At 39.3% G+C, this 72089-nt stretch overlaps 1 protein-coding gene across 1 annotated transcript; it reads right to left on the bottom strand.

Moving 5' to 3' along the window:
- Positions 1-24233: 24233 nt before the first annotated feature.
- Positions 24234-53653, bottom strand: RAD21 (RAD21 cohesin complex component). Its single transcript, XM_027561280.1, has 14 exons — positions 53451-53653; positions 45918-46092; positions 39546-39675; positions 38268-38367; positions 36739-36845; positions 36239-36445; positions 35656-35781; positions 35196-35318; positions 33357-33580; positions 32050-32209; positions 31491-31636; positions 28393-28542; positions 26543-26626; positions 24234-25907 (listed from the first exon to the last, which is right to left on the bottom strand). The coding sequence occupies exons 2-14, from the start codon at positions 46059-46061 to the stop codon at positions 25716-25718; spliced, it is 1893 nt and encodes a 630-aa protein (XP_027417081.1). The 5' UTR covers positions 46062-46092; positions 53451-53653; the 3' UTR covers positions 24234-25715.
- Between the last annotated feature and the right edge of the window lie 18436 nt (positions 53654-72089).

The raw sequence follows: 72089 nt of genomic DNA, 5'->3' as shown, positions 1-72089 counted from the left end.
ACTTCAGTCATGTCTGACTCTGCGACCATCTGGATTAACCCGCCAGGCTTCTCTGTCCATGGGATTTTCCAGGCAAGAATACTGGGGTGGGTTGTTATGCTCTCCTTCAGGGGATCTTCCTGACCCAGGGATTGAACCCACATCTCTTCACCACTAGCGCCAGTAATCCATACTGGTTAAGTAGTTTCCTCCCGCACTGACTCTGGGCTTGGTGGTTTGATTTGTTCTGGCCAGTTGGACAATAATACAAAACAGAAGCTTGAAACATGTGGGCATTGGGGCTTGCCTTCACCTACTGCTATTGAGAACCCTTTTAAGCCTGGTTAATGTGCTAGATTATGAATGGCATGGCCTGGTTATACCCATTTCTCTACAAACAGTGAACCATTGAGGTCATTGACCACCAGTTGAGCATGAAAACAGGAGTGAGCAAAGATGACACCACGTGGAGCAGCAGTGATCCATCCCTACTGAATCAAGCCTTAATTTCTGAGGACGGTGAGGCAGCAAACCATGTGGTCATCTGAGGGGAAGCCATTCCAGACAAAGAAAGTTACCAGCATAATATTCCTGGAGTATGATGGGCCTGACTTGGTCCAGGCATAACAAGGAAGCCTGACTGACTGGAGTGCAGTGAACAAGGGGAAAGGAAGTAGGAAATATGATCAGGGAGGTAATGGGCGAGAGTGAAGTTACCTGGGACCAGTGCCTACAGTGACTGGCGTTTACTCTGAGTGACATAGGAAGCCATTGGAAGGTATCGAACCGAGTTGTCATGCATCTGGCGGAGGTTTTAACAGGATCACTCTGGCTTCTGCCTTGAGGACAGTTTGATGTGGGGGAGTTGGCTAAGGTGCAAGGGAAACCAGTTGGGAGGGATGATCCAGGGAAAGAGATAATGGACACTTGGATGATAGCCATAAAGGTGGTAAAAGTGGTTGAATTCTGGCTATATTTTGAAAACAAAATAGCAGGATTTGTTGGAGGGTATGATGGAGGATGTATGAGAGACATTAAGGAGTCAAGGAGGGACCCCAAGGTTGCGGGTTTGAGGAAATGGTAGTTCCATTGACTTTGATGGTGAAGTTGCAGGAGGAACTTGTTTGTAGGTGAAGCTCAGAAGGCCAGCTCTGGACATGTTAAATATGATAGGTTCGATAGATATCTCAGGGGAGAGGTCAGGCGGGCAGCCAAGAGCTAAAGATTAAAGTCAGCTAGAGGTATAGGGTTCAGCGTCATCAGCATGTGGGTGCTATTTAAAGCCATGAGACTGGAAAAAATTACCAAGGGAATGTGCACAAATGAAAAAGACTTTCAAGGACTGAGCCTTGAGGTATTCCAATGCTAAGGATAGGAAGATGAGGAGGAAGTAACAAAGAAATCTGAGAATGAGCTTCTAGTGAAGAGGAAAAAATAAGCAGCAAGAGAGTGAATGTGAAATACCCCAGAAGCCAGGTCAGGAATATATTTCAAAGACGAACCAAGTGGTCAAAGGAGCAAATGTGCCAACAAAATCATTGTTGTGAGGCCAGCAAAATCATTATTGACCCTGTGATAATCCTATTACTGAGTATAAAATGACGAATGATTTCTGGTTCAAATCTTCTGTGAGCTGGATACTCCAAGTTGAACCTAGAGCAATGAAACTGCGTTGGGTCTGTTGACCAAATTGGGTAACATGAGGGTCAGACCTTGGACTGTAATGGATTCGTGGGGCCTTGTGAGGCTCTTGGCAATCCCTGTTTGTATCTGCTTTTAACCATAGTTTGGCTTTGTCACGTGCAGGGCCTGCCTGGGAATTCAGTCTTCACATGTGCCTCTAACCAGCCTGCCCTGTCAGAGCTAATCTATTAGCTGCTTTATGAGATATCCCATCTGGGCTGGGTCTTTCATGGATAGGTTTTTGGAGTCATTGCCACACACATGGTGAATGGAGCAGTAGAAACTATGACCTTTATCACAGTCAGATTGGAATTCGTTCAGCAGAGACTTGCCTGGGAACCAGAAGATTTTGTTTCTAGTGCTAACTCCATCACTTACTTAGATCTGGTATTTAGGGTAAGTTACTAAATTTCTTAGTATATTATCAGGAAAGGTTAGATTATACAGCTGTTAATAAATTAGCAGTAAAATCTCAGTGGCTTAACACAACAAAGGCTTATCCCTTGCTCCTGGTATATATTTATCCCAAGTTTATGAGCAGCCTCTACTCTCCCTAGTTACTCAGGGACCAGCTTGATGGAGGTCCCACCAGCTAGTAGCTTCTGACACACTCCCACCCTCTTTCATCCCTTGAGCTCAGGGGAAGAGAAGAACAGGACTGGGAGAAGAAAGTGCAAATGAGTTTTTCACTTCCTCAGTTCTGAAGAACTATGCTTCATTTCTGCTCAAAGCCCATGGGTGAAAGCTAGTTTTGTGACCTCACCTAACTATCGTCAAGTCATGAAGCGTAAAGAAACAAATGAAATCTTCACTGACCATTGTAGTCTAGGTCATGCTAAGTTTCTATATCTGTTACGATTAATAGCAATACTGTTGTTATTATCATGGACATATGATTATTTATCTCATAATAATACTATTATTTATCTCAGATGTTAGGATTAAGTGAGATAATTCAGGTGACATGCTTAATATAGAGCCTGACTCCTAACAAATGTTGGACAAGTTCTAGACATAATAAATGTATTATTATTATTATTATTAGGGCTTTCCTGGTGGTTCAATCGGTAAAGAAGCCACCTGCAAAGCAGAAGACTGCCTGCAGCATAGGAGACCTGGGTTTAATCTCTGGGTTGAGAAGATACCCTGGAGAAGGAAATGGCAACCCACTCCAGTGTTCTTGCCTGGGAAATCTCATGGACAGAGGAGGCTGGTGGGCTACAGTCTGTGGGATCGCAAGAGTCGGATATGACTTATTTTTATTATAAAGTGGGCGATAAATTGTTCTTTTGTTATTATCATCATCATCATTTTGTGATTCTCTTAAGAGCAAACTGATTTTGCCTAAGCCCTTAACCGTTTGTCACTTTTGGGTCATTGTAAAGTCATTCTGTCCTGAAGTTTGGCTTAGGATCAAGACAAGGGCTGTTGACAAAAACATTCCAGGAAAACTGGAATTGAAGACGGCTTCTCTTTACCTTCTTCCCTTGGCCTACCCTTTTTGCCAGTATTCCTGGCCACAAATGCCTCTGTCGGCAACCCAGGAAGAAGTCTGAAGATACTGGAAGCATTTAGCTCTTTTTCCTCCTAAGTGATTTCCCAGGGTCCAGAGCACTTCTTACATGTCCAGGCTCTCAGAGTCTGAGACACAGGAGGCTGCAGGGGCGGCTCAGTTTTCCTGGCAGTCAGGCTCCCTTGTAAACAATGGAATGAGGTGGACTTAAAAAAATGGTCCTACTTGACAAGCAGACTTACTCTTGTCTGGAAATGTTTTTCAACTTTCTCTTTTCTATCTGGTTTGTCGAGGTATGAAGATCCCACATGACCTGATTTAGAAGCAGAAAGGTCTGTTGAGAAGCCCTATTTGTTGTTAAATATAGGGATGTGGAGAAGACTGTACTGAAGGAAGGAGAAATGCCAAGTGGTCCTTTGAGCCTAGACTCTCTACAAAGTCCAGCAAGACTGAGTAGCCCAAGAGTTAATCCTGCCCACTGTCTGCTACCTAGGCTTTGCTTCCTTACATTTGACCTTGGAATCAGTCCTGCTCTTTTTTACCTCCACACCCTTCTTCTTTTTAAAAAATTGTATTTATTTTTGGCTGTGCTGGGTCTTTGTTGCTGCCCATAGGCTTTCTCTAGATGCAGCGAGCAGGGGCTACTCTCCAGTTGCAGTGCACAGGCTTCTCATTGCAGTGGCTTCTTTTTTGGGGGAAGCATGGGCTCTAGGGCGTGGGCTTCAGTAGTTGTGGTGCACGGGCTTAGTTGCCCCACGACACGTGGGATCTTCCTGGACTAGGAATTGAACCTGTTTTCCCAGTGTTGGCAGGCAGATTATTTGTCATTGGCTCATCTGGGATGTTCCCCTTCTTTTTTATGCAATTATGTATTATGTGTGTAATAGGTATCTATCTTTTAAAATCTATCTGTCTAGGCCAGGTCTCAGTTGTGCCACGTAGGACCTTTAGTCACAGCATGCAAAACTCTTAGTTGTGGCATGTGAGGTCTAGTTCCCTGACCAGGGATCAAACCTGGGCCTTCTGCATTGGGAATGTGGAGTCTTAGCCACTGGACCATCAGGGAATTCCCTGCCCTGCTCTTCTATCTATCATCTGTATTCTACCTGCCAAATGAAATCACACTCATTCTTCAAGGTCTGGTTCAAATGCTGCTCACTGCCTCCTTGAAATCTTTGAAGATGTCATTGCAAGGACTATGTTTTTGTGGTATTAACAGTGTCCGGTGTTTAATAAATGTGTGTCAAGTTGAAAACCTCCCTCTTCGTTAATTTTATCCTTTAGTTTATGTTTTTGGAAGCCATCGACTATGTCAGAGTTTGTGGAAAGTTGTTTTTGCCCGAGAATCTCATCAGGAAAAACATTAAATATTGAAATTCCCCCAAACTTTCAAGTTTATTAAACTTGAAATAGTTACTCCCAGACATCATCCCTAAATACATGGTATTCCCTTACCTTCTGTGAAATTGACTTGTAGATCAAGGTTTAACCTTCAGTTCAACTTAGTTCAGTTGCTCAGTCATGTCTGACTCTTTGTGACCCCATGGACTGCAGCATGCCAGGCCTCCCTGTCCATCACCAACTCCTGGAGCCTACCCAAACTCATGTCCATTGAGTCGGTGATGCCATCCAACCATCTCATCCTCTGTTTCCCCTTCTCCTCCCGCCCTCAATCTTTCCCAGCATCAGGGTCTTTTCAAATGAGTCAGCTCTTCACATCAGATGGCCAAAGTATTGGAGTTTCAGCTTCAACATCAGTCCTTCCAGTGAACACCCAGGACTGATCTCCTTTAGGATGGACTGGTTGGATCTCCTTGCAGTCCAAGGAACTCTCAAGAGTCTTCTCCAGCACCACAGTTTGAAAGTATCAATTCTTCTGTGCTCAGCTTTCTTTATAGTCCAACTCTCACATCGATACATGACTACTGGAAAAACCATAGCCTTGACTAGATGGACCTTTGTTGACAAAGTAATGTCTCTGCTTTTTAATATGCTGTCTAGGCTGGTCATAACTTTCCTTCCAAGGAGTAAGCATCTTTTAATTTCATGGCTGCGATCACCATCTGCGGTGATTTTGAAGCTCCCCAAAATAAAGTCAACCACTGTTTTCACTGTTTCCCCATCTATTTGCCATGAAGTGATGGGACTGGATGTCATAATCTTAGTTTTCTGAATGTTGAGCTGTAAGCCAGCTTTTTCACTCTCCTCTTTCACTTTCATCAAGAGGCTCTTTAGTTCTCCTTCATTTTCTGCCATAAGGGTGGTATCATCTGCATATCTGGGGTTATTGATATTTCTCCCAGTGATCTTGATTCCAGCTTGTGCTTCATCCAGCCCAGCGTTTTTCATGATGTACCCTGCATAATAGCTAATAGATAAAGAGCAATGACCACAGGCCAAGCACTGTAAGTGCTTTGCTTGCATTGTATTATTTAATCCTCATAGGATCCTTGACTAGTTTTTGCAGTAGAGAACCAAGATGTAGAGAAGTGAAGGCAGTCCCATGGTTGGTTTCTAGTTAGAGACAGAGCTGTTACTCAATTCACCTTTCTCTTATTCCAATCTCATACCCTCAGCTCAACCAAACTCTCTCAATAAAGAGAAACTATCAATTAAAAAAAATGTGTTAGAGTACAGTTGATTTACAATATTGTATTAGTTTCAGGTGTACAGCACCGTGATTCAGTTATACAGATACATATATTTATTCTTTTTTAGAGCCTTTCCCCCTAATAGTTTATTACAGAATACTGCCTTGAGATCCCTGTTCTTGTTGGTTATCTATTTTATATATAGTAGTGTATGTTTATTCCAAGCTCCTAATTTATTCCTCCTTCCTCAAAGTGTTTCCCCTTTGGTAATTATAGATTTGTTTTTGAAATGTGTGAGTCTATTTCTGTTTTGTAAATAAGTTCATTTATATCATTAAATTGGATGCTTTGTATGAATTATGTCATATGACGTTTGTGTTTCTCTGACTTAGTACACCTATCAGTGTTTAGATGATTGCTATTTACATGATTATTATCCATCCATGAGTTGGTCCTCTTGTTTATTTTCCTACTGTGTAGGAGACTGCCAGCAACTGGGATAATTAGAGTGGGACTTGAGAACCCCTTTGGCCAGATGCCCTGTGGAAATAATACTGTATCAGTCTGCTCAACTTGGACAACCTCATTCCATCTCTGAATTGTGTGGGAATTTCCCACTGCACAGCTGTTGGCCATTTGAGAACTAACTAGTCCTAGAGCATAAATAATAACTGACCACGGGGAGGGCTCTTCCTCCTTCCAGTTGGGGCTCCAGATGCTGGCCGAGTGTTTGACATGACAACTCTAAGGCTGGGGCTAACTTGTGGTATCTGAAAATATCATCTGGGAATTGCCTGCCTCAGAACCACAGGAATGCTTGTTAAAAATGCAGATTCCTGGGCCAGATTTCAAGCCTATAGATTCATAATCTCCCACATGCCTCTTGCATTCATAACATCTGAGAAACACTGCGTTGTTGGGCTTTTGGAAATTTGAGAGGGTGAGACTTTTGTCTCTGTGTGTAATTTTTTTCTAGCCCTGCTTCTAAGAAGAGGTTTCTGTTAGGTTTATGCTTATAAAATGGTTATACAGTGGTTATCATACAAGGTCGTAGAGGCCATGAGCTGAAGCATAAAGTCAAGTAAGAATTCTCCTGTTGGGCTTGGAGAATCAAATAAAGGCCCTGGGAGAAATGAAGACAGTGTTATTTAAAGAGGAAGCAGCCAGCCTGTGGTCTTTGAAGTGGTGGCAGAGAAAACAGTCCTGGAAGCCTTGCTTTCCTTCCAGCTTTTATACTCCACGCAACAGAAGCCACACAGCTGGGGCTGGATCTGCATGATGTTGGAAGCAATTTTGGATCATATATCACATTTAAAAATCAGTGTTCAAGAAAATCTGGATTCATGGCCTCTCTTGATAAACCTCTAAATGTGGCATCACTGGGTCCTATTTTCTGAACCAGCAGTTGATGAGATTTTAACAGACACCACCCACCCCTCCCACTTCTGTTTGTCCAGTTCACCACTATCCTCCCCCTGCTGTCTTGCTGCACACCCGACCTTGTCACTCGTTTCCATTACCTGCCGGACGTGCCTAAGCACATACCCTCCTGACAATGCATGGCTGGGAGAGAAGTGGGAGGAATACTGAACAGGAAGCAGAGGCTCCTGGAAGCATGTTCTTGGAATAAGAGCCCCCCCACCATTTTAAATTCCTATGTTGACTCACTAGTTGAAAAAAATGTAAATGTTTAGAGGAAACAGCATGAAAGCAAGATGACAAGGAAGGACCAGAAAGTAGTCAAAGTAAGTGGCTCCAGTCACCTCCTAATGCCCAGGGCCCTCAGCTCCGCCTGGGAGGTCACATCCAGGGGTCGCTTCCCATATTTATGGAGCAAGGCTGGTTGTCTATGTATGTCTTTGTCCTCCAGGTTTTATAAATGATAAATTCTTCTTCTTTTTTAAATTGGAATATAGTTGCTTTTTGGGCTTCCCTTGTGGCTCAGTTGGTAAAGAATCTGCCTGCAATGTGGGAGACCCGGTTTCAACCCCTAGGTCGAGAAGATCCCCTGGAGAAGGGAATGGCTCCCCACTCCAATATTCTTGCCTGGAGAATTCCATGGACAGAGGAGCCTGGCAAACATGGGGTTCATGGGGTTGCAGAGGGTTGGACACGACTGAGTGACCAACACACACACATAGTGGCTTTACACTGCTGTGACAGTTTGTGCTGTACAGCAAAGTACAGTATGAATCAGCCATACATACGTATTTATTTCCTCTTTTTTTGGATTTCCTTCCCATTTAGACCCCACCAAGCACTGAGTAGAGTTCCCTGTGCTATACAGTAGATTCTTATTGGTTATCTATTTTATATGTGGTAAGTGTATATATGTCAATTCCAGTCTCCCAGTTCATCCCCCACACTTTTGGTGTCCGTATTTGTTCTCTACATCTGTGTCTCTTCCTGCTTTGCAAATAAGATCATCTATGTCATTTTTCTAGATTCCACATATATGCATTAATACACAGTATTTGTTTTCCTGAAGTGATAAATTCTTAAATTATATCTATGAAAGCGAAAGTGTGAGTTGCTCAGTCGTGTCCAACTCTTTGCGACCCCACAGACTGTAGCCCACTAGGCTCCTTTGTCCAAGGAATTCTCCAGACAAGAATACTGGAGTGGTTGCCATTTCCTTCTCCAGGGGATCTTCCAGACCCAGGGATCAAACCAGAATCTCCCACAGATTCTTTACCACCAGGGAAGCCATAAATTACTTTTATAGAAGAGACTTAGAGACTTGTAGAAATGAATTTTTTTTGGTGTGTGTGTGTGATATTGTGTATATAGTGACAAAAGAAAAATGTTTTGACGCAGGTAGTTACATACTTCCCGATACTTTCTAGGTACGAGCTGTTGGTCTGGTTTGATGCTTGTTGTGTTCATAGAGTATGTTATTTGATTCTCACAAACCCCATGAGTTTGTGAGATCTTGCTACCCAACCTTAAAGATAAGGAAACTGAGGTTCAGAGAAAAGAAGAGGTTTGCTTAAGGCATATTAGTGGTAAGTGACAGTTGTTCAGTCGCCAAGCTGTGTCCAATTCTTCTCCACTCCATGGACAGCAGCACACCAGGTTTCCCTGTCCTTCACCATCTCCTGGAGTTTGCTCAAGTTCATGTCCATTGCATCAGTGATGCCATCCAACCTTCTCATCCTCTGTTGCCCTCTTCTTCTTCTTCCTTCAATCTTTCCCAGCATCAGGGTCTTTTCCAATGAGTTGGCTCTTTGCATCATGTGGCCAAAGTATCAGTGGAGCTTTCAGCATCAGTCCTTCCAAAGAGTATTCAGGGTTGGTTTCCCTTAAGAATGACTGGTTTGATCTCCTTGCTTTCCAAGGGACTCTCAGAAGTCTTCTACAGCACCATAGTTTGAAAGCTTCAATTCTTCGGCACTCTGCTTTCCTTATTGTCCAGCTCTCACATCTGTGCATGACTACTGGAAAGACCATAGCCTTGACTATATGGACCTTTGTCAGCAAAGTGATATCTTTGTTTTTAACACACTGTCTAGGTTTATCATAGCTTTCCTGGCAAGAAGTAATCGTCTTCTAATTTCATGGCTGCATCCACAATGATTTTAGTACCCAAGAAGAGGAAATCTGTCACTGCTTCCACCTTTTCCCCTTCTATTTGCCATGAAGTGATGGGACCGGATGCCATGATCTTATTTTTTTAATATTGAGTTTCAAGCTGCTTTTTCACTCTCCTCTTTCATCCTCATCAAGAGGCTCTTTAGCTCTTCATTTTCTGCAATCAGAGTGGTATCATCCGCGTATCTGAGGTTGTTGATATTTCTCCTGGCAGTCTTGATTCCAGCTTGTAACTCATCCATTCTGGCACTTCACATAATGTGCTCTGCATTTAAATTAAATAAACAGAGTGACAATGAACAGCCTTGTCATACCCCTTTCTCAATCCTGAATGAGTCAGTTGTTCCATACAGGGTTCTAACTGTTGCTTCTTGACCTGCATACAAGTTTCTCAGGAGACAGGTAACGTGGTCTGGTATTCCCATCTCTTTAAGAGTTTTCCACAGTTTGTTATGATCTACACAGTCAAAGGCTTTAGCATAGTCAATGAAACAGAGGTAAATATTTTTCTGGAATTCCCTTGCTTTCTCTATGATCCAGTGAGAAATTTGATCTCTGGCAATTTGATCTCGGGTTCCTCTGCCTGTTCTAAATCCAGCTTGAACATCTGGAAGTTCTCGGTTCATGTAGTGCTGAAGGCTAGCTTGGAGCATTTTGAGCATAACCTTACTCACATGGGAGATAAGTGCAATTGTACTAAAGAATAGAACATTCTTTAGTACTTCCCTTCTTGGGAACTGGGATGAGGATTGACCTTTTACAATCTTGTGTCCTCTGCTGGGTTTTTCAAATTTGCTGACAATTGAGTGTAGCACTTTATTTATTTATTTATTTTTATTTTATGTTATTTTTTAACTTAACAATAATGTATTGGTTTTGCCATATATCAAAATGAATCCACCACAGGTATACATGTGTTCCCCATCTGGAACCCTCCTCCCTCTCCCCTCCCCATACCATCCCTCTGGGTCATCCCAGTGCACCAGCCCCAAGCATCCAGTATCGTGCATCGAACCTGGACTGGTGACTCGTTTCATATATGATATTATACATGTTTCAATGCCATTCTCCCAAATCATCCCACCCTCTCCCTCTCCCAGAGTCCAAAAGACTGTTCTATAGAGACACTGATGTATAGAGTGTAGCACTGTAATAGCATCATCTTTTAGGAATTTTTAAATAGCTCTGCTGGAATTCCATCACCTACACTAGCTTTATGGGCAGTAGTGCTTCCTAAGGTCCACTTGACTTCACACTTCAGAGTGTCTGGCTCTGAGTGAGAGATTGCATCATCATGATTATCCCGGTCATTGAGATCTTTTTCGCACAGTTCTTCTGTGTAGAAAGGTGAAGTGACAGAGCTGGGGTCTTAAATTCAACTGTGTCTGATTGTGAAGTCAGTAGTTTTTCTACCAGGGAGTCTAATGTTATATTTTCTCATTTTTTTTTTCATGGTTTCAAGAGACATGTTATGGTTGAAGACGTATATAATGGTATTTATTGGATTGTGTTATACTAACCAGTAGGTCATGCCACCTTAGAAATTTAACAGCATTTTTCTAAATAATAGGAATGTTTACTTGCTTTTAGGTTAGGACGATCACAGATGACTCATTCTAACTTCTAAGAATTTATAATTATTTTTCACTTATTTAGCATTGAATGGTTTAATATTTTTGGAAAAAGATCCTTAAACGAAAGTGTATTAAAATCTGCAATTTCTTTCAAAGAAAGTGGGAAAGTTTTGCCAATTAACTATAATGATCATTCTTTCATTTCATTCATTTTTTTCTGTAAATTTATTGAGATAATATTGATATATAACATTGTACAAAGAGCACAGCATGTTGATCAATACACCTATCTATTACAAAATTATTACCAATATGGTGTTCACTAGTTCCTGTATCTCTCCACATAATTACCACTTCTTTTTTTGTAGGGAAGATATTTAATATCTATACTCTCAGCAACTTTCAAGGATATAAGAAGATATTATTAATGATAATCACCATCATATACATTAGATTCCCAGACTCATGTCATAACTGAAGTTTATTCTCTGATCAACAACTCCCCTTTTCCCCCACCTCTCAGCCTGCGGTCCTACCATTCTACTCTGCTTCTGTGAGTTCAGCTTTCCTAGATTCCACATGTCAGTGATATCATACAGTATGTGTCTTTCTCTGACTTACTTCACTTAGTATAATGTCCTCAAGGTCTACCTATGTTGGAGTAAATAGCAGGATTCCCTCGTTATGATTGAATAATATTCCATTGTGTGTGATGTATATTTACATACATTTGTATTTACAGTGTATATTCATATTTTTTCCCCATTTTTTTTTTGTTGTTGTTGAAAAACACTGAAGTGGTTTCCATCAGTTCAGTTCAGTTCAGTTGCTCAGTCATGTCCGACTCTGTGACCCCATGAACTGCAGCATGCCAGGCCTCCCTGTCCTTCACCAACTCCTGGAGCCTACCCAAACTCATGTCCATTGAGTCAGTGATGCCATCCAACCATCTCATCCTCTGTCGTCCCCTTCTCCTCCCGCCCTCAATCTTTCCCAGCATCAGGGTCTTTTCAAATGAGTCAGCTCTTCGCATCAGGTGGCCAAAGTATTGGAGTTTCAGCTTCAACATCAGTCCTTCCAATGAACACCCAGGACTGATCTGCTTTAGGATGTACTGGTTGGATCTCCTTGCAGTCCAAGGGACTCTCAAGAGTCTTCTCCAACACTACAGTTCAAAGCATCAATTCTCTGCTCAACTTTCTTTATAGTCCAACTCTCACATCCATACATGACTACTGGAAAAACCATAGCCTTGACTAGATGGACCTTTGTTGACAAAGTAATGTCTCTGCTTTTTAATATGCTGTCTCAGTTCAGGTCAGTTCAGTCGTTCAGTTGTGTCCGACTCTTTGCGACCCAATGAATTGCAGCACGCCAGGCCTCCCTGTCCATCACAAACCAACTCCCAGAGTTCACTCAAACTCACGTCCATCGAGTCGCTGTCTAGGTTGGTCATAATTTTCCTTCCAAGGAGTAAGGATCTTTTAACTTCATGGCTGCAATCCATATCTGGGCTTATTCTTTGGTGATAGCCATTCTAGCTAGTGCGAGGTGATATTTCATTGTGGTTTCTGTTTTTTCTTTTTTGATTTAAAGTTGTGTGACTTCTTTGTATAATTTGAATATTAACTTCTTATCAAACAGATGATTTACAAATATTTTCTCCCATTCTGTAGGTTACCGTTTCATTTTTTGATGGTTTCCTTTGTGCAGAAGCTTTTTACTTTGTAATCCCACTTATTTTTGCTTTTGTTGCCTTTGCTTTTGGAGTCAAATCCAAAAAATCGTGAAGACCAATGTCAAGGACTTTACACCCTGTGTTTTCGTCTAGGAGTTTTACAGTTTGAGGTCTTAAGTTCAAGTCTTTAATCCATTTTGAGTTGATTTGTCTGTGTGGTATAGGATAGGGGCCCATTTTCATTCTTTTGCAGATTTCCTGGGAAATCTTATGGACAGAGGACCCTGGTAGATTGCAGTCTATGGGATTGCAAAGAGTTGGACATGACTTAGAAACTAAAACAACAACCCAGATATCCCAATGTTATTTATTTGGTGCCTTTGTTGTAAATCAAATGATTTATATATGAGTGAATTTATCTCTGAGCTCTGTATTCTAGTTCTTTGATCTGTTTGTTTTTATTGCCAATACTGTATTATTTTAATTACTATAGCTCTGAAATATAAATTGAAATTAGGAAGTATGATTCCTCCAGCTTTGCTCTTCTCAAAATTTCTTGAGCTATTTGGGGTTTTCAAAGTCAATTTCCCTGGGGGTTCTCAGTCCCTTTGCCAGATCCTCAAGTTGGGAAATCTGTTGTGGGTCCTAGAACTTTCTTAACAGTATGAGAATTTATTTGCTATAACTATTCTGCAGTTTGTGGGTCATTTGCTTGGTGGCTCTATGGTAGGGTTAATGGCGACCTCCTCCAAGAGGGCTTTTGCCACACCCAGGACTGCTGCAATCCAGAGCCCCTGCCCTTGCAGCAGGCCACCACTGACACATACCTCTACAGGAGACATTCAACTACTCAAAGGGAGGTCTGGCTCAGTTTTTGTGGGGTCTCCTGGTGTCTACAAGGTTTTGTTTGAGCCCTCCAAGCGTCTTTGGTGTGTATGGGGTTTGATTCTAACTGTAATTTCTCCTCTCCTACCATCTTTCTGGGGCTTTTCCTTTGCCCTTGGACGTGGGGTATCTTTTTTTGGTGGGATCCAACACTCTTCTGTCGATGGTTGTTCAGCAGCGAGTTGTAATTTTGGAGTTCACAGGAGACAAGCACATGTCCTTCTACTCTGCCCTTTGTCATTCCATACAAAATTTTCAGTTCATTTCAGTTCAGTCATTCAGTCATGTCTGACTCTTTGCGCCCCATGGAGTGCAGCGCGCCAGGCTCCCCTGTCCTTCACCATCTCCTGGAGCTTGCTCAAACTCATGTCCATTGAGTCGGTGATGCCATCCAGCCATCTCATCCTCTGTTGCCCCCTTCTCCTCCTGCCTTCAGTCTTTCCCAGCATCAGGGTCTTTTCCAATGAGTCAGCTCTTTGCCAGAGTATTGGAGCTTCAGCTTCAGTCCTTCCAATGAATATTCAGGGTTATTTCCTTTAGGATCGACTGGTTGGATCTCCTTGATGTCGAAGGGACTCTCAAGAGTCTTCTCCAGAACCACAGTTCAGAAGCCTCAATTCTTTGGTGCTCAGCCTTCTTTATGGTCCCACTCTCATATCCATACATGACTATTGGAAAAACCATAGCTTTGACTATATGGACCTTTGTCAGCAAAGTGGTGTCTCTTTTTTTTAATACACTGTCTAGGATTGTCATAGCTTTCCTTCCAAGGAGCTAGCGTCTTTTAATTTCATGGCTGCTGTCACCATCCACAGTGATTTTGGAGCTCAAGAAAATAAAATCTGTCACCATTTTTATTTTTTTACCATCTGTTTGCCATGAAGTGATGGGACCAGATGCCATGATCTTAGTCTTCTGAATGTTAAGTTTTAAGCCAACTTTTGCACTCTCCTCTTTCACTTTCATCAAGAGGCTCTTAAGTTCTTCTTCGCTTTCTGCCATAAGGGTGGTGTCATCTGCATATCTGAGGTTATTGATATTTCTCCTGGCAATCTTGATTCCAGCTTGTGCTTCCTCCAGTCCAGCATTTCTCCAGCATCTCTCATTATAAGTTAAATAAGCAGGGTGACAATATACAGCCTTGACATATTCCTTTTCTTATTTGGAACCAGTCTGTTGTTCCATGTCCAGTTCTAACTTTTGCTTCTTGACCTGCATACAGATTTCTCAAGAGGCGGGTCAGGTGGTCTAGTATTACCATCTCTTGAAGAATTTTCCACAGTTTGTTGTGATCCACACAGTCAAGGGCTTTGGTGTAGTCAATAAAGCAGAAATAGATGCTTTTCTGAAACTCTCTTGCTTTTTTGATGATCCAACAGATGTTGGCAATTTGATTTCTGGTTCCTCTCCCTTTTCTAAAACAAGCTTGAACATCTGGAAGTTCATGGTTCATGTACTATTGAAGCCTTTCTTGGAAAATTTTGAATATTTCTTTGCTAGTGTGTGAGATGAGTGCAATTGTGCAGTAGTTTGAGCATTCTTTGGCATTGCCTTTCTTTGGGATTGGAATGGAAACTGACCTTTTCCAGTCCTGTGGCCACTGCTGAGTTTTCCAAATTTGCTGGCATATTAAGTGTAGCACTTTCACATCATCATCTTTTAGGATTTGAAATAGCTCAACTGGAATTCCATCACCTCCACTAGCTTTGTTCATAGTGATGCTTCCTTAGGCCCACTTGACTTCACATTCCAGGATGTCTGGCTCTAGGTGAGTGATCACACCATCATGATGATCTGGTTCGTGAAGATCTTTTTTGTAGAGTTCTTCTGTGTATCCTTGCCGCCTCTTCTTAATATCTTCTGCTTCTGTTAGGTCCATACCATTTCTGTCCTTTATTATCCCCATCTTTGCATGAAAAGTTCCCTTGGTATATCTAATTTTCTTGAAGAGATCTCTAGGCTTTGCCTGTCTGTCGTTTTCCTCAGATTATTTTATTTCTGTTGGAATTTTGTTAGGGATTACATTGAATCTGTTTATTGCATTAGGTAGTATGGATATTTAATAATATTAATTCTTCTAATTCATAAGCACAGAGTATCTTTCCATCTATTCATGTCTTCAGTTTTTCTCATCAATATTGTATAGTTTTCAATGTATACTCTTTCACTTCCTTAATGAAATTTATCCCTAGGTATTGTATCCTTTTTGATATAATTGTAAATCAGACAATTTTCTTAATTTCTCATTCTAATAATTTATTGTTAATGTGTTGAAATGAAACTGATTTTTGTGTACTTATTTTGTATCTTACAACTTTACTAAATCTGTTTATTGTAACATTTTTCTTAAGGGGGAGAGTCTTTAAGGTTATCTATATATACCTTGCTTATTTAACTTATATGCGGAGTACATCATGAGAAACGCTGGGCTGGAAGAAGCACAAGCTGGAATCAAGATTGCCGGGAGAAATATCAATAACCTCAGATATGCAGATGGCACCACCCTTATGGCAGAAAGTGAAGAGGAACTAAAAAGCTTCTTGATGAAAGTGAAAGAGGAGAGTGAAAAAGTTGGCTTAAAAGCTCAACATTCAGAAAATTAAGATCATGGCATCTGGTCCCATCACTTTATGGGAAATAGATGGGGAAACAGTGGATAAGTGTCAGACTTTATTTTGGGGGGCTCCAAGATTACTGCAGATGGTGATTGCAGCCATGAAATTAAAAGACGCTTACTCCTTGGAAGGAAATTTATCACCAACCTAGATAGCATATTCAAAAGCAGAGACATTACTTTGCCAACAAAGGTCCGTCTAGTCAAGGCTATGGTTTTACCAGTGGTCATGTATGGATGTGAGAGTTGGACTGTGAAGAAAGCTGAGTGCCAAAGAATTGATGCTTTTGAACTGTGGTGCTGGAGAAGACTCTTGAGAGTCCCTTGGACTGCAAGGAAATCCAACCAGTCCATCCTAAAGGAGATCAGTCCTGGGTGTTCATTGGAAGGACTGATGCTAAGGCTGAAACTCCAATACTTTGGCCACCTCATGCAAAGAGTTGACTCATTGGAAAAGACTCTGATGCTGGGAGGGATTGGGGGCAGGAGGAATAGGGGACAACAGAGGATGAGATGGCTGGGTGGCATCACTGATTCGATGCATATAAGTTTGGGTGAACTTCGGGAGTTGGTGGTGGACAGGGAGGCCTGGCGTGCTGTGATTCATAGGGTCGCAAAGAGTCGGACACGACTGAGCGACTGAACTGAACTGAACTGATATATATTATCATGTGTAAGTAGATACAGCTTTACTTTTAATTTTCTGATTTGGATGCCTTTATTTATTTATTTATTTTGCCTAATTGCTCTGACTAGGACTTCCGGTACTGTTTTTAATAAAAAGTTCAAAGAGTGGGCGTTCTTGCCTTGCTTTCATCTTGGAGAAAAAGCTTTCAGCCTTTCACCATTTAGTATGATGCTAGCTGTGGGCCTGTTATATGGATTTTGCTATGTTGAGGTACATTGCCTCTACAGCCATTTTGTTGAGAGTTTTGATAATGAAAGATGTTGAATTTTGTCAAATGCTTTCTGTACCTCTGTTGATTCTTACCCTTTTGTTACTGAAGTGTATCACATTGACTGATCAGCAGATATGGATCCATCCTTACATCCCTAGAAAAAATCTAACTTGGTTGTGGTGTATGATCCTCTTAATATACTGTTATAATCAGTTTGCTAATATTTTGCTGTTTTTGCATTTATATTCCACAGGGATATTGGCCTATAGTTTTCTTTTCTTGTAGTGTCCTTGTTTGTTTTTGGTATCAGGGTAATGCTGGGCTGGTTAGATGAATTTGCATGTGTTCCTTCTCTTCTATGTTTTGGAAAGGTTGAGAAAGTTTGGTGTTAATTCTTCAAATGATTGATGGAATTCACCAGTGAATCCATTTCCTCCTGGGCTTTTTTTTTATATATAGTGGATTGTTTTTGATTACTGATTCAATCTCACCACTTGTGATTTTTCTATTCAGATTTTTTATTCCTAATTCAGTCTTGTAGGTTCTAGAAATTTATCCACTACTCTGGTGCCATGTATTGTTTATAATATTCCCATATAATACTTTGTATTTCTATTATAAATTTGTCTCCCCTTTCATTTCTAATTTTGAGTCCTCTCTTCTTTATTAGTAGTCTACCTAGACATTTGTCTATTTTGTTTATCTTTTCAAAAAAAAAAGCTCTTAGTTTCATTTTTTTCCCTAATATCTTTTTTAGTCTCTATTTCATTGATTTCCACTTGAATTTATTATTTCCTTCATTTTATTAACCTTAGACTTTGTTTTTTCTTTTTTATAGTTTATTAAGATGTAAAGTTAGGTTGGCTATTTGAAATCTTTTTCTTTTATAGGTATTTTTATTTACTGCTATAAGCTTCCCTTTTACAACTGCTTCTGTTGCATCCCGTAAGTTTTGGTTTTATCTATTTCCAATTTTTATTTGTTCGAATTTATTTTTTATTTCTTTTTCAATTTCTTCTTCAACCCATTCGTTGCTCAAGGGTATTTTGTTTTATCTCCACATATTTGTGAATATTCTAGTTTTCCTCTTGCAGTAGATTTCTAATTTCATACCATTGTTGTCAGAAAAGATGCTTGATATTGTTTTCTTTAATTTGGTGACGTGTTTGATGGTCTAATATATAGCTATTCTTGAATAATGTTCCATGTGTACTTGAGAAGAATGTGTATTCTGCTGGTTTTGGATGGAATGTTCTCTAAATGTCTAAATCCATCTTGTCTAATGTATCACTTAAGTCCAACATTTCATTTTTGAATTTTGGTCTAGGCGATCTATCCAGTGTTGAATGTGGGGTACTGAACTCCCTACTATTACTGCCTCTTTCTCCCTGCAGAGATGTTTAGTATTTGCTGTAAAGCAAAGGCTTCCCAGGTGGTGCTAGTGGTAAGGAGCCCACCTGCTAATGCAAAGGACGTTAAGAGACTTGGGTTCGATCCCTGGGTTGGGAAGTTTCCCTGGAGGAGGGCATGGCAATCCACTCCAGTATTCTTGCCTGGAGAATCCTCATAGACAGAGGAGCCTAGAGGGCTACACTCCATGGGGTCGCACAGAGTTGGACACGACTGAAGCGACTGAGGACGCATAATGTGTATATTTGGGTGCCTTGATGTAGGCTATGTGAATATTTATAACTACTATATCTTGGTGAATTGAGCCTCTTTATCATTATGCCTTGACCTTCTTTGTCTCTTATTAATGTTTTTGGCTTAAAGTCTATTGTGTTTGGTACAAGATTAGTTGCCTCCACATGCTTTTTGTTTCTACTTGTAAGGAGTATCTTTTCCCATCCCTTCACTCTGAAGTGAGTCTGTTGTAGGTAGAATATATTTGGGTCTAGATTTTAATCCCTTCAGCCATTCTGGGTGTTTTCATTGGTGAATTCAACTCACACATATCTAGAGTTATTATTGATATGCAAGGACTTAACTAATGCAGTTTTATTAATCATTATCAGTTTCTTTTTATGTTTCCATTGTTTGTTTTTACCTCATTTCTGGCTACTTTTGTAAATTGGTGATTTTTTATGATCATTTATTCTGTGTCCCCTTTCTTTATCTTTTACACTTTTACTATAGGCTGTTGCCTTGTGGTTACTAAGATGGTTACATAAGACATCTGATACATAAAACAGTCTATTTTAAGATGATAGAAACTTTAATTGTCTACAAGAGCTTCACCTTTTTGCTTTTCTGCCTTTAAATTTTTGAAGCATTATTTACTTTTTATATAGTGTGTTCATTAACAAATTATAATAGCTACAATTATTTTTAATACTCTTTTGATATTTATACTGTAGTTAAGTGGCTAACACATCGTCCTACTACAGAATTAGTTTTCTAAGTTTGAATGTTTACTTTTACCCATATGCTATATACTTTTGTACATTTTCATGTTACTGATTGACATTATTTCATTTCAGCTGGAAAAACTACTTTTAGCATTTCTTGCAAAGTGGGTCTAGGGCTGATGAGCTCCGCCAGATTTTTTTTTATGCTCTAGAAAATTCTGGGCTGGCAATTATTTTTCTTTCAACTTTGAATATGTCATTGCATCTCTCCTGACCTAGACTTTTAGTTGAGAAATCTGCTTAGAGCCTGATGGGAATTTCTTTATAGGTTATTATCTTTTTCCCTTGGCTGCTGTTAGGATTATCTCTTTATTTTTGATTTTTGACAGGGTCATTATAATGTGTCTTAGATATGGTTTTATTTGCACTGAGTTAATAGGGTTATATTAGCTTTGTATACTTGGATATATAATTCTCTACCCAGACTTGGAAAGTTCTCAGCTGTTATTTCTGTTTTAAATTGAGGTGTTGTTATCTCTGCAACCCCATGGACTGCAGCACCCCGGGCTGCCCTGTCCTTCACCATCTCCTGGAGTTTGCTCAAACTCATGGCCATAGAGTCGGTGATGCCATCCAGCCATCTGATTCTCTGTCGCCCCCTTTTCATCTTGCCCTCAGTCTTTCCCAGCATCAGGGTCTTTTCCAGTGAGTCGGCTCTTTGCCAAAGTATTGGAGCTTCAGCTTCAGTCCTTCCAATGAATATTCAGGGTTATTTCCTTTAGGATTAACTGGTTTGATCTTCTTGCTGTCCAAGGGACTCTCAAGAGTCTTCTCCAGCTCCACAGTTCAGAAGCCTCACTTCTTTGGCTCTCAGCCTTCTTTATAGTCCCATTCTCATATCCATACATGACTACTGGAAAAATCATAGCTTTGACTATATGGACCTTTGTTGGCAAAGTGGTATCTCTTCTAGGATTGTCATAGCTTTCCTTCCAAGAAGCAAATGTCTTTTAATTTTGTGGCTGCAGTCACCATCTGCAGTGATTCTGGAGCCCAGGAAAATAAAATGTCACCATTTTTACTTTTTTTCCATCTGTTTGCCATGAAGTGATGAGACTGGATGCCATGATCTTCATTTTTTGAATGTTGAGATTTAAGCCAGCTTTTTCACTCTTCTCTTTCACTTCTCTTCAAGAGGCTCTTTAGTTCCTCTTCACTTTCTGCCATTAGGGTGGTATCATCTGCATGTCTGAGGGTGTTGATATTTCTCCCAGCAATCTTGATTCCAACTTGTGCTTCATCCAGTCCAGCATTTCTCATGATGTACTCTGCATATAAGTAAATGAGCTGGGTGACAGTATGCAGCCTTGATGTACTCCTTTCCCAATTTTGAGCCAATCCATTTTTCCATGTCTGTTTTTAACTGTTGCTTCTTGGCCTGCATACAGGTTTCTCAGGAGACAGGTCAGGTGGTCTAGTATTACCATCTCTTTAAGAATTTTCCACAGTTTGTTGTGATCACATAGTCATAGTCAGTGAAGAAGAAATCGATTAAAAAAAAAATTCCGTTGCTTTTTCTATGATCCATCGGATATTTGCAGTTTGATCTCTGGTTCCTCTGCTTTTTCTGAATCCAGCTTGTATATCTGGAAGTTCTCAGTGACTACATATAGTTGAAGCCTAGCTTGAAGGATTTTGAGCATTACCTTGCTAGTATGTGAAATGAGTGCAATTGTATGGTCATTTGAACATTCTTTGGCTTGCCTTTCTTTTGGATTGGAATGAAAACTGACCTTTTCCAGTCCTGTGGGCACTGCTGAGTTTTCCAAATTTGCTGGCATAGTGAGTGCAACACTTTAACAGCATCATCTTTTAGGATTTGAAATAGCTCCACATGAATTCCATCACCTCCACTAGCTTTGTTCATAGTAATACTCCCTAAGGCGCACTTGACTTCACACTCCCTGATGTTTGGCTCTAGGTGAGTGACCACATCTAGAGTGATCATGGTCATCTGGTTCATTAAGACCTTTTCTGTATAGTTCTGTGTAGTCTTGCCACCTTTTCTTAATCGCTTCTGCTTCTGTTAGGTCCTTGCTGTTTCTGTCCTTCATGATGCCCATCTTTGCATGAAACGTTCCCTTGGTATCTCCAGTTTTCTTGAAGAGATCTCGTCTTTTCTCATTCTGTTGTTTTCCTCTATTTCTTTGCATTGTTCACTCAGAAGACTTTCTCTCTCCTGTTCTTCAGAATTCTGCATTTACTTGGGTTTATCTTTGCCTTTCTCCTTTGCCCTTTCTCTTTTCTCAGCTATTCGTAAGGCCTCCTCAGACAACCACTTTGCCTTCTTGAGGTGAATATATCATTAGTTTTAAGTGCACAACATAATGATTTGATCTTTGTATATACTGCAAAATGATCACAGGTGAACACCCATCACCATATGTAATTACAAATTTTTTCTTGTGAGAACTTTTAAGATACACTATTAGCACTTTCACTTATGCAGTACAGCATTAACAACTGTCGTCACAGTTGTGCCATGTATGACACCCCTATGACTTGTAAGTTGACGTTTATACATTTTGACCTCCTTCACCCATTTCACCAATCCCTCCTTCCCCATGTACCTTTGGCAACCACTAATCTGCTCCCCGTATCTGTGAATTTGGGAGTTTTTGTTGTTTTAGATTCCACATATAAGTGATATCACATGGTCTTTGGTTTTCTCCGACTTATGTCATTTAGCATACTGTTCTGAAGTTCTATCCATTTTTGCAAATGGTGAGGTTTCGTGTCATTTTTTATGGCTGAAGAATATTCCACTGTGTGTCTGTGTGTGTGTGTATAAAAGACACACACGGTTTTTATCTATTCATCCATCATAGACACTTAGGTTGCTTCTATATGTTGGCTATTATAAAAAATGATGCAATAAATTTGGATGTGTGTCTTCTTCAGTTAGTATTTTTTATTTCTTCCTATAAATATCCAGAAGCAGATATGCTAGATCATACGTGGACTCTATTTTTAATTTTTAAAGGACCCTCCATACTGTTTTCCATAGTGGCTGCACCTATTCAGTCTAACAGTGTACCAAGTATTCCCTTTTCTCCACATCTTCACCAACACTTGTAATTTCTTGTCTTTCTGATAATAGCCATTCTGACAGGTGTGACATGCTATCTCATTGTGGTTTTGATTTCAATTCCCTGATTATTAGAAATGATCTGATTTTTTTCATGTACTTGTTGGCCATATTTTTTTTGGAAAAATGTCTGACGCTCTCCCCATTTTAAAATGATTGTTTTGCTATTGAGTTGTATGATTTCTTCAAGTTTTACCTATTAATCTCTTATCAGATATATAATGTAAATGTTTTCTCCATTTTTTTCTGGCAGTTTCCTTTGCTGTGCAAATGCTTTTTGGTTTGATATAGTCCTACTTGGTAGTCTTGTCGCTTTCTACGGTCAGATCCAAAAAAATCTTAGTTGAGACTGATTTCAAGGAACTTATCACCTGTTTTCTTACAGGAATTTTATGGCTTTACGTCTTTCAAACTTTACTTGATTTATAGTAAATTCTGTAATTTCCAGCCTCATTCTTTTGTACGTGGTGGTTGTTTTCCTAATACCATTTTTGAAGAGACCGTCATTTCCCAATTGTATATTCTTGGCTCCTTGGTTGTAAGTTAACTGGTAAAGTTCGTATCTAGGCACCTTCCAGGTGGGCATTTTGTCTGCTCCCTCTGATTTGGGCCTGGCTCTGTGTGCCCGTGCACTCCTGAGTCGGTTAATTCCTTTGCTGTTTGCTACAGTCCTGTGGTTTGAATGTCAGCTTGTGAATCCTGCTGGTTATCAGAATTAGCTGATCAAGGGTCCTTCCCTCAGGCAGCAGCCATGAAAGCTGAGGCATCAGACATGTGTATGATCTCGTCTCAGGGATATAGTGGTGACTTGAAGCAAGCTAGACGTGTCTGTTGGTTTTCCTAGTCTCTGAAGAGGATCCCAGTCAGCCCCTACAGGAGTGCTAAATTAGAAGCCTGAACCCTAAGCATCAGCTTTTTTTCTCCCCTCTGTGTATTTATATTAAAAAGATATTTTTGAATATAACTACTTTACAGTGTTTTGACGGTTTCTGCCATACAGCAACATGGATTAACTGTATGCATACGTACATCCCTTCTCTCCTGAGCCTCCGTCCCGCCCTTCTAGGTCATCACAGAGCACTGAGCTGAGCTCCCTGTTATGTGGCAGCTTCCCACCAGCTATCTTACCTGTGGTACTGTACGTATGTCAGTGCTCTCTCCACTTGCTCCACCCGTCTTCTTCCCCTGCTGTGTGCACAGGTGCTCTGTACCTCTGCATCTCTACCAAGCATCAGCTTTCAAACAGAAGCTTTTCTTTATTTCCTGAGTGCATGAAGTCTTAAGTGTCTTAAAAGTTCACAGATGGTGGTGGGACAAGTCAAATGCTTGAATGTAAAGATGGGTATGTTGCAAGTTACCTATTGAATGCCCTGGCTAAAGTAGATTTCTTAGATGGATCCAGCAAATCTCCAGAACGTTGTTAATTGGCTACATTTGTTTAGACCCCCAAGGACACACCCCCACCCACCATGTCATAATTTCTATGTACTTAGCAATTACAAGACTGTAACTATGCCCCAAAAGATTCCTCAGCATCAGCCATTTATTAGTTTCATTTTAATCTTAATACATTCTAATACACCAATACACCTTGTAAAGACTTATTATTTTGTACTCTAAATATCTCTTGAAAAATTCACTATTTGTGTGGATAATTATTCTAGTTAAGGCAAAAAAGATGAAGCAATATTCTTGGGGAATGCCACCAACTGAATAACAATACTCCAAAATTTACAGCTTATAACACAACTTTTATTAGAAAAGTTATACATAACATAGCATCAACTATTTTCAAGAACAATATTAAACCCGATAAGCAACAAAAACCAGACTAACAAAATGTGTAACGAGAAACTAATGACCTTTCTATAATCAAACATTCAATTATCTACAATGTCTTTATACAAAGGGAGAAAAATCCATGGTTTACAGGCACATGATACTGAAATAAAGCGGCAATAGCAATTTATACAATTACCATCTCAAGAAACTGAATCATCAAAACAGGAATTACGAGTTCACAAATTTAAAACATCTCACATAATTTAAAATTATTGGGTATACACTGAAGTCTGAGTGATTTTTTTTTCCACACAAGTGCCAACACTTAAGCTAGAACTTTTAGTGTGTAATTTTGCCCTAAAAAGTTAAGACATGTTTTGATAATCATAACAGTCACATAATTTCTGGTGCTACCTGGTCTGTTACTATTTAAAGCCTTTATTTGGATGTTTTTCACTTAATTTATAGGAAACTATGGGATTTCTGTTGCAAAGCTATTACAGTTCCAAAGGAGTGTGCAAGCTTTGGAAAAAAAGATCAGTACTAAAACTTACAATAAATATCAAAGAAGCCATTAGTTTTTACAGCACTGTCTGCTTAAAGGTTAAGTCTACCAGTTGTACAGTTTCCCATCAGTCTGTCCTTTCAGTTAGCACAGCAATTTCTATTTTCATGATCTGAATACTCAAATATGTCCAAACATCTTTTTAAAACCTTGATTTACAGCTCCTGGAAAATCAGAGATGCTTTTTATACTCATTCTACTCTAAAAGTCTATTTCTGCTCATTTTAGAGTCTCACTAAAACAACAGATGTCAGCACAGTTAAAAAGTTTCAAATGGAATGATTTACAAAATAGGGCACTTTAAACCAAGTCCTACCTTTTTATAGTTACAGTACAATTTCACATACCAACCCCCACCCCCAGTGGTGAATTGTGAAATTATACTTTAAAACTTATCCCGAGAAGACAGTCTGTCTGGGGCACCATCCCCGAAGGCCAATGGTCCCTTCTAAGACTGCTGGGTGCTGCTGATGGGAAAAGACAATTTCTGTCAAAGATTCACACTACTGTTCTTAACTGTCAGGTGTTTTTCCCTGAAACGTTCTCCTTTAGAATGCAGTAATGGAGAACTAAGAGAAAAACTCCAACCTTCCGTTGCTACTCAATTATATGCGCCAATATTGCACACATCTGTTCTGGACTGATCTTGGGGTGCTTGCTTTCTCCACCAGAACACAAACACCATACAAGCAGTTCTGCTTAAAGAGGAAATGGGTCAATTTAAAATACTGGAAAAAATGAAAAAAGGCAGAGACTTTGTACAGACAAAAATCTAAATTTTCTGGAAGGGTTTTGTGTGCCCTACACACGGGGGCAATTTGTACACACTAGTGAAATGAACACTAGCTCTAACGCTTCTAGCTGCTCAAATAATGTGGAACCTTGGTCCCGGTGTTGCAATGATATCACTGTATGGTTCTTCCTGTGTCAGCTCAATAGCTTGTTGCTTTTTAAGAACCAAGAAGCTGTAGAACTTTGCTGCAGCTTGCTTTCTGTTCGTGTTTCGGCACAACTCAAGCAAACTGATAGATTCAGCTCCAGTTTTAGCGAGAGCTCGCTGAAATAAAACCAAAGAGGAAGGATTAAATGAAAGTAATCAGCAGACCAAAGCAGTAATTTTAGAAGCATACTATTTTTGTATATTATGTGAATGTTTCTCATGTTTAAAAAAAGCAAAGGGACAATGTTAACACAGACTCATTTCTTTGTAGATTTAATCGAACTGATAAAATAGTAAAATGTAGCACTTACAGTTTCCCAAACTTTCAACTATCCTTTGAATCTACTTTAGGAGACCCTGAGCATCTTGCCTGGTATTTCATAGACACTCAAGCAATCTCCTCTGTATCTGATAAATGAAGGCCCAAGGATAAGTGACACTCTAACCCTGTACAATGATTTGACAAACTTAATGATTCAACACATTAAATCTGCTCAACCCAAAATAAGATGTATACACACACCAAGAAGCTCTGCTTTGCAGAGTAACAAAGGGAAAGTATTCACCTGGATGCTTTCCAGGCTTGATTTTAGCCTAACAGCTTATGTATTAAAGTAGTTTAAGGTATGTGGTTTTGGAAGAAGTTTCACAAAAGGCAGACTTGCTGGTTATACAGCATGTAACTTTTCCTTTTAAGGAAACAATGCCAGAAGCCTTTGATGAAATTTTTCTCTAAGCCTTCACTGGCATACCTGAAGACCATGAAGCATCTGCTGGGTCCTTTTGTTCCACCTTCTCTCCTCTTGATCCTGATCGCCCCCTGAAGCATCTTCATCCTAAGTGAAAATGACCCCACACAAAAACTGACAAAATTGCTACAAAATGAAGCATTTCTGTTATCTCCTGAAAGCTCTAAATTGTGCATTTTGGTTAGTGGAAAAAACACTTAGCATTTAGTTCAGTCTGTTCTTAAATCACAGAAGAACGTCCTCTGTGCATTTAGCTGACTACATGATTCTGTACTGATCTAGAAGCGTGGGTCTACACAGTGTGGTCCATGGACTAATGCTGGCAGGCAATGGCTTACTGGCCGCTCTAAGAAACTTACATCAAGTGTTTCAAAAGAAATGGGCTATAATTTATATTTAACTGTAATAGCCTGGTTCCCAGTCACCTGCCACCTACAAGACTGAGGTTGGCACCGGCCAAGAGCTGAGATACTCCCAAACTATATTGGAACTATACATAATATCCAAAGGGCCAGGAGTTAACAATTTCAAAAACATCAGAAAGTATAATTTTAAATACTAATTGAACACAGTCTGAGATTCTCTAGAACACAGGCTGGAAGAACTCTGGGGCTAAATTCTTACTTTAAAACAACGTAAGGCTCATAATCAAGCCCTAAGTGGTTATGAAACCTATGCTGGCATAAATTACAAATATGAACAGATGGTAATGAGAATTAGTCTTGGAAGAAACTTTAAAGGTTTAAATAAAATATTTGACAGGACATCAAACAGAAAAATATCTAAGTCTTCTGTAACAATCTTAAAGATCCAACAAAAGCAGGGGCGGGGGTCGGGAAGACAAAAGACCCTGAGCAGCCAAAGTGTGCACGAGGAAAAGGAAATCCATTCCCAAACTACCTCTACTTTTTTAAAAAATAAAACCAGATCAGCCAAGGCACATCCCACTCCACTCTAACGAAAAAACAAACCCCTCACAAATAGAGGGGTTATACGAGAGGCAGATGTTAGTAGCAGTAAGAACTGACCCTCAACCACAAGACAACGTCTCAGAGCAGCTTACAATTTAGAAGTCAAGAAATCAGCGAAAGGGCAAACCTCTTGTCCTCCAAAACCCACAAGGGACCAAGTGAGTTATTAAACACAGCATAAAACTTGAGGGTCTTGATGGTCTAGCGCAGTGGTCCACAACCTTTTTGGCACCAGGGACCGGTTTTTGTAGAAGACAATTTTTCCACGGATGGGGTAGGGTGTGATGATTTGGGGATGAATCAAGAGCATTACATATATCGCGTGCTTTATTTCTATTACTACGTTGTGATATATAATGAAATAATTATAAAACTTACCATAACGTAAAGAGCCCTGAGCCTGTTTGCCTCCAACTAGACGCTGCCATCTGGGGGTGATGGGAGACAGTGGCAGGCGCTCCACAGCACTAGCATCACCACCTTGGCTCTACTGGCATCAGATAATCATAAGGAGTCCCTTGCATGCGCACTTCACAGTGGTTTGCACTCCAATGAGAATCTAATGCCACTGCTGATCTGACAGGAGGCAGGGCTCAGGTGGTGTGAGGATGGGGCATGGCTATAAATACAGATGAAACTTCACTCCTTCACCTGCCACTCACCCCCTGCTGTGAGGGGGGTCCCAACAGGCCTTGGACCAATGGTTGGGGACCCCTGGTCTAGACCTCTAATAATTTTGCTAAGTTTTGCTTTTATTCAAACATTTTTCATCACTCTGATAATTAATTCAGCTCCAATATGAAAAATAACAACAAGCTGGTGGAAGATTTTCACTAAATCTGGATGGGAATGTACTCATCAGATCTTTTTACATTTCCTTACCTCCTCCTCCTCATCATCTTCTTTCTCCTTCTCCTTCTCCTTCTCTTTTTCTGGTAAAAGTTCTAACTCCGGAATTAACTGACAGATATTTGGAGGTTCTTCTGGGGGCAGCTCTACAGGAGGTATTTCCATCTGCTCTGCCTGCTGAGGCTTAAAGCAATAAAAACAAGGCAATTTAAGGATGCACATTTTAAAGGTAGCTTCTTTTAAGTATGTAGTTGCTGCAGTTCTCAAAATGAAAAGAAATACTGGAGTCACACCTCCACACTTCCTCATAATCAAAAACTGATTACAAGTCTCAGCATTAGTTTACACAAGAAAATCCATTCACTGTCTTACTATCCTAGAGCAAAGGTGCTTTGTTTTTATACTTACTATTTGCAAACACTTAACAAAAAACCCTCAAAACTTTCTGTATTAACATTTTAGGAATAAACAGAATCCACTGACTCCAGGGCAATGCAAAAAGACTCTACCATTAATTAGCCTGGCACAGGCAACCATTACTGTGTAAGACTGCCTTAAGGTCATTGCAACTCAGCTTGAGTGCTAAATAGGCCTTTGGGCTCTTCCTGAAGCAAATAATACAAACGAGGAGACTATTTTTCTGGATCATTTCTTGTATTTTCTTCTCTAACTTAATACAAACAAACGAGAACATTAAAATACTGACAAGGAAACAATTATCCAGAGAGTGGTACTAAAGCAACCCACCTATTACCTGCTCCCCTTCCTCAACTCAAAGAGAAAAATATGCCCAGCCTTCTACAACTCCGTAACACCAGGTTGGGGTGGGGAGGGGGGGAGCTTAGAGAACTAGTTCTTAAAGTTGGCAAGGAATATTCTTTTGCCAGTATCTTCATGGAGGCTGAACCAAGAGCCTAAGGTACCAAAAAGTCTCCCTTTGTCCAAATTAATGTATTCTATAGACTTAAGCTTGGGAAGCTTCAAACCAGACCACCTTCCTTTTCACTTACAATAGCACACTGAAATGAACTTAATGGTGGCCAGCTTAAACAAAGTAGCAAGATGCTACTTTACTTTTTGGACAAATATATTCTAGTTTCTTAACGAGATAGCCTGAAACTACTTTGTACTATAGATATGCAGGAATGTTTGCTAAACAATAAAGCAGAATCTGGACGAGAACAGAGGCCTAGGAATAAATCTACACTATACGGTCAATTAATTTAGCACAAAGGAGCCAAGAGTATACAAAAAGGAGAGGACAATCTCTTCAATAAATGGTGTTGGGTAAACCAGACAGCCACATGTATAAGAATGAAATGGATTAAAGACTTGAATCTAAGATTTGAAACCATAACACTCCTAGAAGAAAATACTGGTAAGAAACTTATTGGTCTTGACAGACTTTTTTGGATTTGACACCAAAAGCAAAGGCAATAAAAGCAAAAATAAACAAGTTGCACGACATCGAACTAAAACACACTACAAAGGATACCATCAGGAAAATGAAAAGGCAACCTACAGAATGGGGAAGTATCTGCAAATCATTTATCTGATAAGAGACTAATATTCCAGATATATAAACAACTGAACTTAGCTCAAGAGCAAAACAAACTGAAAATGGGCAATGGATCTGAACACAAATTTTTCCAAAGACAATATACCTGATGACCAACAGGTACAAGAAAAGGTGCTCAAAACATCTCTAATTAGTCAGTGTAAATAAAAACCCCAAGATCACCTGACACCTGTCTGAATGACTAACCTGTCAGAACACCAAAAAAGACGAGAGAGAGCAGCAAGTGTTGGCAAGGATGAGGAGAAAGGGAACCCTCATGCACTGCTGGTGCAAATGTAAACTGGCTCAGCCATTACGGAAACTGGAAGTTCTTCAAAAAATTAAAACTTAAATTAAAACTAGAAATTTCACCTCCAGGTACTTATCCAAAGGAAATGAAATTACTATGTGGAAAAGATGCTTCCCTGCTCACAGCTAAGCTATGAAAACAACCTAAGGGTCCATCAACACATAAATGGATGAAGAGAATATGATACACACACAGATATAATATTCACCACAAGAAATTATGCCTTTTGTGACAACACGGATGGACCTGGAGAGCACTATGCTAAATAAAATGAAAGATGAGTCCTATATGACAGCTGTATCACTTACATATGCAATCTTAAAAAGCTGACATTCACAGAAGCAAAGAGTAAAATGGTGGTCATGAAGGCTAGAAGGCAGAGGAAATGAGATGTAGCAGATGTTGGTCAGAGTATACACTTCCAGTTATAAGTAAGTTTGGGGGATCTAATACACAATATGATGATTACAATGAACAATACAACTGTCCCTGTGTATCTGCAAGGGATTAGTTTCAGGATCCCTTCTAAATAGAAAAATTCATGGATACTAAAGTATCTTACATAAAACACTTATTCCAGACAGCCCTCAGTATACATCCATGGATAAGGAGGTTCAACCAACTATAACTACATACTTGAAAATTGCTCAGAGTAGATGTTGTGTGACAAGAAAAAAATCTAATTCTGTATAAAGTGATGGATAGTAACTAAACTTATCATAGTAATCATTTCACAATATATACATGTATCAAGTCATTATACTGTACACCCCAAACTAATACAATTTATATGTCAATTTTATCTCAATAAAAATGGAGGGAAAATGTTCCATCTTGCTAACAGTTATTTATTAGCAGGAAGCTTGTTCTATTTTATTCAAAATGTATTTAACAGGTTCCTTATGTTGCTTTTCTTATTCTATCTAGAACTGTCTGATTCACCATGGGCTAATGTTTGAGAAATAAAATAAAATTAGAACCTAGTATCAAGGAATCCATATTAGCCAAGGATGTTCAGGCCACTCTGAAGCAACACTATCCAAGAAGAGTCAGAAAAAAACAAAAACTTCTACACTAAAAACAACTCCCACTCAGGGCACACAATATTTAGATCCCTGGCTGCCATTTTTTCTCTCTGGATCCATTCCTTTTCTGCCCAAACCAAGATACTTCAAAAGGTCTCCTTAAATAACACTTGCTACTACTAGGGATCTAAAATATTGTCTGAACATCCCAAACATTTTGATGGAGACGTGTGCTTACAGGGATCATGGGTTCTGGGTCAATCTGTCCCGCTTTTCGTTTAACTCCCTGAGGTGGTGGTGGGGGCATGGCGGATTCATCCAAGTTTGTTCTGCTGGTCTCCATCGACTCCTGGAGGCGGCTGGGCTCTTCCAAAATGGGCTCATCTACAATTGGTCACATGAAGAGAAGACTTAGGTCATACAGTCCTTAACAATATTTTAGAACCATTTAATAGTAATATGCTACAACATAGGTACTTTCCCTAGTAAGGAAGGCAGAATAAAATTTTACCTCCACAAAAGTTACTCAATTTATAACAATACATTTAAAAGTGGGAGGGAGCTTTAAAAGGACAGGTGCCACTTCCAGTCCAAGGCAGGACAATCCTTTAGCAGACTAGCACTCAGCCAACTCCTAAACCTCTAAGCAATCAGAGAATATAAAGCATGTATTTCCCTGTTCAAAATTTGAGTACACTTCTTTGTTCCTGATTTCTTTTACTTGGGCAATATATAGGTAAAATTTAACCCAAATGTTCACCTAAACTTTATGAGGGAACTATTCTAGTAAAACAGACCGATAACATCACGCTGCTGATGTTGCTGCTGCTGGTCCTCTCTAGGAACCTCTGGATTTTCAAATTCTTTGAGGAATTCATCCAAATTATCAGCCTCTCCTCCTTTCCTCCTTTTTCGAAGATCTTCTGGTACTAGTGGTGTAAGACAGCGTGTAAAGAGCTATAAAAAATTAAAAAATCAATTATATAATCTCTATTACAAATCACAAGAAATGAAACCCTACCACTAACATTACAATGTTTTAATAGTTGGTGTATATATACGTAAAATTGAGCACGATTTCTACTTAATGTTACACCATATTCACACTCCAGTCTGTAATTTGAAGTCCTGTAAGATTTTCATTGCAGCAATTTTAGATAATTTGAGGATGAAATTTTTTTATCCATTGTTTAACTTGGGGATTTAGTTTTAAATTTATTGACCTGCAGTTTATTTTCACATTCATACACTTAAAACTCAATCTAACTGAAATCATACCCAATAGCTTTACATAGTACCCTTTTCACTTAATGATATAGTAATTTTATATTATTTCTAGTATGTTTAATGACTGAATATTCCACTGAGTGGAAATATATATGCTTGTGCACATATATGCCACGTTTGAAAGATTTTTTAATATTTTAAGGTTCTTTAGAAAAATTTAACTGTAAATAATAATTATTTAACATCTTCATAGAGTTTTTTCCCCCATATTTTAAATTATCTCAGGAAAAATTACTGAAAATGAAACTACTAAGTCAAAAAAAAAAAACTTAAGAACCTTCTTCCAAATGACTATGATTGTGCATCCGAAAAAACAGCAGTTTTAACAAAGCTTGCTGCTTTAAAGACTTGGTTTTTAAACAATCGGTTCTAAGAATATTTCAACTCTAGAAAACGGCTTGTAAATTAAAAGAAATTCTCATAAAGCCAGAAATCTGTATTGTGGGAAAAGCAGAACCAAGCCATGTTTTAGCCAGAAAGCATCATCTAAAGAATGCAGACTTGAACCACAGTACACACTAAGGCAACAGAACTAATAATTTATCATAGGAAGTTGAGGAAGAACTATTATTAAAAACACCAGTGGCTTTTTAGAATAGTGAAAATTCATTCCACATCTTTTAGAAATGTAGGTGTCACTTATAATCTTCCAGATCAGGTTTATGTTCAGTATACTGTGGTTTAAGGGAGAAAAAAGATGCCATATGGCTGGCTGAACAATACCTGATCAAAAATGATTTAAACAAAAGGTTTTAACGTTTATTTTAAAAAACGATCAAAATCTGTATGAAATTTTAAATTCTGCAAATGCTATTACCTTCAGTAGTCTGTTATTCCATAAAGGCTGAGCAGGTAAAGAGAAGAGTTTTTCCACTCCTCCTGTCTCTTTCCACATCATCAATTTCTTGGTGGGTGGTGCCAGATCCAAAGTAGTAACAATATCAGAATAATCACTAAGCTGGGCTCTAATTGTCTTGCTATCCAACTCTTTGACACTGTCAACAATGAGCTTCCTCTTCCTCTTGGCTTTTGTTTCTTTGACTGGCATGATAAAAGAAAATAAGATCATCTTTCTGAGAGGCGAGCAAGAACCGTACAACTTTGGTCTCATTGTATTTCTGCCTTTCTACATGTCTAGAAGAAATGTTAAACTTTCATGAGTACAGAATCTATTTTAACTGATGCTTCCCAAGCATCATATAGAAGCTGACATATGATAAATGTTCAATAAAAATTTGCTGAATGAGTACGTGTAGACTTTTAGCACAAAATGGGCACACACACAAAAAAAGTAAGAACCAATTCATTTTTGCCCATGTAGTTTTATACTGTAAAAACGAAACATACCTCACCTCATTCAGAGTTAGACCCAAGCACTAGGTTTTGCCAATTAGCTAAGTGACCATTAAAAAAAATTAACTTCATTTTGCTAATGTCTTTATTTTCTCATCTGAAATATGGCCAACCACTTACAAGGGATTGTAAAATAATTAGTATAGTGTCTGGCATAGATTGAGGACTCCATAAATGGTTGCAATTACTATGATTTTTATTAGAAAAGTTACAATTCATATATGGCAGCTGCATAAGCAGCTTGATGAAGTGAAACAAGCCCAAACCCACTTAAATGAACCTGAAACTCAATCCTATACACTTTTGTGTGTTCACTTCTAATCCTTACTAAATTCTTACAAAGCAGGTAACATTATCTCAGTTTCTTAAGATACAGAAAGGCTCATGGTATTAAATACATTCCTCAAGATTTCATTCTGTCATACGTTATATAACTCCATTGGTTTTAAAGATAAAATATGCACGTGGTTCGAAAGTCAAGAAGCTGTTACACAGTGATGGCCTCTGTCCAGCCCCTGACCTCCAGCTAGTGAGTTTCCTTTCTTGAAATTACAAGTTCAAGTTCTTTTAACAGCTGGCTACACTCAGCTGTCTTAAACAATGCAGTATTTGTCCTTACCTTTTTTAATAGATCTCTGTGATATCTGTTAATAATACAGTACATAATTTACTTAATTACCAAGGTTACCCTACTACTGAAGTTCCGTGAGGAAAGACTTGTTCATTTTTATATTTTCAGTTCCTAAATTGTGTTCGTTACATAGAAAAGTACTCTTTTTTAAACCAGAAGCCATGTACCAATTCTGGTCATCAGATTCTACATAGGAAATCTCGAAAGTTAATCTTGTTTTAACTTAGAAGTAATAACAATATCTTGAGTCACACTGTAAATAGCTTATTCCATCCCACTGTACCCATAAACCATTTAGAAATTTTTAAGTTTCACATCCAAATTACATATTGCCTCTTCTAATCAGAAGAGGCACCTCCAATTATACTTTGCTATGCTTCTTATTTAAGCACTATAACTGACTAGTCAATCTTATTATCTTACTGAAAAATGCCTTGCGGTATTTTTAAACTGTTATACATGTGACCTGTTCACATTTTCATAACCCCCAAAGACTGAGATACATATGTGCAGGAAGCCTGTTTCATCCTTTGGAAGTTATTTCACAGCAACTTGTAAAAACATTCTGTAAGATACTAAAATTGTCATTGATTAAAGATTCTACGATAGATGTCGGACAAAGGAGAAAAATTATTTAAAATGAGGAGATTACTAGAAAGTGTGTTTGCTCACCAGTGATATCAATAGGTTCCAAAGCAAAGGCTTCTTCCTCATTTGGAACAAGCGTTGTCTGATCAGTCATAGTTGGCATTGGTTCGACAGGATCCACTGAATCAGGACTATCAGGCCCACCCACTATAAAAGTAGAAATTTGGTCACAAAAGTAAATTTGGAATTTGGAATTTACTATACATCCAACAAATGGTAGGGGAAAAACCCCTTTGAGTAACTGAAAGAAACCCACTGGTACCAAAGAGAAAACATTTTTCTAATTATAAGGTCTTTCCAGTTGACCTACTGGCCAAAACACAGGGAGGAGCACAGGGTTAAACACATGAGAGACTCAACCATAAGCACTGTTTAAGATTCACAGTTCATTAAAAGCTGAAATGTTTAGTTTTTGGTCTTCTACATGAAATATGTTTTTGGATGCCATACAGTCGCACGCAATCACCGAGCATGAAATGCTTACTTGACACGTTATCATCCTCGTCCATATCATCATGTGCAGGCTGCTCTGGCAACATCACCCCCGCCTCAGACAGGGCAGGGGGGTCGTCAAAGATACCGCCATCATTATTACTAATCAGCTTGTCATCTGAAATAGGGAATGTAACTTAGTTGCAGTTTAGAAAAGAAATGCTGAAAGATCAATAGCCAATCACTGGGAAAATAAAATTATGTCAAAATGGATTAAATTAAAAAATTTAAATCTGTATTCAATATGCATCTGTTCTCTTCATGGTAGTATATGGAAGTATTAAATACTTCCACACATGGGGAAAAAGTCTCCTTCTTAATTTTAAAACTTATACTTACAGACACAAATAGAGAAGCCTGAAGAATTAGTAAAACTTAAAATTCCAAGACAAGCACTTATAAACAAAATTAGGTATTGCTAACATTTTAAGGTTACAGGCTTACGGAAAACTTCAACTGAACCAACCGGTCACAACTCACACATACATACCTAGAGAGATGCTCAAGGCTGAGATTAGCAGCCACTCTAAAACACTGCAACTAAATAAAGAATTTATCACCTTGTAGTGACTTACCTAATATACCACCATCATTTCCTTCTCCAAAATTGTCATCCTTATACTGGTCTTCATACTCTAAATGGTTAATTTTCTCATTAAGATTGCTGGTGCTCTGCTCAGGCTCTAATAGGAGATTAGAAGCACCAGTGCTTGCTAACATGTCATCGTCCTCGAAAGCGCTGCCTTCTCTCATTATCTCACGATCATCCATTCCAAAGTCACCTAAACAAATTTTAGTCAGTCATTAGTTGAAAAAGTTCGAAATACTGCTGATACAAAAGAAAATGCGTTATGATTTAATTATAATGCCATATTTGCCTAATAAAGTCTTATGTATCTTTGAATATTAAAACATCTGGTTTAAACTTTAAATCTTCAGGATCTACATTGCATAAACCAATTCTGGGGCGTGATCAGAAAATTCAAATAAGATCCAAATTTAGGTTATCCTAAATATGTTTAGTGACGTAACTTCAACATTACAGCTAGTGGCTAATGATTTCCTTCTCTATTACCAAAATCATTTTCTTGTAGAATACTGATGTTTCCAACTTCTTCTCTCATGGTTATCTCTTCCACTCTACTCTGGTTCAGGCTGAACTGCTGGGCCACATCGATGTCACTATAAAAGAATTTCAAAAACAGTTTAGTCTTAATTCTCACTGTATTGTTTTATAAGGGAAAACATATCTCAATTCTATTCTATAAGGGGGGAAAAAGTATACACACAACCTATGGAGCCTAAATATTTGACATTAAATAAATACAATCCAAGAATCTACATGATTTAGAAGCGAATTTCATTTGTATTTAAATTTGAAAAATGTTAATGACCAGTGAGCAAAATATAGTATGCTGAAATCACTACATAAAGCAACATGGTATACAGAGAGGAAGAACTTAGAGATGCTTGGGTTTTCATCAGGGCCCTGCTAGGCTATGTGAACACTGACGTTAACTGGCTTTTCTGGAACTCTGTTTAATATGAACCAACCTCAGATTGGGTGATAGTGCAGCATGCATTTAGTGGGGGAAAAACACCTGCACATAAGCAGACCCTTGCAGGTGAAACTGGTGTTAAGGGTCAACTGTACACATTAAATAGAACTGGCAATGTATCGATAAAGAAAGAAACTGGATGATCAGCACCTGGAGTTCATAATACTAATCACTCTTCCTTTTTAGCTGTGTTTAAAAAGGAAAAATTCCACCATAAAAATTAAAAAAACAAAAACAAAACACCGAAGTATAAAGAGAAAAAGTAAAGCAGTCAAATAGTGCTGAGCACTAATTAACACAATAAATTCAAAGTAAGTAATAAATTTACATTTAAGTCACAGATTGTTTTTTTAAAAAAGCAAAAAAACCCAAAAACATTGTTAAACAATAAATGGGGCTTGATGTAGAGGGTTTCTTGGTTAATTGTGCTACTTAATCACTTAGTCACAGTCGCATTCCCTGTCATGGTCATGATAGCTGGCTTCTGAAGACTTGAGGGAGGCAGACAACACAGCACAGTGCTCTGTTACAATGGTCATCTCTGGACAACCTTTCTGTTCTCAAACGTGTGTTGTGACAATGACCTTCACTCGCTCTTTGTATAAAGTTATCTCACATGTTTATTAAAAGAAGAAAACAAAACTTGTGGCTGAGTATAGCTTGGTCAAGATGATAAAATGGTAGAAGACTTTAGTAAATACCTCTGGAAAAAAATCATGAAGCTACAGTTCAAGTTTATTGATATCATCATGTAAAGCAAACAGCTAGACAGCTGTTCAATTTACATAATGGCCTAAGCAAATCAGAATTCTCTTTAGCAGTGTTAAAGCTGACATTGTTTACATGGTTTTCTTACAGAAGAAACACTTTTGGGTTATATGTTTCATATTTATATACTATCATAAATACAGCATATGCATTTTGGCTACATGTTAACTCAATGTCAAAACATCCCCCCAAAACTATGTTATTTGTAAGCCAGTAATGTTTTTTGGTACACCAAGTCAATAATTAAAGAAAAAGAAAAAGAGAGAGAGAGACATACTCTAAGTCAGGCAGTGGCTGATCAAAATCATGAAATTCTTCAGGTAAAGTAATGGCATTGTACGCAGCTTCTCGATTTTCCTCAGGCAGGTCAACAACACCTGGAAAAGTAACAGTAGGCTTCAAGCCCTGGCTAAAGCAAAGTTTACCAAGGGGTCAAGGAAGGTAAAATGTCAGTTTAATTTCCTAAGGTTATATTCCAGGAGGGTTGCTTCAGTACCACTGAAGCACAAGTACTTTAGCTTGTTCTATAATCCTAAGTCACACTACTTGAATCACAAGAAAAAGGTCAAAGCACTAATTATGAATTAAACTGAGAAATCTTTAATAAAAGGACATAGCATCAAATAAGTATTAGTAATAGCTTTCTATATGAGCATGAAATTTATGAGGAAAAGGAATGACTGCAAAAGAGTATCCCAAATGCTAAGAGGAATTAGTTATTCTAGAAAAGTGGGATTAAATTATTTTTATTTTCTTTACATCTCCTCCTATATTTTAAAGTGGTCTATAATAAACATGCATTGATTTAAAAGATAAAAAGAAACAAAATGTTATTTTAGCAAAATACGCTTAGTAGCCACAAAGTAGAAAACAATCAAGTATCATGGCCTCTGCCTAAGCATTTTACTTTTAATCAAATCTTACAATCTCAAAGATTGCACTATTCATGTTACAATAATTTGAAATAGAAGAATACAACATCAGTAGAAATTAACAGTATAAAGCAGCTCTCCTACACACTGAGATTGTTTTAATCAGAATAAAATTTCATCAATACTTAAAAAAATTATACAATTGTAATTATCTATGCAGATCGAAGTTTGGTTCTAAGGGTTCAGTTTTAGAAATCAACTATTACCTAAAACAAAACAACAAAGAAATATAGAGAACATTTAAAAAGTTTTAACAACTTCAGTTAAAAGTGAATTTGATTTTAAGACTACATTAAAATTTTAACATTTTTTTTTCTGAGCTGTATTTTTAAAAACATAAAACAATGAGTTTTCAACACTTCAACCTCTGATGACTGCTGAAAAAGGAGTTAAAAGGGCAGCTCCAAAGGAATAACAAAAAAGGTCTGCCATAATTCCATTCATAGAACAAAACTGAAATGGGCTATCTCCCTTGAAACACTGCCTCTCCAAGCTTTGCCCATTTTTGAAGGGCTCCTTGTATTGCAATTAAAACAAACTATGCCCATCTAGAAATACATGCTTAGCAGTTTTCACCCTGAACACAATGAACTTCAAAGTTAAAACAAAAAAGTCAACAATACCTGGCCGAAAAGCCATCTTTATCTTAATGAATGCCTCATTACAATCTGCCAGGAGGTATTTGGCTTTTCTGTGATAGATTCGAACTACTCCCAGTAAGAGATGTCCTGACGTTCGGAGTGCCATCTTCACCTGCGGATTAACATTAGTTTATACAGTAATGTTCTGGTTTTAGAGAAAATTTCAAAGCCTGTATATTGTGCAATTTATAAGCAGTTTATATCTCTTCATACTTTTAACCATTCATTTGAAGTTACCTCATAATCACGACTGAGCGACTTCCCTTTCACTTTTCACCTTCGTTCATTGGAGAAGGAAATGGCAACCCACTCCAGTGTTCTTGCCTGGAGAATCCCAGGAACGGGGGAGCCTGGTGGGCTGCTGTCTATGGGGTCCGTACAGAGTCGGACACGACTGAAGCAACTTAACAGCAGAGGCATAATCATGTATATTTTTTCTCACCTGTAAATTTCCTGAGTATACACGAGAACAGACTGACAGAAATCCATGAATGAACATGGATGTGAATGTAGCTATTAATGAATGTAGCTATTAAGCAAGTATTAAGGCAACCCATGAAGTGTTACCATTAGCACATTAAGTATGTGACACTTTTGGATGCCAATCCAGAGTCACTGCTCCCTGTCAATTAACTGAACTCTGATTTTATGTGGGAAGTGAACATCCCCAGACTTGAAAGATGACAGTCTCGTTCATCTGTGCTGATGCTTGTTTCTGAGTGGGCATATAGCCTAGTTCAACTAACAAGGAGTATTAACTAGGTCAGAGAATTCTGAGACTTTCCCAATTAAAAATACAAAACAAAAATTTCCACAAAAAAACTGAACACTCTCTTCCTTCTCCCCTCCTGTGCTGTGAGCAGGTGGGGCTTACAGCTGCTTGCAGTAGCCCTGTAACCACAGGGCACAGGCGTGAAGACAAGGACAAGAAGCCAACAAACTAAGAAAGATGAGTCTAGGTGAGTCCTTGCATGACATGTTTTAACTGCTGAACCAATCCTAGATCTTCCTACTTCTAAAACTTCTAGTTAAACAAGACCGCTAATTTCCTGTCTAAGCCCCTTTTAGTTTTTATTACCTGACTGGAAAGCATCAGATCAGATCAGTTGCTCAGTCGTGTCCAACTCTTTGCGACCCCATGAATCTCAGCACGCCAGGCCTCCCTGTCCATCACCAACTCCTGGAGTTCACTCAGACTCACGTCCATTGAGTCAGTGATGCCATCCAGCCATCTCTGGCAGCTAGCATCGTTCCTTCCAAAGAAATCCCAGGGCTGATCTCCTTCAGAATGGACTGGTTGGATCTCCTTGCAGTCCAAGGGACTCTCAAGAGTCTTCTCCAACACCACAGTTCAGAAGCATCAATTCTTCGGTGCTCAGCCTTCTTCACAGTCCAACTCTCACATCCATACATGACCACAGGAAAAACCATAGCCTTGACTAGACGGACCTTTGTTGGCAAAGTAATGTCTCTGCTTTTGAATATGCTATCTAGGTTGGTCATAACTTTCCTTCCAAGGAGTAAGCGTCTTTTAATTTCATGGCTGCAATCACCATCTGCAGTAATCTTGGAGCCCAGAAAAAAAGTCTGACACTGTTTCCACTGTTTCCCATGACGTGGTGGGACCGGATGCCATGATCTTCGTTTTCTGAATGTTGAGCTTTAAGCCAACTTTTCCACTCTCCTCTCTCACTTTCATCAAGAGGCTTTTGAGTTCCTCTTCACTTTCTGCCATAAGGGTGGTGTCATCTGCATATCTGAGGTGATTGATATTTCTCCTGGCAATCTTGATTCCAGCTTGTGTTTCTTCCAGTCCAGCGTTTCTCATGATGTACTCTGCATATAAGCTAAATAAACAGGGTGACAATATACAGCCTTGATTTACTCCTTTTCCTATTTGGAACCAGTCTGTTGTTCCATGTCCAGTTCTAACTGTTGCTACCTGACCTGCATACAAATTTCTCAAGAGGCAGATCATGTGCTCTGGTATTCCCATCTCTTGAAGAATTTTCCACAGTTTATTGTGATCCACACAGTCAAAGGCTTTGGCATAGTCAATAAAGCAGAAATCGATGTTTTTCTGGAACTCTCTTGTTTTTTCGATGATCCAGCGGATGTTGGCGATTTGATCTCTGATTCCTCTGCCTTTTCTAAAACCAGCTTGCACATCAGGAAGTTCATAGTTCACATATTGCTGAAGCCTGGCTTGAAGAATTTTGAGCATTACTTTACTAGCGTGTGAAATGAGTGCAATTGTGTGGTAGTTTGAGCATTCTTGGGCATTGCCTTTCTTTGGGATGGGAATGAAAACTGACCTTTTCCAGTCCTGTGGCCACTGCTGAGTTTTCCAAATTTGCTGGCATATTGAGTGCAGCACTTTCACAGCATCATCTTTCAGGATTTGGAATAGCTCCACTGGAATTCCATCACCTGCACTAGCTTTGTTCATAGTGATGCTTTCTAAGGCCCACTTGACTTCACATTCCAGGATGTCTGGCTCTAGGTGAGTGATCACACCATCGTGATTATCTGGGTCGTGAAGATCTTTTTTGTACAGTTCTTCTGTGTATTCTTGCCATCTCTTCTTAATATCTTCTGCTTCTGTTAGGTCCATACCATTTCTGTCCTTCACTGAGCCCATCTTTGCATGAAATGTTCCCTTGGTATTTCTAATTTTCTTGAAGAGATCTCTAGTCTTTCCCATTCTGTTGTTTTCCTCTATTTCTTTGCACTGATTGCTGAGGAAGGCTTTCTTATCTCTCCTTGCTATTCCTTGGAACTCTGCATTCAGATGCTTATAACCTTCCTTTTCTCCTTTGCTTTTCGCTTCTCTTCTTTTCACAGCTATTTGTAAGGCCTCCCCAGACAGCCATTTTGCTTTTTTGCATTTCTTTTCCATGGGGATGGTCTTGATCCTTGTCTCCTGTACAATGTCACGAACCTCCGTCCATAGTTCATCAGGCACTCTGTCTATCAGATCTAGTCCCTTAAATCTATTTCTCACTTTTACTGTATAATCTTAAGGGATTCTTATGAAGTTTAGAGTTATAAATTCTTACTTAAAACTGTAATAAATTTCTGACTAAATCTAAGACATATCCGATGATGAATCTCTTACCCAATTAAAACACTGCTCTTAACCGAAAAATGAGACTCTCCCTTTATGGTTTGCCTTAGGAAATTTGAAATTAATAATCACTACGCCTAATTCTTCATGTGAGAAAAAAAGGAGGCAAAAAACTCAACCATGGTATGCCATTATCTTGTCCAGAATTAGCAACTTTTAGAAGGTGGTGCACAGAAAACAGAGTAGTGGTTACCTTAGAAGAAGGGGATGGGGGAGAGGCAAAGGGGTAAAGGGATCAACTGCATGGGAATGGATGGAAACAAAACTTTAGGTGGTGAGCACGTTGCACGGTATACAAAAGTTGAAATAAAAAACCTATTATATAATGTTATAAATCAATATTACCTCAAAGTAAAGTACTTAAAAATGAAGATAATAGTTTAAAAAAAGGTAGTGTTTGGACAAAGGCTTTCTTTCTTTCTAGATTAGTTTGGTTCATAATTTAGTCTAGAAGGAGGTAAAATGAGATGTGGAATTTTTGCTTCCGAGCTTGCTCATTATTAAGCGTGTGGGTGTGATGAAGAACACAGGCTATATACATCCAAGGACAGCTCTACAGGGGCTAAGAGGGACCGTGCCAACCAGAGCGGGGGAAGGCATGGAGTTCTGAGTGTACCATCTGTCTGACACTTGTTCTAAACCACTAAATCAACATTTCCCCGCCAGAACTGCACAATGAGAACACACATTAGAAATTTTTAGGTCATTTCACCCTGTGGAGGTATCTATTGTGATACATTCTATCACAATAAACCAAAATCAAAGAAAAACAGATTTAGAAAGGATTTTAAAGTTATAAGTGTCCCTAATGGCGTACAAAATACTCTGCACGTATCATGAAAAAATGTGTTTTTTTAAAAGCCAAATCAGCTTCAGTATTTGCTTATGGATTTTGTTAAAGATTAGCCACACATATCTATTTCCAGAAAAGAGTTCAATTTCTCCTTTCTCCATTTACTAATTCAGTAAGCATACCTATAAAAACAAAACATTTCTCAATTTGACCAGCAGTGCACACTGGTACAACTTCCCCATAGAATACATTGTTAATGCATCAGATATCTTAAAAATAAGTATGTCACCTGTTCCAACAATCATATTCCTAAAACATCAACATTAAAGAAAGACACAGAACAAAAGATTTTACAAATAACGGTTACCAAATGGTTGTTTTTTAAAGAGGAAAATAAAAACTTATAATCATACCACTTAAAGCAATCTTTAGTAATATTTTAGCGTGCCTTCTAGGCTTTTATATGTGCATACACACAATTTTCCTTTTTGTGTGTGTATGTGTACCTAAAACTGCATATTGTTTTGTAATGAGCCTTTATCCAGGAAAAGCTCTGTCTATAGTATTATTGTAATTTTTAATGGCTGCATTAAAAGACCAGAGCAATTCAGAAAATTTGGGAAAAACTATGGATTAGCTCCCTCCTTTCAAAAAATGCAGCTGGGAAAATAAATCATGCACAATCACAACTATAAATTACAAGTCCATTATCCTTTATCTGAAGTCCTAGGGGTCAAATGTGTTTTGGAATTCAAAGCTTTTTTGAATATTATGAAGTTAATGCAGTACGCATGCCATTTATCAAAACATTCCCAGAAGTGTCTACAACAGCCCCCCCTCACCCCCAATCATACACATTAGTGTTTCTGCAGTGAATTTATGAAAACACAAATGACCTCACTTCAATTACAGTCAAGTGTGTTTCTGGGTTTTCCTGTGTATTTTAAGTTCTGTGCGCAAGACACTATGACACTGTACAATACAACTGCTAAAATGATGGCAGAGTTATGAACAGAGCTTTTCCTGAACGCAGTCTTGTAACAAAACACACAATGCAGTTTTTGTATACATTCATTAAAAGGGAGAAAAATTACATGTGTAACCCACGCACCCATGAAGGTCTAGAAGGCATACCAAAACACTGAAGGTTTCTCTAGGTGGTAGAACTAAAGGTCACTTATTTTCCCATTTGCAGAAAGTTTTCTAATTACTATTGTCTTCGAAATAATAAAACATCTTTAACACCAACAAATTCTACATTAATAACTCTAAAACTGGCTGAAATTCCATAGAAACTTTATAACGTACTCTAATTCCAAATCAAACTTTCACTTCTCCCCTGTAAAACATCTTTCCATATAACTTTTCTGAACAAGTCTCTGCTACATCCCAGCTTTATTCCTGGATCCTCTTGCTCTTTCAGCAATGAAGAACTACTCTCATTTAACTGTCAATTCTAATAGCTCCCAATGCTGATCCAGAGATCTGGAATCTTTAAAAACAGGGAAACTGGTAGATGTATGTGTATATGCATATGTAAAACTACAACATCCAGGAGAGGACCTTTAAAACACAGACGTAATATATGTATACAAAAATTACATTCAAGGACTATACCTTTATTTTGAGATTAGCCCTTCATACATTTTTTATATCAACCTGTTTGTTCCTCAATGAAATGCTAATGATGTCAGTAGCTCTGTGTCTGTGTGTTTTAATGGTCCTTCGTTGGCAACACAAAAAACATGTATTAAGGCATACTATTTGTGAAATCCAAGGGTGGAAACCACTGCTTCAGAAGTTTCAGAGGATATCAAGAAAATTTCTAGAAACAGAGCAGCAAACAAAGCAGATAAGGTTAGGACATTCCCAAGCCTTCCATTCTAGTGGCACACAGTAATTAAATATTTAGGGAAAGTGCATGGCCAAGTACAAAAGTTCTATGATGGGGAAAAGGTTTGTATCTTCAAGAAACAGCAAGCAGGCTTGTGAAGCTGAGGCGGAGCAAGTGTTCTGGACACTGTCCACCATATGGATAAAGTAGTTAGATCTGGCTCCTGTAAAATTTTCCAAATGATGGGTCTTTATTTTGAAAACTTTATATAAGTTCTATAAATCCCTCAATCAAAAACACCTATACACATATTTAGTACAAAAACATCTAGAAAGTCAAATATAAAATATTTGGGTACTGCTAGACCATGCTTATCTGTCATTAAAAGGCAAATGAAAATTATCTTTGTACTCACAACAGAATTTTTAGAAACAGAATTTTTAGAGAAGAGAGTATCAAATTGAAACTCTGGCTAATTTATGGATTTTCTTTACCCTCAATATACACAGATGCCTGCCTAAGAAATCGTTTTTACAGAATTCTATTTCACACATCAGTGAACAATCCACAAAGTAATAAAAACATCAACATCAAACATACCTTTGGTGAGATGATACTCTCCACACTGCTCTCTAAATTACACTCAAACACATGGGCTTTGGTTAGCTTCTTATCCCAGTGGGCCGCAAGCCAAATTTTGGCCAGCGGCCCTCTTTTACTGAGGACAAAATGTGCGTAGAACATTGTTCTGGTTGACTATGGAACAGGACGAAACCTGAGGGGGAAGAAAAATTAACACAAATGCCACATGAGAACCGAATTATCAAGATGTACAAGAAATCAGGCTTCCCTGAAAGCTCAGTTGGGAAGGAATCCACCTGCCATGCAGGATACCCTGGTTTGATTCCTGGGTCGGGAAGATCTGTTGGAGAAGGGATAGGCTACCCACTCCACTGTTCTTGGGCTTCCCTTGTGGCTCAGCTGGTAAAGAATCCAACTGCAATGAGGGAGACCTGGGTTCAATCCCTGAGTTGGGAAGATCCCCTGGAGAAGGGAAAGGATGCCCACTCCAGTATTCTGGCCTGGAGAATTCCACGGACTGTATAATGGGGTCTCAAAAGTGTCGGACATGACCGAGCGACTTTCACAAAAAATCTGAAGTTTCCTTTTAAATCTGAGAACTATGTATGAAAGGCTCAAGTGAAGTAGAGTATAAATTAAAAAAACAAAGAAAACAAAAACCTATTGTTTAATTTTGATAGCATTAAGAAAAAGACTGCTCCCCCCATACTAAGGTGAAAAGGGGACAAAGGTCAGATCACTTTCATGCCACACTAATCTGTATTGGAACAGAATTAACACTGGATGGAACTTCAAAAAGGGTAGGTTTTCTGGTGACAATTTTTACTTACAGTGAAAAAACGTTTTTATCTTACAATAAAAGTGCTAGTATGTTTTTTCACTGTAAGTAAAAATTGTCATCAGAAAACCTACCCTTTTTGAAGTTCCATCCAGTGTTAATTCTATTCCAATCCAGATTACTAACTGTTAAAGTAAGAAGTAAGTTTGCTTTTGGCCAAAAGTTAGAAAATTTATTCCTCATGATAAGAAAAAAATGTCCAGGAAGAAAAACACTCAAGCACAGATATTAATCAATGAGGAAATTTCCATTTTAGAACCCCATTTAAAAAATGAGATTCTCAGCCAAATGCATTACACAATAATTGCTACCTCATGTCAAGCATTTTACATTTCACCAAGTTGATAAGTAAGTGGGTTGGCCCCATTTCACAAGTGAGTAGTTTAGAAAAGCTGAGCCTTAAAAAGAAGCATTACCTAAGTTTTCTCAACTCAGGAATTTGGAAAGCACTTGCCCTCTTATAATTTAAATACTAAATCGAGAACAATGATACAGTATACAATTCATCGTGACTGAAATATTCTTAGTAGAAATACAAGTATGTTATTTTCCTTTTAGTAATCTAATGTATAAATACTAAGGCAAAAAAACAGCCTGAAATACTCAAGCTCAGAGAATACATGAACTGTGTAAAACTGTAATTTCCCTTATACCATGTAGTTTTTCTTTTCCACAGATTGTTAAAAATCTTTCACCAAATGAATTCCTATTTTTTTCGAAAATGTCCGTAACTGGAAAAAGGTAAGTCATACTTCTACAGAAAGCATGAAAAGTAAGTAAAATTTTAAAACTTATTTCACACCTATCCCTTGCTCCCTACCATTCCTAAATTCTGGGCAAACACCAAATCTTCTTTAAACTTTATCATTTTGAGAATGTTACATAAAGGGAATCATTCAGTATCTGACTTTGGAATAGCTTTTTGGATTCAGCATCATGTTAAAACATCTATCAAGGTGTTTGGTGCATTTATTAATAGTTTGTTTCCTTTCGACGCTGAGTAGCCTTCCCTGGGACGGGTATGGTACCACAATTTGCTTAGCCATTTTACCTATTGAAGGACATTCGGTTGTTTCTAAGTTTTTTGACGATTTCAAATAAAGCTGCTATAAATACTTGTGTATACAGACTTTTGGTGAATATGAGTTTTCACTTTCTAAGACAAATAGTCTGAGCTGTAACTGGACAGCACAATGAATATTCCTTTAATTTTTAAAGAAACTTTAACACTGCTCCTATCAAAATTCTAGTGAGGCTTTTTAAAATAAGCTACCAACAAGATTTTTCTAAAATTCATAAGGAGAGGCAAAAGACCTAGAATAACTAAAACTAATTTGAAAAACAAAAACTGTGAAGACTCATTCTACCCAATTTTAAGACTTATTTTAGAGGTATAATAGTCAATTACTGTATAGTCAGAAAGACACACAAATCAATGGAACAGAGGAGAGAACACAGTAATATATCCACACAATTAAGTCCAACTCATTTTTCACAAAGGTGCAGAATTTAAAGGAGGTAGTCTACTACTTTTTGACAAATGACACTTCAGTGATTAGATATCATCCCACAGGCAAAACAAACAACAACAAAAACATAAAACCCTCAACCCAAATCTCACCCATTATATAAAATTACAGACTTAAATACAGAACTATAAAATTTTAAAGGGGAAAAAGAAAACCACAAGAAAACACCTTTAACACCTAAAGCTTCGTAAGAATTTTTAGACATCACACCAAAAACACGTCCCATAAATTTTAGGGGAAGAACCTATTATGAAGGAACCCACTGAGGATGCAAAGACAAGACAGAAAATGAGAAAACATATGTGCAAGCCACATATCTGAAAAAGACCTGGATCCAGAGTATAAATAAAGAACTCTCAAAACTAAAGAGTTAAAAAAAAAAAAAAATCCAACTAGAAAAGGGGGGTGGATTTCAAGGAAGAGAATATACTGAAGGCAAATTAAGAACAAGCTCAGCACTGCTAGTTAAGAAAATGCAAATTAAGACTCACTGAGATATCACTTCACACCTCTTTTAAGAGCTAAAATAAAAAATAACAGCAACAGCTCATGCTGGTGAGGGTACAGAGAAGCCGCATATCTCATAAATGGCTACTGGGAATGCAAAATTTCCTTTTGAATTAGCTTAAGAAAAAAAGATCCAGACTAAATTTGAATTTTCATGATTTCACAAAGGGACCCTAACTTTAAATAACTTTGCTTACTGTACTTTCAATTAAAAACTGTGCTCATTCTTTGCAGTAAGGTACAGAAAATACATATATATCAAACATATTCCAGGCAAGAGATTTCACGCCTGTCAAAAATGTTTGGGAGGGTGGTGGTACAAGAGTAATCAGGTCAGGTCTGCCTCATCTTGATGCCAATAATTTGATGGAATTTTCATTCTCTGAAGTAGACGCTTTCAGGGGATCATTAATTCACACTAGGAAAAATTTTTCAAAAGAAAAAATAGGCTTCATCAACTGCCTAAAGTTGTGAAGTTTTTCTTGCACATGCGGAGTTAAGAAAAGAACTAAAGAAGAATTCAGGTCACCCTAAAGTAAAAGGACTAACCCCCCCCACCCCCCAATCAAAAAAACAAAAGAACAGCACCTCAAGTGTACCCTATACCCTAGTAAATCAAAATATGCTTCCCATAATCAAAAAGAGCCCCCTATGTTGTAGCACTTCTACTTCGAGCCTTAAAGTTTGTTAGCATAAAAATCAGGCTGCCTCTATAGCATTATAAATATAGTCCACAGGATTTTGCTGAAATCCAATATGGCTTTGAAATGTTACTAAAAACACTGACTTAGAAATATAGTCACTGTTACGCACAATAAGCCCCAAGTTTTACTACAGAAGATAGTCATGTTCCAAATAAGTTAAAAGAACTCTTACTATTTAGCTCCTACAACACTCTGCTGCAGTCAAATACTAAATATGTATTTAATGAAAATGAAATATACCAAGTGATCTCATAATTGATACATGTAAAAAATTTTGGAAATTTTAGAAATTGAAACTGGCATGTCTCAACAGGTGTCAGTAGCTCACAGCCAGCACTTCAGCTGCTGGTTAAGAGTTCCATGCTTAAAATATCCCAGCTATGTCCAGGCAAAGATTCCTAAACAGATGCTTTCTTGGCATTGGATGGGGAGTAACTAAAGCAGAGTGGTGCTAAAATTAATCTGGGAAACAATTAGCAACAGGAAATCACCTTAATAACTAAAGGAAGCCTGATGGACAGTAGTGATCAACTACTGGCTTATATCTAAATAAGAGTAAAATTTGATCATCCTCGCCTTTTGCAGCATTTCTTTCCCTTACTGATACCAAACCTTTAGCCTGCCCCCCACCCCCACAAAAAAAGGTTGATTAAAAGTTCTCAAGATTCTAAATTTTGGAAATCCCTTACAATAGATCTTAGCAGAAAGCCTACATTTCTGCTTACCAGAAACATAGCTTACCAATTTCATAATTTCTCAATTTTTTTCTAAAGCAGCAAACAACTTTTAAAAACTGATCCTAAAAAGTAATGTAAAAAATCTGATATGAAACGGCAGACTAGTATTTAGGAACATATTCAGGAATGCAAAAAATGGCAATTTAAGATATTTCAAAAAAACCAAAGTCAAATTACAGCTCATGTTTCTACAATGATGTTAAATCATTCTAATATTTCACTCATCTGTTAGAAAGCAGGGCAAGATAGTGGCTGTATAAATTGGTATGCCCTCTTTGAAGGGCAATTTGGCAAAATCTTATACTCTCCAGCCAGAAACTGGGCTTCCATTAATAAGCCAAAGGTATACTTGATGTATAATAATGATAGACCAAAAATTAAACTTACTAAGCTCTAAGGATTTTATGTGTCCATCCTCTTCATGACAGTCTTAGAAGATAAATACTGGCCCATTTTATAGACCAAGAAAGAAAAGGAGAGGTATAAGGAACTTGGCAAAGGTCACCAGTATTCAATGCAAATGCAGCTTGAACTTCAGAGCCCACAAGTCTAACTGTTTTGTTGCCTTGCCAGCTTGACTACAACAAAAGTATTAGAAAAAAACCTACCTAGCCCCTAAGACGGAGAAAGCAATGGCACCCCACTCCAGTACTCTTGCCTGGAAAATTCCACGGACGGCAGGGCCTGGTAGGCTGCAGTCCATGGGGTCTAAGAGCTGGACACAACTGAGCAACTTCCCTTTCACTTTTCACTTTCATGCCTTGGAGAAGAAGTGGGGACGCACCCCACTCCAGTACCCTTGCCTGGAGAATCCCAGGGACGGCGGAGCCTGGTGGGCTGCCATCTATGGGGTCGCACAGAGGTGGACACGACTGAAGCAACTTAGCAGCAGCAGCAGCCCCTAAGAAGTGATTTTAAGCAAATCAATACAATCATGCAATAGAATTCTATGCACTCTCAAAACGATGATAAAGTATTGAAAAAGAGAATTCTCTCTATACGTGTATGTTAACACGCACTTGCAGGAGCATAAAATACCTGCAGAATGAAAACAGAACTGATGAAACTGGTCACCTTTGAAAAGTAGGTCGGGTGAGAAAGGCCGGCCTACCCTTCTGCACTGACGGGCTTTTTTTTTTAACATAAGGCATATACAAATGTCACCTATTCAAAGTAAAAACAATTCTATTGAGAGTGCTTTTCCAGTCACTAGTGAATTAGGCTGGTTATTCTGTGGTGTTCATTTTTCCTAACCATAAAAAACTGGAAGGTGGAAATTCAGTGATTACTAACCTTGGAAAACATCAATATCTAACTCAGGTAAGAATGAACTGTCTTCTAGGGGGTGTTTGGGGGGAGGGTCTCCAGAACAAAAGGTATTTGCAATGCTAACACAGTAGAGCTGCGTCCCTTTTGATACTAAAGATCTCTGAAGGAGCGTTTTACAACCAGATAGTCCTAGGTTCAAGTTCAGCTCCCTCCTTAGCTGTTCTGTAACTGTTAAAAGTGATTTAACATGTGAGTCTCAGCCTTCTCAGCTCTAAAATGGGGATGTTTCCCAAAAAGGATTTTGAGAATTAAAACATCATACCCAACACAATGCCTTTATAGACGCAGTTACTCTGGGAAAAAATCTCCTCCAGAATATACAGAAGTTATCAAGATCATGCCTAACAACTCTGATATCACAACATTTAAACATAAAACACAAAATCTTCATTTTCAACATCAAGAACTTTCCTTTCTGTACCAAATTATAAGAGAGAAAACTCAGAATCTTTGTGCTCCAATAAATTGGAACTCACCAAGAGAATCTCATCCTTAAGAAGTTAATTCTAGAGTGCAGTAATGTGTTGCCTCTAAACACAAAAAAGGTGAAGATTATGCGCTACCAGCATAATTGACTTGTATATAAAAAGCACAAAGTCCACCGAGTTATTCACTACTGTCACCTCATCTGCAAACTCTTAAATAATTTAATCACTGGATATGGCACAGGTCCCCATCAACGTCTTTTTAAAAGTAATTGATTAGCAGCCTCCAACAACAGCAAAGAAATTTAATGACCCTGCAACTTCAAAAAACTTCCCCAATCTGTCTTCAACATTCTGCACAATCACACAGCTCACTGGCATTGACATTCATTGGAAGAAAACAGAAATTTATTTTCTGGAATTCAATGATTACTCTAAACAGCGTAAGGAGAGCAGATGTTAAACTTTGGCTTGCAAAGAGAAGCCGATAAACACTAGCCTTTACCAGAAACCCTTAAAAACACAAGCGCGTTTTGAACGCTGGAAGCCTATCTATCCAATCCAAAGGTGGCCAAACCCTCCAGCATTTCCCTCTTTGAAGAAGGTCGCGAAGTCTGGCAGCACAGCTCGACAGTGTCACCACTAAACTATTACAGATCCTTCTCAAAGCCTTTCTCAGTGAGGAAAAAAACACCTCCTATTTGTCAGAAACACACACCTCCCTCCCAAACACAACATTCAATATCCTCAATCTCCAGGAAAAGTCTGGGAGGAAAACCAATTATGCTAATTTCCCAAGAATCAGAGGCAACTTCCCTTGGTCGCGTTTTCTATTGGTCTAACATTTGCTATCCCCATCGTAACCATTTTCCTTTTAAAAAAAAAAAAAAAAAAAACGGGGAAAGGGGGAGCAGCAGCAGTCCCCGGCTGGGGGGCCCGCCGCATCCTCCGGGCCCGCGTGTCTCCGATCCCGGCACCCGCGCGCGAAAGACGGTTGCGGCCCCCCGGAGCTGGCATCGCGGGCTATCGCCGCCTCCCGCCCCGAATCCCGCGTCCTCCCAGACAGCCATTTTCACCCGAGGAGTAGGCGGCCCGGTCCGAGAGCGGGCTCGTTCAAACCTCCTCCTCGCCTTCCGCGGCCCAGGCTTTCCCCTGCTCCCCGAGGGACCCGCCGAGTAACGGCTCCTCTGGCCTAGAAACAGACCTGGACCATTTGTTACCTAACAAGAGACGATGCGGGCCCAGAAGGCGCGGGTCCCGGCCGACGGCGGGCCTGGGGCCAGGGACCCGGGGCGGGCGGCGCTGCCGTCCCGCAGCTCAGAAGAGAGGCAGCACGGCTCCGTCCCGGGGCGCGGGCTGTGCCGCGGTCTCCCTCGTCCTCCCTCCCCGCTCCGGAGTCCTGCTCCCCGACGGCAAGACGGCGGGGAACGGGTGGGGGGGGGGGAAGCTGGAGCAAAAGAAGGGGTCGGCCGATTATCTTACCTTGCTCTCCGCCGGGAGTTGGGCGGGCTGGGTGGCCTGGGGAGGGGAAAAGGGTCGGGGAGGGGGCGGGGAAAGGGAGGGGAGCCCTAGTGCGGTGTAGCTTCGCAGCAGCTCCCGCTGCCGCCACAGCCGCCGCCTCCTTTTCCGATTCACTCAAACAAACAAGATGGCTGCCGTTACGCCGCGGCTCTTCCTGCCGCCCAAATCCTCGGTTCAAATCGGCAGGATGTTTACGGTCAAAAATGGCACCTGTGCGCCTGCGCAGCGAGCCTAGGACCCAAAAGGAGCGACGCAGGCGCAGCGACCATTTCCTTTTCCTAGGAACCCGCCCTCTGGTTAAGCAGCCCCGGACTGAGCAAGCGCAAAGGGAATTCTCTTGCTAGAGGGTCTTCTAGTTTCGCGACACTGGCAAGTGGCTCACGCACAGTGCTTGCCACTGAAGCGCTAATTGGATTCAGTTTTATTCTTTGGCTTATTTTAAAGGGGAAAAAAAGACAACAACTTGTCTCTGTGCAGTTTTATGTGCCCCTGACACATTCATTTTAATGATTCTGTAGCAACTAAGGTAGCATAAAACCATTATATAAGTTATTTAAAATGTAGGGGTTCATTCATTCATTCAACCTATATTTATAGACGGTCTTCTCTGAAACACATGCTAAGGTCTGGAATCTAATGACTATATGAGATAATATCTGCCTAAGTGCTATTTCCCAAAGTGCTTAAGAAAATACAATGGTCTTGCTCCCGCCTCCTGCTCAAGCTTCTGGCCCCTCTACCTCACTGTGCTCCAGTCACTCCGCCTTTTAAAGTACCAAATGCACTACGAACGCTCCTGCCTCACGATTTTTGCACTCGCTGGCCCCCGTGCTTAGAACAGTCTTGCAATTCCATCCCTTCCCCTTTTGTCTGATTTCTTTTGCTTTTAATTTAAAAATGTTTTATTGGAGTATAGTTGATTTTCAATGTTTTAGTCTCAGGTATATAGCAAAGTGAATCAGTTATACACACACACAGTCTATCCACTCATTGATTCTTTTCCTAAATAGCCATTACAGAGTATTGAGTAGAGTTCTCTGTGCTTCAGTAGGTCCTTATTATTTTATACATAGTAGTGTGTATATGTCAATCCCAGTCTTTCCATTTATCCCCCACCCTCTTACCCCCTGGTTACCGTAAGTTTGTTTCCTACATCCCTAACTTTATTTCTGCTTTGTTAGATAATCTCACACATCTTAGTTGAAAAGCCACCTCAAGAGTCTTCCCTGATCCTCTGTATTATGTAGGATAACACTATTACTATAAGAAAAGGTCTTCATCCTGCCCCAAACTTAAGGGCTTTACAACAAGGCCCTGCCAGTTTCTGCTTGTATGACCATGAGTAAGTAACAGCCTCTCTCTGTGCTTTTGGTTTATCACCTGAGAGGATTGTTGCGAGGATTCATGAATTAATATGTGTAGAAGATTTTGGAATGCCGCATGGCCTGTTACAAGTAATCTAAGTTTTATTACTGTCTTCATTATCATTATCAAAATTATTCTCCCCTATAATTTTTTCCCCCTAATGAATGTCACCCTGAGCTAGACATAATGCTCCAAGCCAGAGGAGGAGAGTAGGATCATCATCTTTGGATGTGGACACCTAGCGCTTTTAATCCAGCCCAGTTGTGTGCTAGTTTTTCAACTGCCCTGGGCCCTTCCAGTGTTTTCACACTATACAATACAACTCACTTTTCACTTTCTTGTGTTGTAGCAACAGGTGGATAAGAAAGTGAGCAGCTTTCTCCTCCACTTATTCTGGGTCACCTGATTTTGGCTTCGGGCAGGGTTCAACTCACAAGCTGGAGTCCATTAGCCTAGTGGTCATGGCAGCAGGAACTCAAAGCTTCATCAGGTGACCCCTATTTTAGCTGGGCAATGTTTTTATTTCTTATTTTTTAATGGGGAGTTTGACTACTGGAAAAAACATAACCTTGACTAGATGGACCTTTGTTAACAAAGTAATGTCTCTGCTTTTTAATATGCTATCTAGGTTGGTCATAACTTTCCTTCCAAAGAGTAAGCGTCTTTTAATTTCATGGCTGCAATCACCATCTGCAGTGATCTTGGAGCCCCCCAAAATAAAGTCAGCCACTGTTTCCCCATCTATTTGCCATGAAGTGATGGGACCGGATGCCATAATCTTCGTTTTCTGAATGTTGACTTTTAAGCCAACTTTTTCACTCTCTACTTTCACCTTCCTCAAGAGGCTCTTTAGTTCCTCTTCACTTTCTGCCATAAGGGTGATGTCATCTGCATATCTGAGGTTATTGATATTTCTCCCGGCAATCCTGATTCCAGCTTGTGCTTCTTCCAGCCCAGTGTTTCTCATGATGTACTCTGCATATAAGTTAAATAAGCAGGGTGACAATATACAGCCTTGACGTGCCGCTTTTCCTATTTGGAACCAGTCTGTTGTTCCATGTCCAGTTCTAACTGTTGCCTCCTGACCTCCATACAGGTTTCTAAACAGGCAAGTCAGGTGGTCTGGTATTCCCATCTCTTTCAGAATTTCCCACAGTTTATTGTGATCCACACAGTCAAAGGCTTTGGCATAGTCAATAAAGCAGATATAATGGTTTTCTGGAACTCTCCTGCTTTTTCGATGATCCAGCAAATGTTGGCAATTTGATCTCTGGTTCCTCTGCCATTTTTAAAACCAGCTTGAACATCTGGAAGTTCACGGTTCATGTATTGGAGAATTTTGAGCATTACTAGCGTGTGAGATGAATGCAATTGTGCGGTAGTTTGAGCATTCTTTGGCATTGCCTTTCTTAGGGATTGGAATGAAAACTGACCTTTTCCAGTCCTGTGGCCACTGCTGAGTTTTCCAGATTTGCTGACATATTGAGTGCAGCACTTTCACAGCATCATCTTTTAGGTTTTTCCAGTAGTCATGTATGGATGTGAGAGTTGGACTATAAAGAAAGCTGAGCACTGAAGAATTGATGCTTTTGAACTGTGCTGTTGGAGAAGACTATTGAGAGTCCCTTGGACTGCAAGGAGATCCAACCAGTCCATCCTAAAGGAGATCAGTCCTGGGTGTTCATTGGAAAGACTAATGTTGAAGCTGAAACTCCAATACTTTGGCCACCTGATGCGAAGAGCTGACTCATTTGAAAAGACCCTGATGCTGGGAATGATTGAGGGCAGGCAGAGAAGGGGACAACAGAGGATGAGATGGCTGGATGGCATCACCAACTCAATGGACATGGGTTTGGGTGGACTCTGGGAGTTGGTGATGGACAGGGAGGCCTGGCGTGCTGTCATTCATGGGGTCACAAAGAGTGGGACACGACTGAGCGACTAAACGGAACTGAACTGAACTGAATGGGGACTTTAAGAGGCAATAAGGATAGCTGTTGAAAATCCAAGCTACGTAGGGAAGGGGTGCGAGCACTGTTATTATTTTCAATGTTATTTCCCTCAACCAATACAGATTAAATGTTTAAAACATTTACAGAACTTCTGTGGTGGTCTAGTGGTTAAGAATCTACCTGCCAATGCAGGGCACATGGGTTCGATTCTTGGTCTGGGAAGATTTCACATGCAGTGCTGCCAACTGAGCCCATGTGCCATAACTACTGAGCCCATGCTCTAGAGCCTGTGAACTGCAACTTCTGAGCCCATGCACAACTGCCGAAGCCTGCACACCTAGAGTCTGGTCTCAACAACGAGAGAAGCCACCATAATGAGAAGCCCACACACTGCAACTAGAGAGCAGCTCCCCTCCACACAGCTAGAGAAAGCCCGTGTGCTGCAATGAAGACCCAGCTCAGCTAACAAACAAAAACAAAACTGTTACAGAAGTAGATGATCAACACACAGTAACAGAGTTCTTTAAGATTTAAACACAATTTCATAGACTTAATCAACAGAATTGCTAGACTTTCAAAGCATAATTCTCTATGACAAAATATATAGTGTAAGTAGGAGAGGTTAGATTAAAAGTAGGAGAGATTAGATTAAGAGAGCAATAAGGCAAATGGACAGATTTTCAGGATTAATAATGGAGTGTTAAGTATGAGTGTTAAGTATGTTGTAACAGAATTAAAAGTTATTTAAATAAATAAAAAATCAAAGTAAAAAATATTTGTTTTATGAGGTTACTAAAGTTCATTAGAGTCCAGAAAGAGTGAATAAACCCTTTAAGATTTGGTATAAACATTTTCCAGTCATTATCCATCCATTTTTCTCTGTTTAGATTCTGACTTTTCTTCTAATGTCAACAATATTTTTTATCTCTAAAGAGGATGGTACTATTTTGATCAAAAAGGGAACACATTCTAAGGACAACATAGTCAAAAATGTTATAATCAGATGTATTATATTTAAGAAGCAGCAGGACTAAGGACAAAACATTGGTATTGAAATATCATATTAAGATATTAAGTTAGCTAAATCACAGAAATGTTAGATTTCATTCACAATCACATGCTCAGCTTCAGGCATGTGGGTTTGAATCAGGATCCTGCTCTGGAGAGGCGCTCCAAACATCCCTGTCAAGGCCGTACTACGGGTCTGTTCAGGCAGGTAGGTGTCTGCAAAGAAATATCGCCAGGGGCCAGGAGTGGCCCCAGGGATGCTGCAGGTCTCTGGACCAGGTGGGAATGTGAATTTGTCAACCCCTGAGATTGAGGCTTCTCAGGTGGCTCAGTGGTAAAGAATCCACCTACCAAGCAGGAAAGGTGGGCTCGATCCCTGGGTCTTGAAGAAGGAAATAGCAACCCACTCCAGTATTCTTGCTTGGAGAATCCCATGGACAGAGGAGCCCGGAGGGCTACAATCTATGGGGACATGACTGAGTAACTACGCACACACAGTTAATCCCTATAGTCTTCTATCTTTTATATTGCTTCCCTACTGTTATCATTCATTGCTTTCATGCAGTGAGTCCATGAGAATCAGAGGCAAAGGTGATCATTGTATCTTATGTTTGGGATCTAATAGATCAATGGCTCTTCATCCAGTGCTGCCACCCTCTATGTCTGTGTGGTAACCATACACCTAATTACCATTCAGCAAGTACCTATTTGATAATTACTATATGATAACACTTTTCAATATATTTTTAAAATTTTTTAATATTTTAAAAACTTTCCATTCACTCTACATCCCCTTCCTGCCATTGCACCATTTTCAACTACTCTTTACATCAAAATTTCTTTAAAGAATTGTTCATGTTTTGCACCTCCAATTCCTTCCTTTCCACAATCTCTTCATTGCAGTAAAATATATGCAATACAGAATTCACTGTATTTAATTAATCACCTTAAAGTGTACAGGTCAGTGGCATGTAGTGTAATTACAATGTCATACAACTATCACTACTGTCTAATTCTAGAACCTTTTTATCAACCAAAAAGGAAAACCTATACCCATTCAACTATCTCTCCCTATTCCATCTTCCCTCTGGCCCCTGGAAACCACTAATCTCTGGATTTTCCTGTTCTGGATATTTTATATAAATGGAATTATACAACTTGTGACCTCCCATACCTAATTCTTTAGCTTAGCATAATGTTTTCTAAGTTCATTCACATTGTAGTGTAATCTGTACTTCATTCCTTTTTATATCTGTATAATATTCCATTGTATGGATATGCCACTTTGTTTAACCATATTCATCAGCTGATGGACATTTGGCTTGTTTTCACCTTTTATCTATTGTGAATAGTGTTGCTATCAACATTTGCTTAGTCATTTGTTTGAACACCTGTTCTCAATTCTTTTGGGTTTATCCCTAGAGGTGGAATTACTGAGTCGCATGTAATCACTGTGGAATAGCCAGACTCTTTCTCCAGTGTCTGCACTATTTTATATTCCTACCAGCAATGTATTAAGGTTCCAATTTCTCTAAATGCTCACCACCACTAGTTATTTTCTGTTTTATTTCTTAATTCTGTCCATCCAAGTGGATGTAAAATGGTATCTCATTGTGGTTTTGACTTCCATTTCTTTAATGACACTGAGCATTTTTTCACCTGCTTGTTGGCCATTTATATTTCCGCTTTAGAGAATGTCTGTTTAAATACTTTGTCCATCCTTAATTGGATTGTTGGTCTTCTGTTGCTGAATTGTATGAATTCTTAATATATTATGGACTCTAAGTTCTCATCAGGTATATTATTTGTAGATATTTTCTCTCTATGGGTCATTCTTGACAAAGATTAGCACAGAACCCAAAAATCTCAAATATTATGATATTCCATTGTGTGGGTTGAGAGTAGAGTTTTTTTAATTTAGTTTGCCTACAGGCTTATTATTAGTAGAGATACAAAATTTGAAATCCTTTGTTTTCGTTGTTGTCATTCCATCACTAGGTTGTGTCCAGTTCTTTGCAATCCCATGGACTGCATCACTCCAGGCTACCCTGTCCTTCACTATCTGCTGAAGCTTGCTCAAATTCACGTCCATTGAGTCAGTGATTCTATCCAACGATTTCATCCTCTGCCACCCTCTTTTCCCTTTGCCTTCAATTTTTCCCAGCATCAGGGTCTTTTCCAATGAGTCAGCTCTTTGCATCATGTCGCCAGCCAAAGTATTGGAGTTTCAGCTTCAGCATCAGTTCTTCCAGTGAATACTTAGTGTTGACTTACTTGAGGATTGACTGATTTGATCTCCTTGCAGTCCAAGGGACTCTCAAGAGTCTTCTTTAGCACCACAATTTGAAAGCATCAAATGTTCAGCACTCAGCCTTCTTTATGGTCCAACTCTCACATCAGTACATGACTACTGGAAAAATCATAGCTTTGACTATATGGACCTTTGTTGGCAAAATGATGTCTTTGCTTTTTAATATGCTGTCAAGATTTGTCAGAGCTTTTCTTCCAAGGAGCAAGCATCTTTTAATTTCATGGCTGCAGTCACCATCTGCAGTGATTTTGGACCCCAAGAAAACAAAATCTAATACTGCTTCTACTTTTCCCCTTTCTATTTGCCATAAAGTGATGGGACCAGATGCCATGATCTTAGGGTTTTTTTTTGAGTTTTAAGCCAGCTTTTCACTTTCATCCTCTCAGATCCTTTAGTTGTAGGCAATTCTAGAGCATATATCTAATATCCAAATATTTCCCTAAACATTGGAGTTTTTACACATGCAATTTAGTTCTCAGACTATTTGAAATATGACCATGGAACCATAATTAAAATAAATGTTAATGGGTTTAAGAAAGGCCACCAACAGAAATTCAATGTCTCTGAATCTTTCCTGATTTCTGAACCTTTGCAAAAGAATTTAAATTTAATGTACTGGATTATCAGGCTTGGAAATTTGGTTGTACATGTCTAACATTACAACTGATAGGCTGATTTATTTTGGAAGTTAGTAGACTCCTAAAATTTTTGTGAAATAAAGACAGCCCATGCAGAATTGCTATGAATGACCTACAGAAGATGTGTCAGTCAGGGTCTAGCCAGGAGATAGAAACCACTCAGAAAATTGAATGGAACATTTAAATATAAAGCATTATTATCTAGTAATGAACTACTAATAGCAATTAAGTAATTAAGGGATAAATAATTAATAGTTAACTAAATAAGAGGAGATGACAACTTAGCAATAAAGTAAACTTGACAGAATACAAGAAAAGCAGACGTAGGGAGGGGCTACTACCTCTACAGTTCGGTTCAGTTCAGTTCAGTCGCTCAGTTGTGTCTGACTCTTTGCGACCCCATGAATTGCAGCACGCCAGGCCTCCCTGTCCATCACCAACTCCCGGAGTTCACTCAGACTCACGTCCATCGAGTCAGTGATGCCATCCAGCCATCTCATCCTCTGTCGTCCCCTTCTCCTCCTGCCCCCAATCCCTCCCAGCATCAGAGTCTTTTCCAATGAGTCAACTCTTCACATGAGGTGGCCAAAGTACTGGAGTTTCAGCTTCAGCATCATTTCTTCCAAAGAAATCCCAGGGCTGATCTCCTTCAGAATGGACTGGTTGAATCTCCTTGCAGTCCAAGGGACTCTCAAGAGTCTTGCTGAGGCTAAAACCCACGGAAGGAGAAGATTTGGAAAGAAGCCAACACTGACATACAGGCCCTGTTGGAGAGGGTGTGGCTGTGGCCTACTTAATAACAGAGAGTTTGCTGAAGTGCCACCAGCCAGGGCTGGCCAGAAACCACCTGTTGGGGCCCTAGTAAAACTAGTTGGGAATCAGCCGTCTGGGAAGCTGGTGAAACTCACTGGGAAGTCACTTTCTGATTTTTGCATATCGCTGGCAAAACATGTTGGTGCATGAGTGCCTATGTGCTGCATGGGTGTCCTATATGTTGTTTTCTGTCAAGAGCTGTAGGAGCAACCTCCCCCGACCACCCCAACCCTCCATCTTCACACAAGAACCCAAAAGAGCAGTCCCTGCCTCCAGCAATATCACTGCCTCGCCCTCTGCTGACAAAGCCTAACATTGCACTAGCTGACATGGGGAAATGTTTGCAGGGCCAGCTAGCACAAAGCAAAACAAACAAAGGTGAGTTAGGAGCTCAGAGACAATAAATTGATAACTGGCACAGATGGTGACCTGTGACTATTTGAGGGGAGAACCCAGGTTTAGGGTTTGTGAAGAAAAGTTTCAGAGGTGGTCATTTGTGGAATTAATGGTAGCACTGTGATTAGTCTGAGAACAAAAGCTTAGCGATGGCTGAAGCAGGAAACCTGTAATAATTGAAAAATAGATTATGTTGCAGGTTATCTGAATTTGTGAGCCAAGAACTTCCCCAAACAGGAAATTCTCTCTTGGAACAGATCCAAAGATAATGCCAAAATAGGTACTATACAAATATGTATGAGTCAAGATCACATGTTCTAGATACAGTGTTCTGTTGCATGAAGAATTGGAGATATCAAAAAACAAATGATTTTGTGTTTTTCTTTATCCAGGAGGACTATTGTGACATCAGATCAGGCCTAGCTTTCAGGACCTGGAAAAAAGATGCACTCTTCCTTTTAGGGGTTTATCAATGAAGAATTCCTTTTTTTCTACAATAACAGTGGTTTCAGGGACAAAGAATAAAACATTTACACTGGATATTAATCCCTTATGGGTCATATCATTTGCAAATATTTTCTCCCATTCAGTAGACTGTCTTTTCATTTTGCCAGTGGTTTCCTTTGTTTTGTAAAAGCTTTTAAAAATTTAATTAGGTGCTATTTGTTTATTTTTGTTTTTATTTCCCTTGCTTCAGGAGACAGATTCAAGAAAATATTGCTGCAATTTACGTCAAAGATTGCTCTGCCTATGTTTTCCTTTAGAAATTTTACAGTACCTGGACTCTTACTTTTGTATATGGTGCTATAGAATGCCCTAATTTCATTCTTTTACATATAGCTGTTCCATTTCCCCAGCTCCACTTAGCAGAGACTGTTTTTTTCCTTGTGAATTATCACTTCAGTCCTCAGATTAACTCACCGTTAGTGTGTTGGTTTATTTCTGGGCTGTCTATCCTGTTCCACTGATCTATGAGTCTGTTTTTGTGCCACTACCATACTGTTTTGATTACTGCAGTTTTGGAGCATAGCCTGAAGCCAGGAAGTGTGATTTCTTTAGATCTGTTCTTTCTCTAGATTGTTTTGGCTGTTTGGGGTTTTTGTGTTTAAAATTATTTGTTCTTGTTCTGTGGAAAATGCCATTAGTATTTTGATAGAGATTGCACTGAATCTGTAGATTGCCTTGGGTAATATGGTCATTTGAACAATATTGATTCTTCCCATCCAAGAACACAGTATATCTTTCCATCTTCAATTTCCTTCATCAGTGTGCTATAGTTTTCTGAGTACAGTTCTTTTTATCTTCATAGCTCATACAGCTCAACATCAAAAAAAAAAAAAATCAGACAACCCAATTAAAAAATGGGCAGAAGAACTGAATAGATATTTTCCAAAGAGGAAATGCAGATGTCTAACAGGCACATGAAAAGGTGTTCAACATCATTAATTAACAGGGAAATGCAAATCAAAACCACAATGAGATATCACCTTATACCTGTCAGAATGCTGCTGCTGCTAAGTCACTTCAGTCGTGCCCAATTCTGTGTTACCCCATAGACGGCAGCCCACCAGGCTCTTCTGTCCATGGGATTCTCCAGGCAAGAATACTGGAGTGGGCTGTGATTTCCTTCTCCAATGCATGCATCCATGCATGCTAAGTTGCTTCAGTCGTGTCCGACTGTGTGACGCTATGAATGTGCGACCCTATGGACAGCAGCCCACCAGGCCCCTCTGTCCATGGGATTCTCTAGGCAAGAATGCTGGGGTGGGTTGCCATTTCCTTCTCCAGAATGGCTCTCATAGAAAGTCTACAGGGACTTCCCTGGAGGTCCAGTGGTTAAAACTCTGTGCTTCCACTGCAGGGGCATGGGTTTGATCCCTGGTCAGGCAACTAAGATTCTTAATGCTTGTGGTATAGCTAAAACAAACAAACAAATAAATAAGTTGGCAAATGTTGGCAAGGATGTGGAGAAAAGGGAAAACTTGTACAATGTTGGTAGGAATGTAAATTGATGCAGCCACTGTGAAAAACAGTATAGAGGTTTCTTAAAAGAGTAAAAATAGAGTTGCTATATGATCCTGCAATCCCACTCATGGGCATACACCTGCAGAAAACCATAATTTGAAAAGATACATGCACCCTAATGTTCATAGCAGCACTATTTACAATTGCCAAGATATGGAAGCAACCTAAGTACCCAGCAACAGATGAATGGGAAAAAAAAAGAAAGATGTCGCACACACATACACGTACAATGGAATACTACTTGGCCATAAAAAGAATGTAATTTTGACATTTGCAGCAACATGATGGACTTTATGCAAAGTGAAATAATTCAAAGAAAGACAAGCATTACATGTTACCACTTAAGTATGAAATCTAAACAAATAGAACCAACTAGTGAATATAACAAAAAAGAAGCGGACTCACAGACACAGAGAACAAACTAGTGGTTACCAGTGGGGAGAGGGAAGTGGAGAGGGGCAATATAGGGGCAGGGATGAAGAGGCAAAAACCGCTGGGTACAGAAGAAGCTGCATGGATCTATTGTACAATATGGGGAATACAGCCAATATTTTATAACTATAAAGGAAGTATAACGCTTAACAACTGTGATTTACTGTTTTGCACACCTGAAACTTATGCAGTATCATAGGGCAACTATACTTCAATAAAAAAAATAGAAAAAATATAAATTTGCACTTGGAAGCAAAAAATATATATATATTAACATAAGAAAACATCTGGAGCAAACAGTTCCTTGATAAACTCAAAGCCTCACATCTTTTACATCTTCCTGCCCTATCAGCCTAAGAATACTGGCTTCATGGCTGGAATATGATACCTGTTGTGGTAGGTATCATTTCATCTTTTAAGTCAAGAAGAAGGAAGAAAGGAATTGACATCTATATATGTGCTCAACAGGCATCGTTGGTATCAAATTGTTTGACCAACATTTATTGAAACATCATGTGTGTGGCAATGTATCAGACTGTGGAATTTAGTGATTAATTAAAATATGTATATTCTGGGCCCTTTAACAAATCCTACAGGTTCAAATATGAGGCTTCTCCTTCCGAGGGTTTCCTTTCCCACCTCATTCATGCCCGACTGCACAAAGCAGAATCTATCTTGAACTCCTGCATACTCACAGTAGGAATATTCCTCTGTCCTGAGTCTTCTTGGTACATCCTGGGAGTTACCTTATTTATACTCACTATATCATATGTTTAGGATAATATTTTATGTAATGGTGCTTTGTGGCAGAATTCCTTAATGTAAAACCCTTTTAAAAAATATAAATTTTATTAGTGGTTGTCACAGTATTTATTCTCTCTCCTGCTTTCTCTTTTCTTCTGTCTTCAAAACCTAACAAGCTATTATGTTAGATGATATGAGACTCCCATCTTTAAAGAGTATTCTCTTTGTTGTTAGGGTCTGACTTTCATCTGAAATGGGAAATATACTGACTAGGACAACCAAAAGAGAAACTCTCTTTTGAAAAATAATGTTCAATAATAATGACAATTTCTCATGATATAAATTACAACTTTAGAAGGGACGGTCCTTTCTGTACTTTTTGGGAACCAATTTTTTTTTTTTTTTTTTTTTTTGGCTGTGCTGTGCAGCTTCTGGGTTCTTAGTTCTCTGACCAGGTTCTGAACCTGGGCCCTCAGAAGTGAAAGCGTGGAATCCTAACAACTGGATCGCCAGGGAATTCCCTGGGAACCAACTCTTAAAAACTCGTACAATAACTCTTTAATAAATAGAAAAAAACCCCACAGTGTGTTAAAAGTGCAATATAATTGACTCACATGTTATTCAATAACTTTGTATTACAAATTTTCATACCCATGAAAAAATATGTTGGCCCTATCCATCCTCTGATACCTTCTGCTTCACCCGCTTTCTGTATTAAGAAATCTCCTCTTACCAGGTTTGTCTTTTCAGAGGAGTAGCCTGTCCTTGGCTTGCCTCTATAAAATTATACAATGAAGAGGATTTTCCCTCTATGATGTTTTTCTAAGATGGTTTTCTCTTTGAAAAATGTTTTCAGTTTCAAAGGCAAACACCACAGACATACAAAAAAAAAAAAAAGAAGGAAAAAACCACACTAGACACACAGTTTAGCTGCTGAACAGAATGTACAGAAGACAGGAAGCCAGAGCCAGATTCTCAGGCTCTGATTGTCCCAAATCACACAAGTCATCAACTGAGTAATCAGAAAAGGAAAACAAGCCATTTTTAGTTGAAAGAAGATTTGAATCCATAATATGCACTGTAAATCCACAATGGATGGTTTATAACCAAACAGCTGGTTTTTGTGACTTAATTTGAGTTACCCAGTGCAACATATCTTGAAAATTCCACAAAATATCCTACAGGATACATTATGCAAAATGCTCAAATATTGAGATGCACAATTTTCTTGTCCCTGGGGAGCAGTCTTAACAGTCATCCACAGCAGGTGCAAACTATTCCAGACAGAGGGCTGGGCTGGAAAGAATGTATTTTTTCATCAGTTCCAGAAATCCATGTTTCTGAGGGATTAGGAAGAGAAATTTCTAGAATGGAGTAGGTGTTACTCATTCATTGGAAGAGGATTCTAGAATTGTTCATTTAGTTTGTGGGATCAAATAAACTCGGGCATGAGTTATTGCAGTCCTTTAGTGTTCCTGATGATCAGCTTTCTTGATGTCAGATGGGGGTGTAGTATTAGTCAGGGTTCAGTCTTAGATAACAGGGCACATTTGGATAAACTAAGATGAATGAGGCTATGGTTTTTCCAGTGGTCATGTATGGATGTGAGAGTTGGACTGTGAAGAAAGCTGAGCGCCGAAGAATTGATGCCTTTGAACTGTGGTGTTGGAGAAGACTCTTGATAGTCCCTTGGACTGCAAGGAGATCCAACCACTCCATTCTGAAGGAGATCAGCCCTGGGATTTCTTTGGAAGGAATGATGCTAAAGCTGCAACTCCAGTACTTTGGCCACCTCATGCAAAGAGTTGACTCACTGGAAAAGACTCTGATGCTGGGAGGGGTTGGGGGCAGGAGGAGAAGGGGACGACAGAGGATGAGATGGCTGGATGGCATCACTGACTCGATGGACGTGAGTCTGAGTGAACTCCGGTAGCTGGTGATGGACAGGGAGGCCTGATGTGCTGCGATTCATGGGGTCGCAAAGAGTCGGACACGACTGAGCAACTGAACTGAACTGAAGATGAATGAGATAGATGGTGAAGAAAAGCTGACTCTCTCAGGTCTCCAGGAGAGACTCCCAGAATATCCTCTAAAACAAGGGCTACCTCTGCAACTGTCAGGAAGCTGGGGAATCAGAAAGGCCCTCTTGGCACACTTCCAGAATCATGCTACATTAGCTACGGACTGGAGTCAGAAGCTTCCTCCAGCATTAGAGCTCCAGAGACTGACCATGCCTACTACATCCACTCCAGCAAAACCACGTTACTGGCATCCTCACCTTTCCTTCCTTTTATTTACTAAGTGAACACACACACATATTTATTGAGTGCACAGGACTTCCCTGGTGGCTCAGATGCTAAAGCATCTGCCTACAATGCGGGAGACCTGGGTTTGATCCCTGGGTTGGGAAGATTCCCCTGGAGAAGGAAATGGCACCCGACTCCAGTACTCTTGCTTGGAGAATCCCATGGATGGAGGAGCCTGGTGGGCTATAGAACGTGGGGTCGCAAAGAGTCAGACACAACTGAGAGACTTCAATTCTTTCTTTCTTTCTTTCCTACTACAACAAATGACTAAAATATATAGTACATTAGAAGGTGACAGGGCTCCCCTGGTGGCTCAATTGGTAAAGAATCCGCCTGCAATGTGGGAGACCTGGGTTTGATCCCTGGGTTGGGAAGATCTCCTGGAGAAAGGAATGGCTACCCACTTCAGTATTCTGGCCTGAAGAATTCCATGGACTGTATAGTCCATGGGGTTGCAAAGAGTTGGACGCGACTTAGTGACTTTCACCAGAAGGTGATAAGTGCCATGGAGAAAAATAATGTAGGGCAAGTAGAGCGTAACAAGTGGGTGAAGGAAGGCTCCCTAAGACAATGATACTTGGGACTTCCCTGGCGGTCCACTGGTTACCACTCTGTGCTTCCACTACAGAGGGCACAAGTTCAACCCCTGATTGAGGAACTAAGATTCCGTATGCCACATACTGTGGCCAAAAATTAAAAAAAAAAAGAATGACAATGATATTAATACTTGTGTGGAGATTTGAGGGAAGTGAGAGGATAAGCCCCATGAGCTCCTAGGGAAGGAGTATCTAGGAGAGGAAACAGAAAGTGCAAAGGTTCTGAGACAAGAGGCTCCCTGGAAGTTTTAAGGAACAGAAAGGAGACCAGCGTGGCTGGAGTGGAGTACAGCGAGGGGATAAGCCTTTTATGAGACAGTCAGACTTATTCCAAAGTAGAAATTTCTTAAGATGCTTCTTAAATAATTCATTGCTTGGTTTGCTATATAGACTATGTATTTTGAACTAGGATATTAAAGATTTGGACAGATTTTAAACTAACACATACTACTTGAAAGAACAGATCTATTAATATTAATCTATTTGAAGCTATTGTGCTTTCAAATAATATTCTGTACTTAAGGTATCATATCTAGTTTGGTGTTTTTTCTTTGTATTGTTTAAGTTTTATCATAAAGAATTTAAAAACACCCATCTTTGATGGAATGGTTTTGTGTGAAGAATTAATCAGTTACATGATTAAATTCTATGCTTTGGGAGATTCTTACAATTGGCTTCATCTTTATTATGGTACAACTATTACATCCGAAAAAAAATCTAAGTTGTCAGATGCATCACTGAAACATATCTTAAGGATGGAGAATAATAAGTAGGCCAGCTTTGACAAATATCTCTTTTCAACGGAAGGCTAAACGTGAAATAATGAACTCACATCTGTGTGAGATAGAAACTTCCATTTGACAAAATACTATAAGAAATAACATGCATATTCTAAGAATGCTGGTTTTTATCTGAGACACAAGTGATTTTATTGTAAGAACCATTGTATTGCCATTATAATCAAGAATTAGCCTAGGGATTTAGAGGAGTACATGGGAGCTAGGCTGAGGAGGAAACAACACAGAAGACATCTAAGAGACAGAACGTGTTAGAGCAGGCTTTCCCAGACTCGGCGTGACTGTTCTCGTGCCGTCTGTGGCAGCTGTCCAGTGCTCCGGGTCTTTAGCAGCATTTCTGGCCTCTGTCTACTAGTAATATCTCCCTCTCCCTCCTTATGTGACAGCCCTAAGCGTCTCTGGATTGAGGATCACTGAGTTACAATCAGAAGAGTGAAACAACCTACAAAATTGATCTGACTTTGAAATCTGGAAGAGAAATCTCCACCTATGGATCTGGGAACAAAAGGACCTTCTGAACAGAGACCTAAAGAATTTAAAATTGAATCTTAGATGCAATTTTAATATTATTGGAAACCTTTGTTAAATAATTATTGGTAAAAATCATTAGTTAAATATCTGTGTACAAGTTTTTATGTGGACATAAGTTTTTAACTCTTCTGAGTAAACAGCAGGGAGTAGAATTTCTGTATCATATGGTAAGAATGTGTTTAGTTTTGTAAGAAGCTGTCAAACTGTCTTCCAAAGTGGGTGTACCATTTTGTATTCCTATCAGCAATGCAAGTTCCTGTTGGTCTACAGCCTCATCAGCATTTGGTGGAGGCAATGTTGTGGATTTTGGTCATTTTAGTAAGTGTGTAGTGGCGTCTCATTGGCATTTTCATTGGTATCTTCCAGATGACATATGAGGGCTTCTCTGGTGGCTCAGCTGGTTAAGAATTCGCCTGCAATGTGGGAGATCTGGGTTCGATGATGTGAAGCATTTTTTCACTCATTTATTTGCCCATCTACATATCTTCTTTTGTGAGGGATCTGTTAAGGTCCTTGGCTCATTTTATAATTGAGTGCGTGCATGCTTGAGAGAGAGTGTGTGTGTGTGTGTGCACGTGCGCGTGCACTAAGTCGCTTCAGTTGTGTCTGACTCTTGGCGACCCTCTGGGCCGTAGCCTGCCAGGCTTCTCTGTCCATGGGATTCTCCAGGCAAGAATAGTGGGGTGAGTTTCTGACCCAGGGATTGACTCTGTGTCTGTTACATCTACCTGCACTGGCAAGTGGGTTTTTTTTTTGTTTGTTTTGTTTTGTTTTTTACCACTAGCATTATTATAGATACCAAGAAAATATAAGACTAGGAGAAAAACCTTGCAAAATACCTATCTGACAATTGACTAGGTTTCTTATTATTGAGTTTAACACTTTTTGTATATTTGGAATAACAGCCCTTTATCAGATATGTATTTTGCAAGCTTTTTTTCTCCTAGTCTTTTTATTTTCTCAATATCTTTTGCAAAGCAGGAATTTTTAATCTTAATGAAGTCTAGCTTATCAATTATTTTTTTGTGTGTAGACTCTGGCTTTGTAGCTTTATCTAAAAAGTCATCCCCAGGGCTTCCTTGGGGACTCAGTGGTAAAGAAACCACCTGTCAATGTAGGAGACGCAGGTTTGATCTCTAATCCAGGAAGACTGCACATGCCACAGAGCAACTAAGCTCGTGCACCACAAATGTTGAGCCTGAACTCTGGAGCCAGGGAACTGCAGCTACGGAGCCCACATGCTACACAAGAGAGCAGCCCCTGCTCACAGCAACTAGAGAAAAGCCCGCACAGCATCAAAGATCCAGCACAGCCAAAATGAAAAAAGAAAGAAATAAAATTATTTCAAAAGGTCATTACCAAACCCAAGATCATTTAATTTTCTTCTATATTTTCTCCCAAGAGTTTCATAGTTCTGTGTTTTGCATTTAGGTCTGTGATCCATTTTTGAGTTAATTTTTGTGTAGAGTGTAAGGTCTATGTCTAACTTGTTTTTCTTTTTAGCCTGTGGATATCCAGTTGTTCCAATACTATTTATTGAATGGAGGAAATTGACAGCAGAGAGGCTGAGTAATATCAAAAGTCACTAGGAAAGGGTAGAAGTTATATTTAAATGAAAGTGAAAGAGGAGAGTGAAAAAGTTGGCTTAAAGCTCAGCGTTCAGAAAAGTAAGATCATGGCATCTGGTCCCATCACTTCATGGGAAATAGATGGGGAAACAGTGGAAACAGTGTCAGACTTTATTTTTTTGGGCTCCAAAATCATTGCAGATGGTGACTGCAGCCACAAAATTAAAAGACGCTTACTCCTTGGAAGAAAAGTTATGACCAACCTAGATAGCATATTGAAAAGCAGATACATTACTTTGCCAACAAAGTCTGTCTAGTCAAGGCTATGGTTTTTCCAGTGGTCATGTATGGATGTGAGAGTTGGACTATAAAGAAAGCTGAGCGCTGAAGAATTGATGCTTTTGAACTGTGGTGTTGAAGAAGACTCTTGAGAGTCCCTTGGACTGCAAGGAGATCCAACCAGTCCATCCTAAAGGAGATCAGTCCTGGGTGTTCATTGGAAGGACTGATGCTGAAGCTGAAACTCCAATACTTTTGGCCACCTCATGTGAAGAGTTGACTCACTGAAAAAGACCCTGATGCTGGGAGGGATTGGGGGCAGGAGGAGAAGGGGACGACAGAGGATGAGATGGCTGGATGGCATTACCGACTCAATGGACACGAGTTTGAGTGAACTCCGGGAGTTGGTGATGGAAAGGGAGGCCTGGGGTGCTGTGATTCACAGGGTCGCAAAGAGTTGGACACGACTGAGCAATTGAACTGAACTAAACTGAAAACTGAGCTGAAAGCTTTGTAGACTATACTTTTTAACTACCAGTAAGTCTTGCCAATAAGTATAATAATGATACTGGTAATCACTGCTATTTCTTGAGCTTTGCTATATTAAAGGCATTTTGAGGGGTGGTGAATTAAACTGGACATGATATCATTTAGTTTTTAAAAAGAAATATATTATATTACATATGTATATATGCATATATATTATTGATTATGCTATAGGTAATATTTTTCACCACATTTCATGGATGGACAAACTAAGACTTAGGGAGGTTTAGCATCTGCTAGTAAGCGGCTGATGCACTCTTTGGACAGAAGTCTGTCTGACTCCATAACCCATG

This window comes from Bos indicus x Bos taurus, chromosome 14, assembly GCF_003369695.1.
Source record: "Bos indicus x Bos taurus breed Angus x Brahman F1 hybrid chromosome 14, Bos_hybrid_MaternalHap_v2.0, whole genome shotgun sequence".
Classification (NCBI taxonomy): domain Eukaryota; kingdom Metazoa; phylum Chordata; class Mammalia; order Artiodactyla; family Bovidae; genus Bos; species Bos indicus x Bos taurus.
This window is presented reverse-complemented; position numbering and strand designations above follow the sequence as displayed.

Coding starts and splice junctions, on each gene's coding strand:
- RAD21 (XM_027561280.1), bottom strand. CDS start 46,061: ATGTTCTACGCACATTTTGTCCTCAGTAAAAGAGGGCCGCTGGCCAAA. Junction 36,846..38,267: donor CAGCCACTGCCTGACTTAGA/GTATGTCTCTCT, acceptor ATTCTTTTATAG/TGACATCGATGTGGCCCAGC. Junction 35,782..36,238: donor AAATGATGGTGGTATATTAG/GTAAGTCACTAC, acceptor TCCCTATTTCAG/ATGACAAGCTGATTAGTAAT.